This window comes from Equus caballus, chromosome 14 (genome assembly GCF_041296265.1).
Source record: "Equus caballus isolate H_3958 breed thoroughbred chromosome 14, TB-T2T, whole genome shotgun sequence".
Taxonomy (NCBI): Eukaryota; Metazoa; Chordata; class Mammalia; order Perissodactyla; family Equidae; genus Equus; species Equus caballus.
In genome coordinates, this window is record NC_091697.1 from 66,860,193 (window position 1) to 66,932,281 (window position 72,089).

A 72,089-nucleotide genomic window follows, 5' to 3' on the forward strand; every position below is an offset into this window, starting at 1 on the left:
AAGTACCCCGAAGTGAGATTGCTGGATCATCTAGTAATTCTATTTTTAGTTTTTTGAGGAGATTCCATACTGTTTTCCAATGCAGCCACACCATTTTTTATTTCCATCAACTATGTACAAGGGTTCCAGTATCTCCACAGACTTGTCATAACTTATCTTTTTTCTTTTTGATAATGGTCATCCTAACAGGTATGAGATGATATCTCACTGTGGTTTTGGTTTGCATTTCACCGATGATTAGTGGTGTGGAACATTTTTTCATAAACCTGTTGGCCATTTATGTGACTTCTTTTGAGAAATGTCTACTTAAGTCCATTGACCATTTTTAAATCAAGTTATTTGTTTTTTGTTATTGAGTTGTAGGAGTTCCTTATGTATTTTAGATATTAACTTCTTATCAGATGCATGATTTGCAAATATTATCCCCCACTCTATGGACTGTCTTTTCACTCTGTTGATTGTTTCCTTTGCAGAAACAATCCACAAGTGCAGATGTAGTCCCACTTGTCTGTCTTTGCTCTTGTTGCAGGCTATCTTGAATGGGATATCTCTCTCTCCTTGTTAAATATTCCTACCTACCTCTATTCGATTTATGATTACTCTTTCCAGACCTCTAAGGCTCTTATTCTAGAAACAGGTAGTGTCTCAGGATTCCTTTTCCATGGTGACATTGAAACTATCAAAGATACTGTCACCTATCCAGCAATTCCTATGTCTTGGACCAGGTCTTTGTCCTCTCAACCCCTTAGTTGCAGCTCCAGACAGGCACTTCAGTAGCTTTTTCAGCTTCCCTTGCCTCTTCAGGTGAGCCTCATCTTAGCCCTTGATTTTAAGGAGTAAGCCTAGTTTTGATCACATGGACAACTTTAAGTTCCCAGTACCTCATGGGAGCTGAACTTCCAGCCGGCTCAGTCTGATTTTGGATTTGAACACCAGCATGCTGCAACATTAACCCTGCTCAATGCTCTGTTTTTGGTCCATGGAGTTATTAATGTTATTTTTTAATCTGGCTAGTTTTGCTTATTTTTTCTGTTTATGTTTTATCTTCCATTGGAGCAGAGAGGTATCATTAAGGTATGACCTTCCTCTCTGCTTCTCTTAGTCAGAGATTGCTCCTCCTGTATACCTTGATGGCTTTCTTACTCATTATGTCACCATTACTTGGGACCTTCAGAGGTCCTTGTCCTTTGTTTTCAGAGGAAGATGTGCTCTTACTCTGAAAGGCTGACTTACTACCATTATTTCTAAATCTAGTTCTTTCTGCTGTACTGGGATCTTGCTCCGTAAGTTACAGTTGTACCTTAATATCTGTGGGCGCTGGGTTCCAGGACCTCCTTTGGATACCAAAATCCGCGGATGCTCAAGTCCCTGAGTCGGCCCTCTGTTTCTTGCAGAACTGGTGGACACAGAGGGCCTAATGTACCCTCTGATCTTTGATCTCTCCTTCTTTGCTGCTTTCCCATCTGAATGAAAACATGCTAAGGCCTCCTTTGATAAGAGAAAACAAACAAACAAAAGACAAAAACAAATATTCCTTTCCTTAACCCTGCTACTCCCTTAAAAGATAATGGCTGTTTATTTCTCTTCCTTGTTAAATGTTTTGGAAGAATGTTACACAGTTGCTAAACCTAATTTTTCCTCCCATCTCACTATGCTACTTGTAATCTAGCTTCTGTTCTCACTGTTATAAACAAACTTCACTCTCAAAGGTCATTAATAAATCTTTGTAGACCAAATACAATGGCCATATCTTAGTTTTCATCTTTCTTAACCTCTCTGTAGTACACCAAGGTGTTGGCCACCTCTTCTTGATGGTAACTCATCCTGATTTTGGCATGTCTTCCCCAAAGTTTCAAACCCTTGGTCATTCTCTATCTACACTCTTCGCCTTGACATTTTCACGTGCTCCCATTTTCACCTTTTTAACAGATGACCTGAAAACGTCTTTGTAAGCAACTCCTTTGCATCTTTTAAGAGGGAGCACATTGTCTTAGAAAGAGTTTTGGAGCCAGACAAAGTCTACCTCTGCCACTGAGCAATGTTTTCCCTGTAAAATATGGCTAATGCTACATGTTGGTGGGTTGTCATCAAAATTGAATAAGATAACATATAATATGTTTAGCTTGATGTAGGCACTGAATTGGAGCTCACAATATTAGTTCTTCCCTCTCTCCTTCTTTACAGAAAGAGACAGACCTTAAATAAAGTCAGTAAGCACAAAAATGTCCAGTCCCAAATTTCATATACCCTCTCATTATCTGGTATTTTTTACTTTCTGCTAGACATCTCTATCTGGGTACCTGAACAGTGCCTCAGGTTCAGCATCCTCCCTAAATTGTTGTCTTTACCTGAAGTTTTGTTTCTAGTAATCATGGAAGCCTTCTTCTGGAGTGTGATTTTCCTTGACCCCATTGGGTAATTTGGTCCTGATTCTAAACTCGCAAAATATCTTGCATCCATCTACTATTTTACCTCCTGCAGTCACCATCCTAGATTAGAACTTTATAGCCCTTTTTCAAGGCTACTGCAAATAGATTCCTATCTACTTTAATTTCAAGCCCTGTTGCTAGATTAATTTTCCTAAAGTATAGTTTGAAATTCTCATTCCCTTATGTAAAACTCTTCTGTTGCTCTCTAACCTCTCCTGAAAAAAGTTCAGAACTCCTTTTTAGGTTGGCATTCAAGGCTCTTGACAAGTGTGACCCAACACTGTTTTCAGAGTTAATATTCTCCAATGTCTCACTCAGTGGTTATCAAACTTATTTGTGTGCGTGTCTCTGTGTGTGTGTGTGTTTGTGTTTTGTTTTTAAGCAGTGGTCCCAATTTTTCCAAGTTTCTAAATCTTATAGGGATACCCCTCCCCCCAGTATGAACTGGTTAAACTGGGGTAGGAATTCTCATCCAATCTCAACCAATCTTACCCTCGTGCTCTTGGTAGCTCCCAGGCATGACCAATCCTTTGAGTCCCGGCATAGCCAGTCTTCTCCTTCATCCTCCAGAACGGTCTCAAAATTTTCATCCTTGTGCCATTACTCCTAGTGTTTCTGCCTTGAAAGAGCTGCTGAAATGATACCCATCCTGTGAGACCCACTTCAGCTTATACCCCATTGGTAGATTATCACCCTATTACTGCAGGCAAATGGGATCTCCACCTCTGTCTCCAGCAGCCTGCTAATATTCAACCTAAGGGCACTTGAAATTCTGTGTTATACTATAGTCATTTTCGTTTACATCTTACTTTCTATCCTAAATTGTAATTTCCCTGAGGACAAGAAGTTTTACATTTTAAAACCCATTTGACTATTCCCCTCTTAAAAGGATTTAATGGAGAGCATGCACAACAAAATATTTTTGTAATAAGTTTGTATGTATTGCTCCCAGCTTTGAAATTCCTTGAAACCCTAAAGAAAATTGTGATGATCATACTTCTAATAGCAACCTTAATTTCTTATTTTTTATAGCTGGAAATATGCATGTATATATACACGTGTATGTATATATCTGTAAGTATATATACAGATCTATGAAAATATCAAAACTACATGAAAATTTCAAAAGTAATTATTCATCTATAGTAGGTTCACAATTAGGCTTATCTTTCAAAGAAAAATTTTAACCTAAGAAATAAAGAAAAAACCCAAAAACAATACCCTGCCTCCAACAGTTAATCAGTGGTCCCGTTTTTGTTCAAGCAGCCAGTTGGATTGTATGTCCAAGGGCCCAGAGATGGTGCTTTCGTTTTGGTGAGTCAACAATGCTGCATTCTATATTCAGAGGATACACTTGCATCCTAATTATCAAGAGTGTTGATGTTTCATAAGAAGTCCCAGTTCATGGTATTCTGACTATCTGTGATTACAGAGGCTTCTTCAGAGAGAAAACTTAAAGGCTTATTAACTACTATTTGAAAAATCACTTTCGGCAGTACATTTGATTACATCTCTACCTTAAGAATTGTTTTGCTTTTTTAAAAATACAATCAATGTTGAGCTGCTTTTAATGCACAACCCATAGTTATTTTAGTATAATGTAATAAAAATAACTTGGCTTGCCACCAAAAAACATCGTCTTAAGGAACCTGAGGTGCTCATCTTTGATTCTCTCATTTCCCTCCCCCCCAATATATAAATGAAAATAACTTCAAAGTGACTGCTTGAATCCCCAAAGTCTCTCAGAAAAAAATGAAATCTTTTCCCAGACCACAGTGTAGTGAAATAAATTAGTATAATGATTTATGTTTACGGTTTTAGTCAATTCTGATAGAGATTATAGAGACAAAATGACAAACTGCCTTAGTGGTAAACTTAAATCATGTCAGCCAATCTTTAGTTTTTCCTTACTCTAATTGCTCCTCCTGTTCATTTATCTTCCCAGGCAATCTTTGGAAGAAATACTAGTTCAATCAGTGTATGTGCAAACCACCCGAGATAAAAAAGTTTAGTCTAATTTGTCTCACTAAATTGTAATACCTCTAGTAAACAAATCTTGGTTTGAAAGGAGACTAAAGAAATCTGAATAATTATGGTGCAAAATGCTCTCTTTTTGCATGTCTAAAGATACCATTTATACACAGGTTGTTCATCTCTCCACTTTTACCTCTTTCTTTTCCTTATTGTCTTTGAAAATGTGTCCTATTTCCAAATTAGAATCAAGAATTGCATGCAGTATTTATATTCACACAGTTAAGGACCTGTTCAATATAAAAGTAAAAGGTATAGACTTTTTAAAGAAAAATCCGGCAGTATTCTACACTGAAAAAAGAAATGTTGAGAAGTGACTTTTATAGGGATAATAAAGATTCCAGCATAAAACGGAGATAAAACCTCTGGCTACAAGAAGAAGACTTTGAAGCATGTAAGCTTTTAGGTGATGAGAACCAGGTTAAGAGAGTGTCTTCTTTGTTTCAACAGCAGAACTTTATAGTGAGGTTACTATGTGCCAAAAACTGAGCTAGGTTCTGGTGATGTTACCTGTGACTTAGGGAAACTAGGAAATCCAGGGAAATTGGCTTGTATTAAGTCTCTTTGTGCTTTTATTGAAGAGTCACAGAATATCATTTCCATGTTAGAAATCATATCAAATCAGGGTGATTATGATTAAAGTCTTTTAATTGTTTTTTCTCTCAACATGGAACAAACCTGACTTCTCTGACTTCTTGGTAAATCTATTAGGAAGGAGATTTTGAATCTGAGCTGTTACGTGATGCCAAAGACAAGCTGGGTGGCCTTATCAACAACAGAGGGCTAGAAATCAGTAGATTGCAGCAGCGCCTCACATGCATAAGACGGAGAAAGTGTCTAAAGCCCTTGGTGGTCTGTGGAAGTCACAGCATTCACTTGCTTACCACCACATAAGAGTCTGATGGAACTCCGTAGGAGCTTCAGGTGTGGGTCCCTTGTCAGGCCAAGCTCAGCACCATCCCTCAAATCTGCAAGATGGATTTTCATGCTTGTCAAGAAGTATTAGAACCAAGGGATCTTAGAAACCATCTCTAAAACGAGAGACTTGGTGTATATATAGGAGATACAGCAGTCTAGAACAGATAAGGGGCTTTCTTAATGTCATATGGGAAATAAAGTAGAGAGCTGGGACAGGGACCTGGGTCCTACAAAACCAGGAGGAATGACTCTAGAATCTCTAGATTCACCCTTAGGATGGAATAAGAATGAAACAAACTAAAGAAGCACATTTGAAGAAAGAGAAGCCTTGAAACGTGAAAGCAAGCTTTACTCTTTCCCGGTTAGAAGGGTCACTTCTATGCCAACACACGCTGACTTGGACGACTGACATGCTTGCTTTGAGTCTTCTCTTGTAGAGGAGTGACAGAGTGATTACTTAACTGCTGTGTACAAAGAGCTGTGCTAGGAACTTGGGGGAAAACAGAGAAGACCACGGCATGACCTCAGGAAGCTCATGTACTAGTGGATGAGATGGATGTGCGAATGACCAGCTGCCGTGCGAAGTCAGATAAATCAAAGGGATAACCAGGGGTTACTCGTAGCTAAAGAAATATTGTGAAAGAATGGATTGCTTGGACATAAAATTTCTCTTCATTAGTGGATTATAACTGTGCAAGAAGAAAAAATTAATGCTTTATATCTTAGTGAATAACACATCCAGATTGAGGTGATGCAGTACAAGTGACAGTCAGTCAAGGCATACAAGTGCTTGCCTTTCTCTGTTTTTCTACTTAAAACAGAAAAGAATTGGGCCGGTCCCGTGGCCGAGTGGTTAAGTTTGCATGCTCCGCTGCAGCGGCCCAGGGTTTTGCGGGTTTGGATCCTGGGAGCGGACACGGCACCTCTCGTCAGGCCATGTTGAGGCCGCGTCCCACATGCCACAACTAGAAGGACCTGAAACTATGATGTACAGCTATGTTCTGGGGGGATTTGGGGAAATAAAGCAGAAAAAAAAAAAAAGAAAAGAATGTGCAATTCGTATAGACAAGAAACAAACAGACTCACTGCTTTCTTATATTTTACAATTTAAGAGGACAATTTAACATACATGTAATAGTGTTATCCTATTTCTCTTTTGTGGGACTTCTTTGCAGGTTGACACACGTCCCTGCCAGGGCAGTGTTTATGGAGGACCTCACACTGGTCAAATACTGCTATGTGCCAGGCACTGTCACAGGCACTCTAATGTTTTTTTTCTCATATCCTCGTCACAGCAGTCCTATAAATAATTGTTACCATCTCCATTTTACAGACGCAAAAATTGGATTTTATAGACTTTAAGGAATGTGCCCAAGATCACACAGCTACTAAATGGCAGAGCCAGAATTTTAACCAGATCTGAAGACCCCAGTCTATACTCTTCTCCTTCGTCCCATTACTAAAGCATGATGCTTTTGAGACTAGAGAAAGAAATGAATAATTTCAACCAAAGAGAAGGGACGACCTTTCACGAAAGAGGGAACAGACGGGAGTATGATTTTGGCAGTCAGCGGCCAGAAGAAAGAAGGGATGAGGGGAGAGTGTGGTACTCAGAGGCGTAGACACTAAGACTGACCGTGTCCCTGTCTTCCATCTTTCCCTGTGCCAGAGGAGCATTTGCTACCCAAGACTAATGGTGAGTAAAGGTGGATTTGAACCTTTTCCTTCTGCAAGCTCGAGCAGGAGGGAAGCACAAGGGGGCAGATTTGAGTTAGAATCCACATTTGTGTGCAAGTTGAGGACTCTGGCAGTGAGGCCTGAGGCAATGAACATAAGATGCAATTGGGCTGGGTTAGAGGGAGGCAAGGGCGGGAGGTGCCTGGAGTCTTTCAGATGCGCTATATGTTCCAGAGGCCCACATTAGGTGGCAGTTTTGGCTTGTTTGCTACTTCAGTAATAAAGTGTTTCTATTAAAGGAAAACAACTTCAATATTTAATAGGGAATGCTATCTTTTATTAAAAACCCTATCAACAACAACAAAATGAACAGAACAACTTGAACAAGAAAAGGATTTAAGAGTAAAGTATTTGATTATCAGACAAGCCAAAAAATGTTTTGTGAACTCTCTGTTTAGATAGGAATTTTTTTTTTTTTGCAAATAAGAAATTAAAGAATAAAGATAAGAGAATCTTCACTTCTGTATGAGTGAGGACGTAAGTCATGCCAAACCTCTGAATGCTTACCACTTTCCCATGATACACGTTTGTCATAGTTGTCTATCTGCTCATCAGGGCTGCGAGAGGTAAAACATCAAAAAGCACAAGCAATCTCTAGCCCTTGAAGAAACCACAATGTTGGGCATGACCCTTCAAAAGTCGTTATCATCAAACAGAAGCCATGTCAACTCTCTCACATGGCAAGAGGTTCTAATGCTAAAGATTAAACACTTGATGTTACAGGGAAAACAGGAGAAGCTACATTTTTTTTTAAAGAGATAAATTTCCTCTCTTCTCTGAGTTCTTTTCATGATTGTTCTCTGCAATTGACTTTATGCAGAATTGCTCAGCAGCAGTTTTCTGAAGGAAAAGCTTAAGGGAAAAATATATTGTCAAAAATTTAAAGAATTATTTATTTGTGCTTTAGGGGAGGAAGACATTTCCTCTACCCATTGTGGGTTCTTCTGGCCAGAGAATGAATTAAATTCACGTAAGACAGAATAACAGGAGAAAATTAAACAAAGCTTTATAACATGTATACACGGGAGAGGCCCAGGCAAGCTGAGCAACTCGCCCAAATGGCTGAAGCCACCACCTTAAATGTCATCTTCAGCTAAAGACAAAGGAGGATGTTGGGGGTGGGGCGAGTAGATCATGGGAGATTACCACACAAGTACAGTAAACAAGATGCAGATTTAAGTCTTTTCCTTTGGCATTGATTAAGAGTTTCTGGAGATAAGTCATCCCCCCTTCTTCCTGGTACGGAGAGGGAGACACCTTTACAGATGGAGATTTCCTTTACAATGTAAATGTCTCTTAACAAAGGGTAAGTAAATTCTACTTTTCAGTTGCTTTCCTGTCTGCAGTTTATTAAAAGTAATCAGCCCCAAATAGTCCTCATGTCAAAGAGACATATCTTGGGGTGGCCAATCCCAGTCTCCCACAGTGTCATTTTATCCAGAATCTCATAGCCTATCTGCTTAGCCACAATGATAAAATTCAAAAACACCAGAATGAGGAGGGAGTGGAGAATTGGGCGGTAGGATTCAACATGGCATCACTGAAGACTTCATAATAAAATTTCAGAGCCCCAAACCTGTCCTAGTGTCAATGCATTTCACAGAAACTGATAGACTAAGTAGCTGGGATTCTCAGCTTTTATTGCAGGGAGCACTTATCTAAGGCTATTGTGTATAATCCAGATGTACACAAGTAGAGAGCAATTCAGCAACCACATTTGAGCTGTTGCTACCAAGGGAATGTTCTGCAGCATCACTCAGGAAGCACAATGGTGCCCACAGATCTAGCCTTAGCTTTGGCTCCAAGCAGAGATTATACACTCTTCTCTCTTCACACTGGCCTGTGGGCGACCTCACATCCTGCAGTGAGTGATGGCAGGCACAGCCTCATCATAGATGAGTGCTGGAGATTGGTAGCTGCACGCGCAGTACAGCTGCATTTGCAGCGTCCGCTGGAAGGAAGTGTAACCTTCTGTGGACAAGTCCCGGAGGAGCTGATATTATGTCTTGACTAAGTACACAAGCAAGATGCATAGTATGAAACAAAAGGCAGGGAGACCAAACCTTGCACATGAAGAAGGATCCAGATTGAATCAGACTAACCCAGGACTATCCACTACTCACACTAGGTAAAGGCTCATTTGCAGGTTCTTTAGTGGTGGGGAAAGGGTATCTTACATCAACTCCTCTGTATGTATTTTAGAGCACAGAGTCCACACCTGAGACCTGTGAACTCCGGGGTTTCTCCGATGGTCCCAGGGAACCTTTAAAGTTGTTTGAAAAATTTGTGATGTTGCATAAATGTGCATCTTTTCTGAGGAAACAGATCTCAAGTGTGTCCCAAAAAAGAGTCACCACTGCTTTAATACTTAGTGTGTACAGGTAGGTACGTTGTTCTTATGCAGGGTGGATTAGCCATAACTCAATGTCAGTCTCAACAAATCTTTTATTGTCTTAATTTTCATAGTCTTGAATTCAAAGCCTCTTCTAAGTTTCCCACATTGTTATACGATATAGGACAGATACTTCCTTGTTATGGGCACCAACGGTTTGGTTCTGAGTGTGGACAAGCCAGATAAGCAGCCCCCTTACTGAACTGCACTTATGAGGTTTGGTTCCATCTGAGTATGAATAATTACAGCCAAAGTTTGCAAACTCAGATGCCTATGGGGCCAGGCAGCTTACAGAAGGCCAAGCTATAAGATGGTAAAGACAACACCCTTTCTCTTGGGAGGTTATGAAAAACTGTGGAGCATGTGCCAGGGGGCAGCCATGACTCAGCTCTAGGGGACAGTTATGATGGAATTCGTGTCTGGTGTTACTAGATCTTTCAGATTTCCAAGAAGATCCAGAGATTTGAATTTTTCACAAAAATTTCTGTTATATTAAGGCTAACCAGAAAAAACACTACTAAGATGTATGGATCTTTTCTTGATGCATGACTGAGCTATAAATCTTAGTCATAGGTAACATAGACTAAATGCTCTTAAAAGTCTTCTGAAATTTATCTTTAAGATTTATAAAACTCTAAAAATATTTTAACTTAAAATGGTAATATGTAAGAATAGGTAGGCCCTTGGAAACTCATTCCTCTTTGAAGATGTAGATGAGCATATCATCCACATGATATATAATGTCACTAGGAAGAGCCCAAGAAGAGCAGCATCCCTTCGGGCACTTGGGGGAGATGTGAACTTGATCCGCATTGTCTGCAGTAGACAGACATAATTTGTGATGGTACTAATTCTGAAGAGTGGCTCATATTATTTTAGAAGGGAAATTTTACTGTATATGGATAGAGAAGTGAGGCAGTAAAGAAGGGACAGAAAGAGAAATGATTCTGTATAGAGCCCATGCTGAGGTCTGCTCCTTCCCTCTTGAGATGGGAAGAGCTGAGTATCAGAAGTCAGAGCAGCAGTAGCCGGCATGGAGAGCTCGTGATGCTTGGGGTGCTTGTTTTGGCAAGAAAGAAGCCTCTACTAAACATGAGGGTTGGGTTTCTAGTTTGCCCTGGGACACATACAAAACCTAGAGACTCAGATATACCAAACCTGATTCAGCCACAGCCAGGAAACGTTTACTCTCCCAAGCCTAGTAGCTCGTGGGCAATGTTGGAAGAGAGCCCTAAAGGATCAGATGAGGTTTGCATTCAGTTCTTGCAGAAATTCCATGCTTACAAAAAGGGCTGATTTCACAGTTGGGTAACTTGTAATCCCTTTGCTTTAGTTCCAGCCAGAAAGTCAGAGTGCTTGTAGTGTGTTCTAAAAGGCTTCTCTTTATGGAGGAAAATATGGTCTTATTTTATATGCTTTGGCTTCTGGTCTTAAGGACACTCACAGGTATCCATTGTGAGGGCCTTGCCTGAGAGAAGGATACTTTTTAAGATTACTGTGGACTACTATGAAATAACTGATGCATTTATTTGAAAAGCTATTTAAAGCTCAACATCATCAATTTTATCTGCTTTACAAGCAAAACTAAGCTGCAATATAAACAGCTGTATTAGTTTATTCTCTATTTAATTTAGGTGTTATCATTTCAAACTCCAATCTTGGTTACAAGTTTTCATACATTTCTTTCTGCTCTAACAAGATCCAGACAAAATCTTTCTAATAGTCAGTAAGGGTCATATCTTATTTTATCCCCTCTGATTTTTATTTAGACCTCTGAATGTAGTAAATTGCCAAATTAACACAGAACATTTCTTTGAACTCTGAAATACAAAGACTATTATTCATGATATGGAAATTGACTAATTCTAAAAAACTTTTAAAGGAAAAATAACCTATTTATAGAAAGAAAAAGCAAAGCACTAAAAAAATCTGTCTATAATTATCAATCTTAAACTTTGTACAAAAATTGGAAAACTAGCCTGAGTTTTGTAGTGCCTTTTGTATGGGTATATGTATAATCTCCTGGAAAGAAAACCTGTTGCGTGAAATGGAAGTCTAAAAGGAAGAGTCTTATGCAGTGTGGCAGAATAGTTAAAAGCATGGAAATCGGAAATCAGAGTGCCTGATTCTAATCCCAGCTCTACCACTCATCCTCTCTGTAAAATGCAAAAAAATTATAATATCTATCTCATAGAATTTTTTTTGAGAATTAAATAACACCTGCAAAATACTCAGACTAGTGCCTGGCACATCATAAAAATTCTTTTTTTGTTTTTTTTTTTTGGAACATTTACCGTTGTAACATGTGTGTAGTGACATCTCTTTGTGGTTCTAATTTGCATTTCCTGATGACGAAGCATGTTGAGCAACTTTTTATGACCTTATTTGTTATAGTTACCTTTTTTGGTAAACTGGATGTTTAAATATTTTGTCTATTTTTTATTTCATTAGGGGTATTTAATCTCCTCTGCTCACCACAGCCTGCAGAAAGATTGGTCACCATGCACTGGTAGGGTAGTCTCAAGAGAGATGGAAAACACAAAATGTTCACAAAGACTGGCTCAGCATTGCCTAGTAGCCAGCCACTAACAGTAATGATGTATAAGAATAGAGATGATGGTAAATCAAATCTTTGTGCTCTTAGAATCTGCAGTTGACTTGTCACCCAAGGAGCTTTTAGTAGAATCTGATTATGGTGTTCATGTCTGAGCACAAGGATAATATCCAATTCAGGGGCTAAAGGGGAGAAATGGACTCCAGCATTACAGACAAGGAGACACCTGCTTTGATCTCCAATAGTGTTAGATCTTGGTCACTCTGATGGTCTTTTTGATGTATCAGGTTGGCTAGGCTACAGACCCCAGTTATTCAATCAAATATTAATCTAGATGTTGCTCTGAAGGTGTTTTGTAGATGTGATTAAAGTTCATAATCAGTTGACCATAAGGGAGATTATCCTAGTTAATCCGGGTGAGCCTGAGTCAATCAGTTGGAAGGTCTTAAAAGCAGAGCCGAGGGCCTGGCCCCGTGGCTGGGCAGTTAAGTTCATGCCCTCCGCTTCGGCGGCCCAGGGTTTCGTTGGTTCAGATCCTGGGTGTGGACATGGCACCACTCATCAGGCCATGCTGAGGTGGCGTCCCACACAGCACAACTAGAAGGACCCACAACTAAAATATACAGCTACGTACTAGGGGGATTTGGGGAGAAAAAGCAGAAAAAAAAAAAAGATTGGCAGCAGTTGTTAGCTCAGGTGCCAATGTTAAAAAAAAAAGGAAAGCAGAGCTGAAGCTCTCCTGAAGTAGAAGAGGTTCCTCCTTTGGACAGCCCATGCCCACGAGCGCCCTTTCTGAGGGCCTGCCTTATGGATTTCGGACTTGCCTAGCCACCTCTGAACAATGGCATGAACCAACTCCTTGCAATAAATCTCTTAACGTATATTTCCTATTAGTTCTGCTTTTCTGGTTGAACTTTGACTGAGAGAGTTGCCCAATGACTAACTTGGCCTCATTTTTCATAAACATGTCTTAGTCTACAAAACTTTCTAAAAACAAATTAGTTTTAAGATATTTCTTTTAAGCAAGATACAGCTGCATTTTAAAATGTATATATCCTTTAATAAACTGTCTTTTAATAGAGTCAATAACCTATTGCAATTTTTGTGATTAGTGATATATTTGTACCTATTTACATCATCTAATTTTATGCTTTCTGTTTACATTTTTTTTTTTGTTTTTCTCCCCTCTTTTTCTGCATTTATTGGATTATTAAAAATTTTCAAAATTTCTCCTGCTATTTTCCTTTGCTGGCTTGAAATCTATACAATGCATCTACATTTTTTTAGTGGTCATTATTATTTTATATCAATATTTATTTATGCTTTTAGTAACAAAACATAAAGTTATTCAGCGTTTATATCCTCTTCCCAAATGTGTCATGGGACTTAGGTTTTAAATACTATCAAACAATCCCAAACAAAACATTGTTGTCTTCCTCTAGAGCTTTAGTTTTACTATTTTTATATATGCTAAAATTTGTTTTGGCTAATTTTTATAGTAATAGTAAACTGTTAAATCTTCTCCCTACCATTTCTATATGTCAGGGACAAGAGAGTGTGTGAACATAAAGAGCCATCTTGACCTTGGTTAGTTTAACTTTTTATAATAAATCTTTCAGCATTTGACAAAATATCAACTAATTAAAATTCTCAAGATATGTCTTAAACAGTTTAACCAAGAAATACTCCTAAATTTTACAAAACACAACCAAAAGATGAGAAAACTAGAATGGTAAGTTTAATTCATTACATTTTCCAAGGAGCATCCTGCTCCTTTTCATGAATTTCTAGAATCTTGTACCGTGGAATCAGAAAAGAATAATGAAGCATCTACAAATGCTTTCAAAATATCTGAAGAAAAGATTAACCTTTAGTGGTATTAGATAAAAATTTAATATAACTTAGAAATGGAGTTACAGATTATGCAGTATAAGATAGTATTTAATATGCAAAAAAGAAGTTCCTTTTCCTCAAACTTTTTTCAGAGATATAAAATTGCTGCTTAACTAAGAGCCAAATTCTTAAACCACTGCTAATTAAATCAATGTTGTTATCAGGAAAGATTGCAGATCTCGATCCATTGATTCACACAAAGTAATAGCCATTATTACACTGAATTCAACCCTTCTGGGAAAGCAGAACACAAACCCTGAACTTAAATAAGATTCAGAGTTGTTATAAAAATGGTGTAAGTCAATATTTAATCAATCAGAACAAATCTGTTTTTGTATAAAAATTTAAACACACAAAATGAACACCTTGAGACACTTTTGGAATATATAAAAGCAAAGAATTTCCAAATAAACACAGTCTTAGCTTATGAGTAAAGCCCTCCGTTGTCTTGGGCTGCAGAATAGCAGTGCAGTATAGACAAAGCATGATAGGGCCATAGATCACAGTAATAACATTTGCAATAAACAATAACAGAACAAAGCAGACATCTATAAGAATCCCACGAGGAATTTACGTTATCCATAATTTTTCTTTACATTTGAGAAACTACGGCAGGAAAGGCCATTACATTCAATGGCACCAATTAATTTCTGCAACTTTTAATGACATCTTTCTGAGTAAAAACCTCACATAATGCCCCGAGCACATGATTGATAGCAGCTTATGTTTGATTTGTACTGGATTTCTGATTTTTTTTAGTATTTTTAAAGAGTCCCTCTGCAGCCAATCAAGCAATCAACATGAAATACTCAGATTCTCTCTTGAAAAGTACAAAAAAAAAAAAAAAAAAAAGACAATGTGGCTTCTTTCCTGGGCCAACAGACGACTGGTGATGTTATTTAAGTAGTTTTCTGGATGATGGATTACAGAGATTTTTAGCCCAAGAGAAAATGACAGTCAAAGAAAACCATTTAATTCTTGTTCTATTCAGGATATCAGAGTATAACACTACTCTTAAATATTGGTTTATAACACACAATTTCTCTTTATTGACTTTCTTAGACTTTAGTAAAAGTATTTCTTCATATTCTAGAAAATATCCCGAGTTTGTGGTATCAAGGAAAGGATTTGAACTAACAAATAGGACCACACAAGAACTCACATATGTTTTTGGTGGGCATGATCATGGGAAATGAATCCTTGATTAGCATGGGGTTTGGACAGAGCTTCTCTTTCCTTTAACCATAAAAGGCCCAGTCGAAATTTAGTTGAATACTTTAAAAAATAAGTCTGCAACCTAAGATAGGGAGTATATCTAGTGGATGTGCTCGTAAGCACAAGGTTCCTACCCTCAAGGTATGTGCCATCTAGAAGGGTCTTTGAATGGAAAACAGAAGCCTGGAAAGAGGTTATATGGCATGTGTGCAAGTGACATCCTGCAAAGCAAACATGGCCCAACTGAAACCAACTCCTGCCCAGAACCATTTATTAGTGATGACCATGTGGAGAATATGAAGGGTCTATAAGCGACAAAACATGCACTCATTCCACAAATATTCACTGTTTATTTTAGTCCAGATACTGAGACAAGTTTAGAAAGGCTAAATGGCTTGTCCAAGGGCACAAAGTAGCTTGTAGAGCTAGAGTTATCCAACTCACTCCAACTTCTAGTTTGTGAACAGTGTTTTAGTCCATCATGAAAATAGCTCAAGGAAAAGGATGTTGGATTTCATGATTTAGTGAATTAAAATGAAAATTAGTGGAAAATTCTCCTATTAATTGGTGATTTAGATATTTCTGAACTATTTCAACTACAGATTTTAATCTTATTAGAAGATCATAATTTTTATTCAATGGACTCTATTTAGCTGGGAACAGCCTTGTGTTCATAGTTAAAGAAGAATCAATGCCTGGATATTTCGGGAATGAATTGCACCCCTGTCTTTAAGTTTTCATAATTTTCCTATAATTATCCACAGTTCCTAGTATGTTCATTAACCAAGAATTCCAGATAACACAGCAATCACTACAACTCCATAACTTCTACTGACAAATAGGGTTTTAGATGACAGATGGCTAGATTAGGGATGATAAAATTTGGATTTTTCCATGACTGTCCATATTGTCACAAAACAGTTTTGTAGTTTTGTACCAGAGCAAACCATGGGCTATGTTCTGATGTATATTTTATGTAATCTGTCTCCCAAGCCACAGAAAGCTTCATAAAATGGAAAAACTTTTTTAATGAATGGAGTCATCCAGTTCTGCATTGCTTTTGCTTACAAGATTGCTGCCTAACTGTTTACTCCTAAAATGTTATCCCCGTAGATAACTACTGAGGATTATTACATGCTAAAGGGGATCCTAAGCCTGGAAGTGACTTCAGAGGTAAGAAACTCTAACGTCCTCATTTTACAAATCCAGAAATTAAACCTTTGAAAGTACCTGCCCAAGACCACTGAGAAAGTTTGTGACAAAGCCAGGATGGAGCCCTAGTGACCAGACTCCTAGGAAAATGCAGTGACACTCCCTGATTACTCAAAATCAGTGTAAACAAGAAAATAGGGCATTTTGCTGTGTTCTTTAAAACAATCTGTGAGTCCTGTTAGAAACTAATGTATTCTTTGGTCTCCTCTCTTAAGAAGACACAAACTTAACCTTGCCTAGAAAGATCAAGATCAAACTTAAAGCTATTCCCTCAAGTATATGTGCAAGTATTCTGAACACTCAACATTGGCCATCGTCATTCCCCTTAGCAAGACTGAGAGTCTTATTAATTATCATGTACCTTTTTTTTTCCTGTAGAACAAAATATACCCATTGTATTTGAAAGGTTTATTTCCTCATTTGACTAAAGAAAGTAGGAGAAATGGGAAAGGAGTGTTGAGAAAACCAAATAAGAAAAGAGGTGAAATGCGGAAAGAGGAGGACAGAAGACACGAGATGTTTAACTTGATAGTACTGGGGACCACGGCACATCCATTTGGGTGGCTATTATTAAAAAAATAGGAAATAAGTGTTAGCAAAGATGTGGAGAAATTAGAACCCTTGTGCACTGTTGGTGAGAATTTAAAATGGTCTAACATCTGTGGAAAACTATAAAACTTTATGGTGATTCTTAAAAAAGTAAACATAGTAATTATGATATGACCTAGTAAATCCACTTCTGGGGATATACTCAAAGGAAGTGAAAGCAGGGACTTGGACAGATATTTGTGAATCTATTGTTATAGTGGCATTATTCACAATAGTCAACACATGGAGATAACCCAAATGACCTTTGATGGATGAGTGGATAAAACCAATGTGATATGTACAACCAGTGGAATATTATTTAGCCTTAAAAAGGAAGGAAATTCTGATACATGCTGTAATATGGATGAACTTTGAAGACGTTATGCTAAATGAAATAATCTAGTCACAAAAAGACACTGTGCGATTCCATTTATATGATGTTCCTAGAGTAGTCAAATTCATAGCCAAATTCATAGAGACAGACCATAGGATAGTGATTGCCAGGGGCTGGAGGGATGGGAGAATGGGGAGTTGTTTCATGGGTACAGAGTTTCAGCTGGGAAAGATAAAAAGTTCTGGAGATGGATGGTGGTGATGGCTGCACAGCAATGTGAATGTGTTAATGCCACAGAACTGTATACTTAAACATGGTTAAAATGGTAAATTTTATGTTATGTGTATTTTACTAAAATTAAGAAAAAAAGAGTACTAGGGGAAATTTGTGAAATGAAAAAATTAAATAGCCCTTATAGTTCAGTATCCGCTTCAAAAAAAATCTCTCTTAAATGATATTCATTATTTTCAGCAAAGGTAATAATTTTTGTTTCCAAAACAAGCAACTGTTTTTCAAAGACAGTAGTCTGGAGGCGATTCCACTTTCTTCCCCATGGGCAGAGTCTAGAGGCATGTAAACTACTGCACTCTTCCTAGCTTAGAAAAAGTATTGAGGATTTCAGAAGTATACACTCTGTAGAGCCAAAATGTTTTTTCCTTTGTGCAGTACAATATTTGCTTTGATTGTTTCTATTTGAAATAAATAGCCAAGTTTTTATTTTTCCAATACTCTTTCTGATCGATCAAGGCAGCAGGAATGAAATATTTCTTCTTTCTACTCCTTTACAGTTAGTTTTTTTTTAATTACAGGAAACTCTCATTATAAATATGCTCTGTGTTATCAGGCCACATTGTCTATTGAATACCTAGCCTGGCTGCCAAGTTTATTTCAGTCTTTACAGCTCCTACCTTGCAAGGACATTCCACCTTCTCCCATATCCTTTTAGAGACTGGGTAATGGCCAGAACACAAAGGATCGTTATTGATTAAATGACAGAAAACGTCCCATGAACATATACGATATGAAGCAACTAATTTAAGATATTTAAAGTGGTGCTCTTTTTTTTTTTTTTTGAGGAAGATTAGCCTCGAGCTAACATCTGCTGCCAATCCTCCTCTCTTTGCTGAGGAAGACTGGCCCTGAGCTAACATCCGTGCCCATCTTCCTCTACTTTATATGTGGGATACTTACCACAGCATGGCCTGTCAAGCAGTGCTATGTCTGTAGCTGGGATTCGAACTAGTGACCCTGGGCCGCCAAAGCAGAACGTGTGAACTTAACGACTGCGTCACCAGGCCAGCCCCAAGTGGTGCTCGTTTTTATTGACAAAATATATACTATCTTGAGATGAATGCTTGCTTAGTCATCACTGCCAGTATCTCATATGATTATTACTGTCAAAGATTTTAGGAAGCTGCTATTGTGTGCTGGATCATTTACCATGTTGCTGTGATAAAAAGGGCCAGCAGATATGGTCCTTGCCCCAGAAGATCTTACCATTCATTAGAAACACTATACAGATAGATGTTGGTTAGCTTACTTTACAGAATTTTGTAATTGGAATGGTTCAGGAGCAGTTCTGCCCAACATTGCCAGAAAATACATCCTTTTTATATGTCTTCATCTCTTCTGGTGTGAGAACCACACCACACACCTTACTGTCTATATTAGTATGACTTTACTATTTCATTGTTGTCAATAGCACAACTTTACAATTTCAAGTCTCTTGCCCAAGTAAATAACTAGATTGTTTATTATAGAAATTTCCTGAAAGATCCATCTACTCTTTAATTGAAAATATCAACAAGTAGTTCAAATCCCAAGCCTCTTTGAGCCCTTCCCTCAAAATGCTTGCCATTTCTACCAATCCTAAACCATTATATCATGATCCTTTCTCAGTCCTACTCAAGTCTCAGCTTTGAAAGACCACCCTTGAACCTAGACTTCAAAATTCCAATAAATCAGACCTTGCTCTTCCCTCGTCTGTGGTATTCACCATAGCCAAAAGATGAAACAATGAAAATCCAAATGTTTATCAGTGGAAGAATGGATAAACAAAATGTGGTATATTCATGCAATGATATGCTACTCAGCCATAAAAAAAAAAAAGATCAAAGTATTGATACATGCTACAGCATAAATGAACCTCAAAAACTTTACACTAAGTGAAAGAAGCTAGACACAAAAGGTCACATATTGTATGGTTCCACTTATATGAAATATCCAGAATAGGTGAATCCATAGATACAGAAAGTGGATTAGTGGTTGCCAGGGGGTTAGGGTAGTTGTGGAAGAATGGGGAGTGACTGCCTAATAGTTGTGGGATTTCCCTTAGGGGTGATAAAAATGCTTTGGAACTAGATAGACGTGACGTTTGCACAACATTATGAATTTACTAAATGCTACTAAATTTACACTTTAAAATGGTTGACTTTATATGAATTTCACCTCAATTAAGCAAAAGCTTTTTTAGTCTATAGAGTTAATATTCTTTCTTATCTTGAAAGCAATATACTCAGTTTTCACCAGGTTGTAATTAACAGGTTGTTCTAATGATATTTGGGCAGTCAGCATTCGACAGCTGTAATTTAAACCAGAGACCATTGTCCTATTTGGCTTTGGAAATAGATCACAATGCCCTAGGTTGTGACCCTCGATGACTTTCCAAGCTGGTGTTCAGTTTCTTCTCAGTTTTCTCCCTCTGTGAGCAAGTGGTCCCCTTTTGGTCACTATGTTTTATTTTCGTATGTTTCATCTTCCTACACTTCAGTAATCATTAAGATGTCATTGATTTCAAGACACTCATTTTATAAATCCTCTACTTATAAATCTTATTTATAACCATCCCTGTTTGATTAGTTCTACATTTCTATGTCATAGTCAGCTTTTCATTGTGATGCTTCAATCCTTAAAAAAAAATTGCAGTATTTATACACATCCACTTTTTGTTTATTTTTGCTTGTTTGTAACCTTTTTGTAAATTATTATTTTTTTCAAGTTAAGTTCTTATGTTGAAAGCACAGAGATTCTCTCAAGACATCTTGACTAAAGAGACCCACTGTGAGGACCGTACATTCAGTTGAACTGGAACAGGGTTGGAATGGCAGCAGCTGGGTGTGGGGAGTCTCTCTGTTTCCCTAAGTGCAAGCAGGAGAGATGGGAGCTTGTAGGAAATATTCCCCATTCCTGTCTCATTTGTCCGGGTTTTTTGTTTCTACTCAGATATGCTTGTCCTGAATGACTCTTATTCCATTTTGTTTTTCCTGATGGCTTCTCAGTTTAATCAAAGCATGACATAGCCAGAAATGAGTTAGTGGAAAAAGTGCCATGTGAGGATGCCTGTGCCTCGTGCTTTGCCATTCTATTGTCCATTCCTTCCCACGTTGCAAAATATACTCAGACCTAAACATGTTCTAAGTCATGGATAATTCATATGTGTCTGCTTTGTTCAAAGACAACTGTTTCATCCTAAAGCCCAATTCAGTAGATTTATCTTCAACAATTACTGGGCTTTGATCACCCGAGAATAGGTGGTGTCATGTGGTATGTAGCTGTCCTTTTCCAATGCACTTTCCTTATCAGGATCCATGTCTGTTGATTTGTGGGAAGCTGGCTGTTTTTCGTTCCTGACAAACCCCAGTGATTAAAATGTAGTGGCTTGCTCTCGTTCCCCTGATAAAGGTGACAGCTGCAGAGTTTCCAGTGGTGGTGGATAGCGTCCATGCAGATTGCTTTTTAATGAAAGCAATATATTATCTTACCTCAAGACCCCGAAGCTTTACCTTGTTAATGTATTCTAGGTTGGCACCACATTTATCTATAAATTAGTTGTATTAAACACACTCCTTACTATTTATCCAAGCTTTAAAGAGTTTTTCTAGTGAGTGGATTTTGCTCCTTTCTTCACTTTAAGTATTGTTATACCCAACGACAACCCCAACAATATTTTAAAGTGCAGTTTAAACTTTATAGTTTAAAACATTCCTAAGCTGGAAAAGTTTTACCACAACTATACTCAATAACTTGATAATCCTTCACCACATTTAGCTATTAAAATATTGTGAAAAGATGTAATTGATTAGAGCACCTGCCTTTCAGTTGAAAGTTTGCAATAATTCTGAAAGCGAAGCCCATTTAATAGCACGGCTAAATAAATCTGAAAGAAGAAATAAGCTTAAAATTTAGGGTGAAAAGATTTAAAATTTGAAATTACAGAACTCTCCTACTCATATGTAGAAAAATAAAAAGAAAATCTTGTCACAGTTTAAAACTCAAATAATACCCCAACATACAACTTTTTGATATCACTGTATCTCACATAGGGTGTATATAATAATGTCAGGTCTACTGTGAGTGGTCACAAGTCACAATTCTGCTGGAAGTGAATGGCATCTATTGTCCTCTTGGAGGAAGACTCCATGGTGAAGTGCAAAATTCAATGCTGTGGCTCTGGAAACAGCTACAACACCATGGCCTTGTAACGACCCATGAACCCAAATTGGAAACAAACAACTATTTTGCTGAATGTGTCCTCTCTGACCTAAACCCAATATTAAACTTTTTGCAGAACTATAAATCAAATCTATTAAAAACAAAAAACCCAGTGAACCAGTCTGAACTAAATCCAAACCTACATATTTTCTAAAACAACTGAACTGTAACAAGACTAAAACATCAAAATATTCTCCAACCTGAATCGATATTTCATTTGGTTCAAGTCTCTGAACCATATTTTCTATTTCAAGACAGGATTATTGTTAAGTGTTAACCATCGCTTTAAAGAGAAAATACAGAAGGGAAGTTAATGCCATAGTTAGTACTGAGCATAAATAAGAAAAGCATGAAGTAAACTGTGTGAAATATAGCCAATTTATAAGTAATTTAAGTAAGCACACAATCATTCAAAGAAAAGGCATAAAAAATTGTCAAAAACAAGCAAATGTAATAATCAAATTTGGAACAATTGAGAAGGTATGCAGGAGTCAATGCAGATCACCTTTATGAAGTGGTAAATGAAAAATTCCATAGGGAGTGAATTGATTCCATGGTATAGTAGAGGAAACGAGCAAGCAAATACATATTAAGCACTGCTAACATCAATTTATATTTTAGATTCCACAGAATTATATTCACCTTGTTGGAATTTCCCTTATATATTGGTTATTTTTTTGTTAATTATGAATGGTAGAAAAATAAGTAGTGAATAGAAAATAATTTCAGGGTAACTTTTGGTCTGTATGAATAAGAAACTATAAAATTCAAAAGTATATATATTATTTGTGAGGCTGGCCCCGTGGCCGAGTGGTTAAGTTTGCGTGCTCTGCTGCTGGCGGCCCAGTGTTTTGTTAGTTCAAGTCCTGGGTGCAGACATGGCACTGCTCATCAAGCCATGCTGAGGCAGCATCCCACATGCCACAACCAGAAGGACTCACAACGAAGAATATACAACTATGTACTGGAGGGCTTTGGGGAGAAAAAGGAAAAACATAAAATCTTTAAGAAAAAGTATATTATTTGCGTTTTTAAGCTATCCTAGACAGATTAAATATTTGGATGGTTTTCAAAAGAAATGTAAAGAAGTGATTCTTTAACATCTCAAATTTTGTAAATTGTCCTTTTGTGGTGTAGAAACATGAATATGTCTCTAAAAGTAACTGAAGCATACTTAAACATTATATGTAACTATGCTCTAGCATATACATACATATCTATGTGCACACACATGCATTTATATAAAGAAGTCTAGCTTTTCTTGAATGGCGTATCACTAGGGAAATGGTCATAGGACAGAAAGTCTGTGGATCCATAATTTTTCCCAACAAGTTCAAGTAAGTTAGGGTCTTTGATAAGGATACTAACATATTCAATCTATTTCTTAAGGCTGTGATGAAAAGTTAGAAGTCTGACATGTTCAGAATACTTATAAAAGAATAAAATTATACTCCATGTCTGGAAATTTCTCTTAAAGAAGTAATCATGAATGTGAGAAGATTTACCCACAAAGATTATCTACAATCAATATATAGCAGGAGCTATTAACTAATTGCCAAACCCATTTCCTCATCTTCCAGGGCATACAGCTAATGCATATTTCCCAGCCTACCTTGTAGTTAGAGGTGGCCACTTAGTTAAGTTCTATCCAATGGAATGTGAGCAGAAGTGGTGTGTGATGTGTGTCACTTCTAGTCTCACTGGTAATTGTTTATGCTCTTTCCCTTTCCGTGATGACCTTGGAAGCCACATGTTAAAGACGGTGGAGCGATAATACAGAAGGATCTTGCATCTTTGAATCACCTTCTGAAGGAAAGCTACCTGGTGATCAGAAACATTGGTTTGGACTGCATATGAGCAATAAATAAGCCCTGCTGTGTAAAATATGTTGAGATTTCAGGGGTTTATCTGCTATAGTGTTACCTTAATATATAACATATTTTCTAATGGCAAAAAATTGGAAACAGCCTTAAAACCTAACAAAGTTGCAATGACTAATTCTATTTGGTGGAGATCATTGATAATTTTAATTTCCTTCCTTGAGTTTTTCTGGATAGTCTTCATTTTTTATAATACATACCTATAACATTTGTAATTAACACAAAAATTTATAATTTTCATATTATAAAAATCAAATTAAATGTGTATAGTTTGATGGAGTAAAGTGTTGGTAGATCCAAAAGAAGCGGATACTTTTAATAGAAAGAGAAAACATTTTATGCACATAAAATGTTGTAAATAGTTGGGAAGAAGAAAAAAATACCTTTATATTTTCCTCTCAGTTTAATTTGATTATATTTAATGGAAAACTGATGACTTTAAGTGGAAGGAATGTTACTGGTTGACTTCTGCATACACATTGTTAAAAGTCTGTGTGTGTGTGTGCACGTGCACATATGTGTGTGTGAGATATCTAGTAGGAATCAAACTGAGACTTGACAAGAAAATGACCGTGGCATGGTTGGATTCTTAACACTCGTAAAAATCATATTGAAGAGCTGCCTAGTTGCCCAGGAAAATATAAAGAATCACCTATTATTAGGTGACTAATCTAGGAATAGAGAAGCATATCCCTTTTTCTATTTACTAACTTTTATTTTAGGTATCAACTATGTGGCTATTACTCCTTTTCATGATGGTCATTATTATATTATGCGATCAGCTTTAACTCATTTAGTTTTATTAAAGCTAGATAAGTATTGCCCTTTATTCACATCATATTCTCTGTCTTAATTGACTGTATCATAACCAACTTAACCAGAATAATCATGTCTCCTTTCCACTGAAAAACGAACATTCTGATTGAAGTCCATTGCACATTGAACGCATGTAGTTAACAGGTTATGTTCCATTACCTTTGTGCATTTCCAGAACTTCCAGCTGAGCTGTATGCTTAATGAGGGCTGTTGAGCCTGAGATTTGATTTTTATCCTACTTACAAGCTAATAAATTAGCCCTTTATTATTTCCTGGATGCAGGCAGAAGATACAAGACTCCTAGGTCAGAGACAAAAGACTTTATTACTTATAGCATAGCAAGCAACAGGAGCATTGGCATATTTGCATTAGTTCCCCTTGCTTCCAAGTGGAACTTCCCATATGTCAGGCCAAAATGGATGCTACACATGCAGTCAGTTTGCATTTCATTTGAGGAACATTGCACTTGGAGAATCTACCTCTTTCATAACAAGCTGTAAGCCTACTCTTTGTCCACGGAGCGATATTACCTCATTTCCCAAAGTTGCTGCATAAACAACCTTGAGTAATGACCCGAATAAAAGAGCAGTCAAGTTTTGCAGTCTTGGTACACAAAGTTGTTTTATAAAAAACTTCCTTCAAATGTAGTATGGGCAAGATAATTATGAAATATTCACAAATATTTCATAAAAATTTAGATGCATCTTGCACTAAAGTTACATCACAAGTTCTTAAAGTTCTCGCTCCATTTTAAAGAAACTGGAGATAGAAATCACAGATGATGCATTCTGGTTTGAGAAATAAAGTCAAAAAAGAATTGCAATTAGTACATACACACTCAAAGTAAATGAATAGCATTAAGCAAAAAGATTGGCAAATGAATGCACATTTATATGTCTTAAAATATATTTAATGAAGATAAGTATGTGTTTCTGACTCACTGCTTTAACCCACTTTTTCAATTAATTGTAGTTCCAACTATTCTACTTCTCTTCCTTTTCAAGAGTTGTTTATCATCGAATGATACCCATTGATAGCCTCACTTGTGGTTTAGAACTAGACTTTTTCTGTATTTTCCAAAGAATATGTCTCAGCAAAGAGTATGATAGTACATGATGTCCAGAGCTGTATTACCTAATTTCCTAAAGGATTTCCTTTCAGAAACCGTTTTTACTCTCTCTCAGAAGAAAAGCACCTTTTCAGGTTGTTGCATGTAATGACAAACTTAGCTACCTTGAGCTATTTTCCAGTTTATGAATCACTCATGAGAAGATTTGTTGATATCATGAAGATTTCCAGATAGAATGTCCACTACAAATTAAGATGAAAGAAAGGGTGTTAGTTGCTAGAGTACATATCATAATGCAATTATTTATGAGATGTTTTTCCCAGAGCTTTTCATGAAGCACCAGCTGCTTTCGACTAAGTTGCTGCTTTTTCCACGGACAGTAGATATGGAGGTTCACACCTATCCTCCATGTGGCTTGAAGCCTGGAATTGATGAAACGGATGTAGGTGGCCTCACGTGAAGAGTCTGAAGCCACAGCCATCAATGCATTGCATTTGATGAGCACCTCAGCTATGGCAAAGGGTAGTGTTGTTTTATAAGCCTAGATGATTCTTAACAGGGTAGGAGGCCCATTAATGCAGTGTCCCATCACACAAACCAAGTTCAAAGATTTTAAAACTTATCTAGTGCGCTATACAGATGTGACTTGGAAATAGCGTATTCTGAATTCTTATTGAAAACAAGTTGTGTTGAAAATGGCACAACTCCGTCTAATTTTGGCAAATCAGTGCTTTGACCTGAATTTGTATTTTGGTTAGAAATATTAGGATAAAAGGGCTTTGTAAGGAAAAAATTTTTGGCCATGACTTTTTCCAACAATCACAGAGTTCCACAAAACATATGCAAACAAACCCCTGGAAGCCCTGTCTAGCCCATTTATCCTGCACCCGTAACACCAGTTCTTGCTTATAAACTGTTAACCTCTGGGACTTTCCTTTCTACACCTCTTTTTTGGGCTCAGTTCCTATTGCATCCAGATAATTTGATTGGCAAAAATGACCTCCTGATGCAAAAGAAGCAAAAACTTTCCAGATTTAGATTACTATGGAAAATAAGATTATCAAAGATCTAAATAATGCAACCAATAGCAAAACATCCTAGTAAATCATACTAACCCAGCTAAATTAGATAGCACTGTCCATATACAATTACACTGTTTGGCTCCCATGACAGCCTTTAAATGTGACATGTTATTTGACATGTTTGCAATTAGGGCTTAGAAAAAAAAATCAATTTTTTTCTATTCCACTTAAAATAAAAAATGTACTGCTTTCCAATGAAATGCACCTTTTTTAATTCAAGACAGACAAAAAAGTAATACCAGAACAAACATTTCACAGCTGCATTATGAAGATAGACATTTAAAGACCAATTTTATTAGATTTTATGAAAGGGCAGAACCTAGAAGTAATTACCAGCATGTTGTATTTACTTTCACATCATTGTCCTTATTCACTCTGCTCCTAGACTTCGAACAGAAAGTGAGGTAGACAGTAACTGGCGGTCTTGGGTGAGCTTCTGAAAAAGCTCTGTGGGAATTGTCTGTTATCAGCTCACACAGGGGGCGCGTTCCTCCTTGATCAGCCTGAGATCCACTACGGACAAAGAAAATTGTTCTTTATTCCTCCACCTTCTGTTTTCCTTTGGTGTTGGTTTCAAACTGCTCTGAATAATCCATACACATTGGCTATGGATAAATATTCAAAGGTGAGATTCTTAACTGAATAAAATAATTCCAACTTATTGGAATTATTAGAATTCCCTTCTCATAGTTCCTTATTTATTCTTATATCCGCTTAAAATCTTTAATAAACATTTGATATTTTTTCTCTTTCAGGAAGACAGTTTGACTTTTACCATACTTTGTTCCACCACTACATAGCATATATATGTATATAATAGCAATAATAGTAACAATAAACTAACATTATTTATGTAGTTTCTATGCACCAGACACTGTTCTAAATGATTTATATGAATTACCCCAGCTGATCTTTTCAGTAACCCTAGAGTTATTATCACCAATAAATATATCTGCCATTATCAATAGATTAAGGGATTCCAGTGATAATTCTGAAGTAAATCATTATAATTCTTGTTAGTTACTTTAATGTAAATAGAGGGCTATGAAAGTTAAATAAACTCTGTGATGAATTTTGAATAAAACAAATTAAACATTATGGTAGGCAGAATAATGCCCTCCCCCACCCCAAAGACATCCATGTCCTAATTCCCAAAGCCTGTGACTATGTTACCTTATGTGGCAAAAGGGACATTGTAGATGTGTTAGGTTAAGGATCTTGAGATAGGAAAAGTATCCTGGACTATCTAGCTGGGCCCCCCAAATCACAAGAGTCCTTATAAGATGGTGACAGGAGTGTCAGAATAGGAGAGAGACTGGAAGATGCTATGCTGCTAGAGGAAGAGGTCACAGGTGAGGAATGCAGGTAAACTCTAGCAGCAGGAAAAGGCAAAGGAACAGATTCTCCTCCACAGCCTCTGAGAGAAACACAGCCCTGCTGACACCTTGATTTTAGCCCAGTGAAACTCACTTTGGAATTCTGACCTCCGGAACTGTAAGATAATAAATGTGTGTTGCTTTAAGCTACTAAATTGGTGCTAATTTGTTACACCAGCAATAGGCAACTAATACAAGCAGGAACCTGATATAATGTGTGAAGTGTTATTATATGGTGTGAAAAAATATGGGGCCCCAGAGGAGGGGCCCCAAGGAGTCAGGAGAGTCTCTTCAGAGGAGGCCACTCTGTGAGAGCTAGTCAACCATGAAGTTAGAGGGAGCATCATCCACATAAGACCGCTCTCACTTCTGACACCAATTGTAAGTTCAAGGAGTTCCCAAAACCACTCTTGTTTTAATAATTCTCTGGAAGGATGCACAGAACTCACCAAGAGCTGTTATACTTATGGTTGCATTTTATTAAAGGGAAAGGATATAGATTAAAATCAGCCAATGGCAGAAGTATATAAGGCAGAGTCTGGGGAAGTACCAAATGCAGAAGTTCCATTGTTCTCTCCCTGTTGATTCATGGGCAGCCTCACTTTCCCAGCATTGATGTGTGGCATACTGATGTATGGCAAAGAGCATTGCCAAACAGGGATGCTCACCTGAGCCTTGGCAGAGTTTTTACTGGGGCTCCATCACATATGCATGACTGATTGATTGATTGCTCATATGATTGATCTCAGTTTCCAAGTCAGCTGATACCACTTTACTCAAAGCCTCCACTTTACCTTATATTGTTGGTCTTTCCACTCAGTCCTCATTCTAAATACTGCCTGGTGTGGACAGCTGCCATCCTAAATCACAGTGTTAGACTCTCTGGCATGACTTAGGCCTTAGGCAAATGAAGACGCTCCTACCAGGTATGACACTTACAAGGTCCCAGAGATTGCCTCCCAGAAGCTGAGGGCAAAGGCCAGACCTTCTTTTTGGGCAAGGCTAAATCTTTACGACACACACCAAACCGCATTTAAAGGGTAAGTGGATTGTTCCCATTGGAGCAAAGGAAAGAGAGAAAAGGGCATCCAAGACGTGGAGAACAGCATGACCACAGGCACAGCTGCTTGTGGCATTTCTAAAGAAAAAGCTAGTAATTGACTGCAATTTGAATATAGGGTACTGGGCACTGGAAGATGGGAGTAGCTGGTAAAAATCCTGATTGTAAAGGCCCTAGTGCCATATTAAGGAGTTTTATATCAAGAGCAAGGAGCATTTGGAATATTTTTCAAAAGAGAGTGATTTGAACAAAGGATCTTTTTGTAATGTGAATAGTCACCTCCCACTTTATGTTTTATGAGTTCATGCTTTGGTCTATTAGATTTATTTTTAATAGGGCAATTTCTATTTATAAGGAAGGAGGAAGTTCTCTTTTTCTAGAGTAATGCTGACAACAGAGTTAGACAGTCTGCTCAGACTAGACCAGGTCAAGTCCTAGGGAGCAGGACAGAAACTCTGGCAGAGGTGGGTTAGCAGGACTTCTTCCTCTGACTTCTTCTCATCATCTGGAAAATGCAGTGTAACTGGTCAAAAACCCAATGATGCTGGGACAAAGCTGGCCTGCAAGCAGACTTTTGGCAAGTAACCCAGTCAGTACAGGGCTAGTCTTAAAGGAAACTTATCCTAAATTTAGTTATTTAGTCTTTATTTTGATTCCCCACAAAGGTCCCATGCTACAATGCTGTGATTGTCAAGATTCAGAAACAGTCAGAAACTCACTGTCTTAGTCAGCTCAGGCTGCTGTAACAAAATACCACAGACCGGGTGACTTAAATAGCAAACATTTTTATCTCACAGTTCTGGAACCTGGGAAGTCCAAGATCAAGGTGCTGGCAGATTCATTTCTTGGTGAGGGCCCTTTTCCTGGCTTGCAGATGGCCACCTTCTTGCTCTATCTTTGCATGGTGGAAAGAAAGAGCACTGGAGTCTCTTCTTCTTCTTATAATGGCACTAATCCCGTCATGGGGGCCCAGCCTTATAACCTCATCTAAACCTAATTGCCTCCCAATACAACCTCCTGATACCATTACATTGGAGATTAGGGATTTAACATATGGATTTTAGGGGGATGCAAACATTCAGTCCACAACGCTCACCATTCTTCCACATTAGTTTAGAAGCGCCCATGGGGGCTTACCACACAAAGGAACACTATTGTCTGTCATCTCTGTTTTTTATAATTTTTAATTTTTAAATTTTTTTTTGAGGAAGATTAGCCGTGGGCTAACATCTGCTGCCAATTCTCCTCTTTTTGCTGAGGAAGGCTGGCCTTGAGCTAACATCCATGCCCATCTTCCTCTACTTTATATGTGGGACGCCTACCACAGCATGGTGTGCCAAGCGGTGCCATGTCTGCACCTGGGATCTGAACCCGTGGAGCCCGGGCCACCGAAGCGGAACATGCACACTTAACTGCTGCACCACCGGGCCAGCCGCTGTCATTTCCTCTTAACAACAGGCTTGTTTCTACACAAAAGCTAACTTGAAGGCATCTTTCAATTGAGAAAATTATATTATGTGCTTCCCACAGAAAGAAACACTGCAGGATTTCAATGCCTGAGAACATGGCTTAAATACTTGGTCCATCTTTTTGTACAATCTTGTGCATATTTATGTCTAATATTCACCTGTAAAATGGAAACAGCAATGATCTTTCCTTTTGTTTTGAGGAGGCTTACTTCACAGAGTTTTGTGAGGACCAAGGAATACTGAGATAGTTATAAACAAATGTATCCGTGAATTTTCATCTACATGAGACAAAACATTGCTTTTAATTTCTGGGAGGTTTGTGGGCTTGCAGGAACTGTTCAAGGACCCATCAGTTAGAAAATACTGCTCCTTGAAGAGCCTCTGGGAAAATAAAGAGTTCTAGGACCTGGGGCCTGTCTTCTCAAGGACCTTATGAGCTAGTTGATGAGACAAGTTACATAGGCACAAAGATCACCCAAGAAGTAAGTTGCTAGATTTAGCCAATAAAAATACAAGATTTCCAGTTAAATGTAAATTTCAGATAAACAATGAATTATTTTCTTTAGTATATGTATGTCCCACATGTTGCATGGGACATACTGAAACTTAAAAAGTTATTTGTTGTTTATCTGAAATTCAAATTTACTGGGTGTCCTATATTTTATTTGGCAGTCTTACTCATAAGCCAAATGAGAAAATGAACTCTCTCAGGATTTAAAAGAGGGAATATGTCAGTGAGTTCTCAAGGACGTAGGTGCTGAGGCAGAGTTAGGAGGGCAAGAGTTTTACTGAACAGCAAGACTTGTGAAAGGAAACGGAAAGAAGCAGGGTTGGCCTGGGGAGAGCGGACAGTGATGCTGACCTGACAAAGTCTCTGCCAGCACAATCAGGAGCTCTAAACAAAGAGTGCCCATTAGAAGAGTCCACTCTGGATAGAAATGGCAGGGTTTTGTACTACGGAGTTGCTCAATCTCCTCCCAACTCCCATCGAAAGTAGCTTCCTTCTTGGCCAGTCACTGATGCCAAAAATTGTCTCATTAAAATGCCATTGCTGCCCAACAACAGAGAATTGGTTAAATTCTCTATCTCTTCAACACTGACATACTATGCTTTCATTAAATATAATTACAGAAAAATATTTACCAAAAAAGGAGTTAAAACTCAGGTTATGAAACAATATATAGCGTATGATCTCATTTTGTTAATACATGTATTTGAGTCCATGTTTATACACACGTATGCATACACACACACACACACACACAGAAACACACATTAGGAGGATGGAGAGAGAGAGAAACCAGTAGGATGTGCACTAAAATATTAACAATAATTATCTCTGAGTGGTGGGATTATGGGAGATTTTATTTTGTTTGTTACTAATATTTTCTAAAATTTCTGCAGTAAGTATTATTTTTGTATTACAAAGAAGGTTAAGTTATTACAATTTTTTAAAAGCCATGATTAGCCTTCTGGGCCTTTCCTTCCCTTCTCACAAGAATTAAATATTTTTCTACACATATTTAAAGCATAGTTGGAACTCACCATAGGAAAAGATGTCCCCCTTACTTCATTCTACCACAGCAAGTGATCTAAGCAGTTTCCTGGGGTTCTCCTTTTTAGAACCCTATACATCATTGTAGTGACAGCAGGCAAATTTGATTAATTCTGGGGGTCACAATAGAGACGATCTTTGCTTTTTTCTCATATATAAGAGGGAAGAAAACAGCCGCTTCCTTGTTACTACCTTCTTCTATTTTTGACATTTAATCTCTTGTTCATTCTGGGGAGCAAAAACTTTACTTTGCTATTAAAGCATCTTGCCTTTGTTAACAAAGCTTTCAGATTAAAGAGTTAGATGTGGAATTTAAAAGCTTATGAAAGTTTTATTTATCAGGGATGTGAATGGCTAGTTCATAAAATATGAGAACATCTACATTTGCCTTCAAGATATGCTGTGGTTTTCTTGGATCATATAAAATACTGCCTTCAGCAACATTATAAGAAGGAATTAAATACTCTTGAGAAAAGAGAAAATAAGATCTCACTTGGTCTGGATGTTTGAAGATGCTTCTTTGATACCGTGAATCCTGTGATTTTTTCCATTTCAGGCAGAAGATATAAAATAAGCAAAATTGGAAAGAAAAAATTTAAGCGGATTCAACAATGCCTGAGTCATTCATGAATGCTGTTTTCATTGGAGAAATCAGTAAAAGAAAACTGAAGATCTTTTAAAAGTCAAAAAGTCTGTTTCTCTTCTTTATTCTTGGCAGAATGAGGTATGTCTTCCTAAAGGTCTGAGGGAAAGTTCTCAAACCGCCTTCTTCAGATTGTTTACTCACACCAGGTTGACAATTGTTATGGTTTCCAAAACTATAACATCCAAATTTGGCTGTAAAGCTTTGGACATTTATTCAATTAAACAGCATTCTAAACACTTATGACATAGCAGGCACTGAGGTGCTAAGGGTATACACTCTGAGATGCTTGCTTTGGAGGAGGAGTAGGTGGCTAAGAGACTCAGATTATGTGATTGCTGAGGTTCCTTCCAGTTTTATTGCTCTATATAACATAATTTCCTTAAAGCAATCAGAATTGGAAGGTAGCTAAAATCAAAATAAGCTAATGGTTTTACCAAATATAAAGAAAAAGTGAGCAAAAAGCAAAGAGAAGCCCACCTACTTAGCCTGGGGAAGAGACACTGTGGAGGCTTCCTAGGGGAGGGAATTACTTAGCTGAGTCTTGTAGGACAAGGAGGAGGTGGACAAAAGAGAGCAGAGGAGCCCCATGCAGAAGGGCCCTGCAGCAGTATAAGAGTCCTTGGTGAGTTTGGGGAACTGGAAATGGCTTGAGACAGTTGGAAAGTGGAGATAGGTCTGTCAGAGTGATGACCCGAGAGTGGAGGTGGAGAAGCAGCTGATGGAGATGGCTCGGCACAGCAACTTCAGGAATTTGGGGAACCAGTGAAGGGTTTTTGGCACAGGGGTAACTTGATCAGATTAGACTTTTAGAAAATGACTCTGACAGCAGCTTAGGGAATGGGTTTTAAGTTGGGGGTTGGTTAAGAGGGGGAAGCTGGAATGAGGAGAGAGATAGGGGCCTAATTTGATGGCCTGAACTGAGGCTATGGGGATAAAAGGAGGAGATGAGGTCCAGATTTATTTAAAAGGCAAAACTGGAAGAATTGGATAACAAATTAACTGGGCTTGGGTGAGGGTCTTGTGTGATGGGCTGGGGTGGGATTTTAGATTGACTCCCAAGTTTTTGGCTCAAATAGCTGAGGGATAAATGGTGTTATTCACTAAGGCAAAGGATAAAGAGACGGCAGATTTGGAGGGCACGAAAGACAACAGTTTTGGTTTTGAGCATGCGAAGTTTCAGACGTGTGGTAGGTAGATCGTATTTTCCAGAGATGGTCCCAACCTTATCTTGCATACCAAGTGCTCTTGTTACAATGTGACTTTTGTATATCTACCACTGAGAGATGGGGGTCTATCTTCCTTCCCTTCAACCTGGGTGGGCTTTCATGATGGCTATGACAAACAGCATATGATGGAATTGATGCTATATGACTTCTAAGTCTATCTCATAAAAATTCCACACACTTCTACCTTGCTCTCTTGGGATGCTTACTCTCAGAACACAACTGCCATATTTTCAAGAAGTCCAAACTGGCACCAGGTGAAGAGACTACAAGGAGAGGCCCTGTGCAAGTCTTCCAGCCAACAGCCCAGCTGAGGTCCCAGCCAACAGGAACATCAATCACCAGCCATGTGAGTGAAGGTATATCCAGATGATTCTAGATCCAAACTGTCAAGTTGTCCCAACCTAGAATCTTCCCAGTTGAGGTCCCTGACATAGTGCATTATAGATCAACCATCCTTGTTGTGTCCTCTCTGAACTCCTGGCCCACAGAATCTGTGATCATAGTAAAATGGTTGTTTTACACCAGTACATGTTGGGGTAGTTTGCTATATAGCAGTAGTACCCGGAACAGGATGCACGTGAGATATTTGTGTGAACGTGTCCAGTGCAGACTTGGCTGTGTGTACTGAAGCTCACAGTAGAGGTCTGGGCTGGAAACGTTGAACTAGGAGTCGCTGGCATATAGATTATAACTGAAGCCATAGATATAAGTGGTATCCCAGGGAGGGTCTTAAGTAAGAAGACAAGAAAGGTGGATCTGGAACCCAAGAGCATACTTATATGTAAGGAACATTTAGAGGAAAAGAAGCATGCAGAAGAAACTAAGAGCAAAATTAGTCAGGATTCAGACAGAAAACTAGAAATAACTTGAAATATTTCAAGCAGAGATTTAGGTGCTTACAAAATTATCAGAAAGACAAGGCATCTGCCCCCAGCTTCTAGGTTCACTGCCGTAGTTGTGGTACAGAGTCAGAGAGCTGCTGCCTCCACCCAGAGGGCAGGGATCTGCTGAAACGTGTTTGCAACCTCACAGATCCGTGTGAGCATTGAGGTGGTGATTGGTAGGGGGGCACAGAGGCCGCTGCAGAAACTCTTCTCTGTGAAGCCCAGGCCTCTGCCACCACTGCTGGGGGAGAAGAATGACTTCCACTTTCCAAATCCCATGCAGTGGATCTCACTGCATCCAGAGTGCAAATTTTATCCAGAACCCAGGAGCAAGGGAATACAAAGAAACGTATCCCAGGCTTCTCCTAGTAGAGAGAGTAAAAAGGGGAGTGAGAATGGATGCTGGTTACAAAAACCAAACCAAACTGAACCAAAATACAGCCCAATGACTTTCCAGAGAAATGGGGTGGTTTGAGGCACAGAATAGAGTCCACCTGTAAAGTCAAGTCAGGAAGGGAAATTGAAGGGTGCAAGGGCAGTGGATTTTGGAGTCCAACAATCTTCAGTTCAAACCTCCAATTTAGTCACTTACTTATGGTGCTCACCACTCTTCCAGGCTTCTGTTTCCTCAACTGGGGATGAAAATACAACATTGCAGGGTTGTTGGGAGAGTCGAAAATGACATGTATTGGGTGCTGAGCACAGAGATTGGAACACAGAGGCAGACGTCAATGGTGGCTGTAACAATTCCTAAAGTGGGAACTGAGGCAGGACTCAGTGGAGCAGTGAGCAGTCTCCTGCCCATAAAGGAGGTTCCATCTCCTTGATGAATGAGAACAAGAATGGCAAATACATTAGTGGAACAGAAACTTCCTGAATGGCATTTGGTCAGACTTTATTCAATAGCCCTTGATTTAACACTGCTCTGTTAGAGATCTTTAGATAAAAAGTGGCTCATATCCTCTCTTAGAGAGTTAATTTCAACATATATTTTGAAGGGTGAAAGAAAGTGAGCGGAAACAAGAAAAAGCTGCTAAGAGCTAAGTTTACAGCAGCTGGTACCTAACTGCAAGTTTCAGAGCTGACTGACTCCACTCCCCCTTTCACTGCCAGCTTGTTCTGATCCTAGGGGAAGCTTGCTGAGCTGCAAAAATCCCATGACTGCCAGTCTGTCTCCACTTCCCATCTGAGTTATCTCTATTGCTAAATTATGCTAAATTATAGAGCAAAAGATGGACCAGTCAAAATACAGTGTATAATATCTAAGAACGCTTGGCATAGCGTAGTGGAAAGATCACAGCTGGATTTAGACCCAGGTGATGCTCCTTTTGAGCTGGGTCACCACAGCTATACTCTGAACCTCTCTGAGCCTCAATTTCCTCATTTATGTAATAGAGAAAATGTACTAACTACCATGCAGGGCTGCTGTGAAGATGCAATGAGATTAGGAAATGATGATAGCTGCCATTTATTGACATGTATGCGCCAGATGCTTTGCTAAGGGCTTTATATACATTTACTTAACTTAATCCTCAGAATAAGCCTAGGAGGATTTGTTATCTCTAACTTGTAGATAGGGAAACTGAGGTTTAAAGAGATTAAGTAACTTGCCCCATATCACACAGATGCTAAATATGTTGCAGAGGCAGGATTTGAACCCCTGCTGACGGAAGAGTAGCGTGGGGTCTGGCATGCAGGAAGTACTCAGTAAATGAAAAATGTTATTTTTTGCTAGTCCAGCCCACTCCCTCATTTGATAGACCCCAAACTGATTCAGAGAGAGTGACTTGCCAAGGGGCAGGGCTGGGGTTGAAATGTAAATCTCCTGATTCTGAGTCTATTGCTTTTTAGCTTAACCTAAACTGTCCTGCCTGTATCAAATCCCTTTCTAGGAAGACTGACTCGAAACTTTGACAGGCTGGACGTGAGCGATCACATGTGCGTGACAACAGCGCCGTCTGCCGGCTTCTAGGAGAACTGAAAGGGGGCTCTGGCGGTTTACGCATGCTGGTATCTTTAGGTAGACTTTCTCTCAGCAGCTCTTGATTACTTCCCACCGCCGTCATTTTTTTTTTTTTTTTCAGATGGGCACCCTTGTGTCCTTAAGTCTTTCATTACTAAAACGTCATCCTTTGTCTTTGAAAAGCTTGGGACCCTGCCCAGAGGGGTGGACCCAGTCTTAGGGTTTCCTCTGATTCTCCTGGAGCCCTCCCCTAAGATTCGAGCATGCTCTTCCCCATCCCCCTCAACTGAGAAAAACTCACTCGGTGAGGACTGTAACCCAGGCATAGCCCTGGGTGAGCTGGTGAATGACAGAGTGACAGGTGCATGAGCATAGAAAGAGCTGTCTTTAGGGTGGGAGTCCCTAGGTCTCAGTGCTGCTGAAGTCACGTGGGAGAACCAATCCGAGCACACACCACCTCGCTGGACTCCAGCCTAGGCTTTGTGCTCTAAATACGCCAAGGTAGCCGAATGTTTAAGAATACATTCTCTAGGGAAGAAACCCAGCGTCTCTTGGCCTATAACTCCAAATAGATGGCATTCAGTGACCACTACACATTCCTTTTCTAATATTTTGAGCAAATGCTGGTGTTTCTAAATGATGAACACATCAATCCTCAAACCCCTGCTCTCACTGAGGATTTAAGGAGAGATGGCCTGTACTGTGCATGGCATTGTGCCCACCACTCAGAAAAGCAAGTAATAAAGAGTCGCTAGAACAAAAAAAGCAAAAAGCCGTTCTGTTCCCAGGACCGGCACAGGCTCTCTAATCTCCTAAACTCCTTCTGCGGAGTAGGCATTGGCAGGCTTTTGAATGAGGATCTGATTGCCGGGCATTCCACCCCCAGTGCCAATCACCTGCCCTGCCCTTGGTAATGCTGGAACTCATCAGTCTTCTCCTGGCGTCAGAAACAAACTTGTTATTTTAAATAGCCCTTCCTTCAATCCTCTGGCAATTGCCAAGAGCGTTTGCTTTCCTGCCCTTTATTTTCAAATTAAAGAAAATTCACCAAAACTTTTCCTTGATTACTCTCTTCCTGAAAAAGAGAGGGGATGGGCCTCCAGGGAGGAAAGGAACCAGTTACAGCCCTGGCAGAATCTGCCAATACCAGCTGGATGTGGTTTTCTATCTTATTTAGGTGGCATTTTCACCAGCAGGGACCAGACACAGTCCTAGTGATGTATACAATTTGACAAGGATTTCTGTTACTAACTCAAGGCTGACTGTGTGGGTATAATCATTTCATTTAAAGAGGTCAGTTGGTTAAGAGCACAGACTAAGACAGTGCTAGGCTCACGCCCGCATTACTCACCTACTCGCTAGGCAGTCTCAGATAATTCATTAACTTTGAGTTCTTCAACCCTAAAATAGGGAGAATGATGATAGGATCATTCCTGGCAGTACTTGTGAGGGTTACAGAAGATAATGTATGGACCCGCTGGTTGCTATGTCTGGCACAGAGTAAGCGTTCAATCCACTCATTTAACACAAGTTGACTGAGTACCCACTATGTGCCATGTGCTGATCCATCTTCTGGGGTTTTGGCAGTGAATGAAACAGCAAACTTCCTGTTCTCAGAAAGCCCACAGTCTAGCTGGGGAAGACAGATGCTAAACTTGTAAGACATGGTGCATCTGGAGCAATGCGCTGTGAAGAAAAATAAAGCAGACTAAGGGCTGGACAGTGACAGGGATGCTATTTTTGTCAGAGGGAAAGCTTCTCTCTTTTTTTGACAGGAAAATCTTCTCTGGGGAAATGGCTTTTGGGAGGAGGCCTGGGTGAAGAACAGGAGACAAGCCCCGGGGATACCCACAGGAAGAGTTCCACATGGAGCGATCAGCAAACCCAGGCTGGGAAGCAGACACGCACATGAACTTTGGAGCAGAGAAGGTGAGCGCGACCGGAGTGAGGGGGACAGGCAGAGGAGTCAGAGAGATGGCTCAGAGCCAGCTCGTGGGTGGCGGGACCTGTGAGGCCATGGGAAGGACCAGTCAACAAGTCTTGAAGGTGTGCAGGCCAAAGAACCAGACAAGGCCGCCACAGTTTTCTTCTTCCTCAGCTCTGTCCCATTCACCCTTCTTTGCACCTGGCGTGGTCATAGGTGGATATCTGTAACCAGTAGCAACCTTGAAAATTGTTCCATTTCATGACCATCATTTGACGCCTCCTTGATTCTGGAGAACTTTAACACTCACGAGAAGTGAAACTTGGGATATCCGGTTTAGAGAAGGTATTTGAATAAACTCCATTCCAGCACTCTCTCTGCCTTCTCTATTCTGTACTATTATGATTATTTTTATTAACATTAAGTGCTTCTCAACAATAGCTTATTTCTATTTATTTATTTATTTTTATATTTTTGCAGGGAAAGATTTGCCCTGAGCTAATGTCTGTTGCCGATCTTCCACTTTTTTCTTTTTGCTCCCCAAAGCCCCAGCACATAGTTGTATATTCTAGTTTAAGTCCTTCTGTTTCTTTTATGTGAGCTGCTGCCACAGCATGACAACTGACAGACGAGTGGCCTGATTCCCAGACTGGGAAGTGAACCCGGGCCACTGAAGCAGTAAGTGCCAAACTTTAACCACCAGGCCATCAGGCTTGGCTCAACAATAGCTTATTTCGTTAAGTGTAAAGGTTAATTCCAAAGGAAGATTTTTTAATTATTAATTTTAAAACCCACTGATGAGCCTTTGAGAAAATTAGCCCAGACTTGATGGCTGCATTTACCTTTCCCAGGAGCTAAAACTAAAATTATCGATTGCCTGTTTCCTTCAGTATGCAGAAGTAAATGTTTTATTTCCAAACTTGAGAAATATCCCAAAGCAGAAAGTCTTCCCGAAAACATTGACCTGTCTGTCAAGAATGTGTTTGATGACATAAAACAGACTGATGAAGCGACAGGAATCATCTTCTCTTATCAGAGGCAGGATCTTGTTTTGGAGGATATTTAAATTTAACCTCTGTGTGCGTGTGTGTGGGCATATATATGTGTGTGTATGTATAAATATTTCCCTCTGAAGGAAGCCAGCTGCCATGTTGTGAGCTGCCCTATGGAGAGGCCCACGTGGTAAGGAACTGATGTCTTCCGCCAACAGCCAGTGAGGATCTGAGGCCCTCTAGGTGAGCTTGGAAGCTAGTCCTCCCCCACTCAAGCCTTGAGATGGCTAAAGGCTCAGCCCACAGCTTGACTTTAGCTAGTGAGAGACCCTGCGCCAGAGGCAACCAGATGAACTGGGCCTGGATTCCTGACCCACAGAAGCTGTGAGATAAGATTTCTTGTCTTAAGTTACCAAGTTATTCAGTAACAGAGAACTAATAGATAGCTCATAGATGAATTTTTTCTTTTAGCTTTTCCTCAATATCCTGGTTCAAAGAAATACTTTAGGAATATAATGCTTACTAAAAGCACCAGGTTTGCATTATAAGATGACTCCAGAAATGTACACTTGGATACTAAAGCCTAGCTCTTCTTACTACAGAAACTGAAAAGCAAGTAAATAGTCTAAGCATTTTGATCTGAAATAATAAAACAAATGCTTTAAAATTCTTTCCGCTCTGATTCACCACTCTGAAATATATTAAAAAGAAATTGAAGATTACGTTTGGTTCACCACACACTGGCATTTATATCACATGCCACTTGTGGGGTGAGGTGCACAGGGTGCAGGCTGGTCGCACGGGGCCCTGTCTGTAGGAGCTTGCAGTCGAGTTCACAGCTGTCGCTACCAGATATTTCCTCAGTGTTACCATCCCCACTTCACAGGCCTAGAAAAAGTTCCCGATTCCTCTAAGAAGGTTTCTTCAGTGTGAATTTAAACTTTATCGGTTCGGGTATTGGCATTTGCCCTTATAAAAAGTCAGATAAGCAGAGTGATAAACCATGAACTGCGCCTAGAATATGGATCTAAAGCAAAATAAGGACTGAGAAATCATCCCTTTCATTTGCCTGAAAAATTACACCGGGTGCAAAGGAGTTATAAATGTTGTTTAAGATTCCGGAGCTAAGCAGTTATATGGGACTACAGGGGATGGTTTACTCTGTGCAGGCACCTGCCTGCTGATAAGCAGCTGGAAGCAAAACAAAAAATATCCCCTGAAACATTGCAACGGCAGCAAAGCAAATAGTTCTGTTTATGAAGGGGAAAGGGCCCCAAATAAACATACAAATAAACCAAAAAGAAGCACTGACATAATCATGAGCACTTCTCACGTGAAGAGACCTGGATTTCTGCAAATTATATTTGCTTAGCTAAGTGTGAATGCAATATTGCTTATGCTTATCTGAGGAGTCAGGAAGCAAATGAGCCGAGAATTAAACCAGACATACTAGCTAGAATGCCTTTAAAACTTGCTTTCAGAGTCATAAAAATTGTTTGGAAAGCCAGTGATCTAATAACTATAGAAAACCAAAGCTCCTACTAAATATTTGTTTATCTCTAGTTTTAGTGTCTAGTCTATGATATACGGACACACACTCTGTCGGTAGTCTCAGCTTTGAGGATTTGTTCCTTAAGAGACCTCCATCACTTTCCCAGAGCATTTACGGCTCTATATGTGTCCTTCCTTTCTAAACTGTGAATCCTCTGAGAGCAGTCTAGTTCATTTTTTTAATCCCCAACTAGCTAAATTCCTGGTACACAGTAGATGATCAAAATCTGCCAATTGAACAAATAAATGATAACGTAAAGAAGCTGAAGGAGAACTTGCCTGGAGCCTCAATATCACAATCCTTCATCAAAGGGTAGTGACACTGAACCTTCACTTCTCCCCAAAGAACCACCATCCACAGCGTGAACTGAAGGGGTTCCCCTTGGATGGCAATTCTAAAGCTGCTACCGTCACCTTGAATCTTAGACTGCTGTTTCTACCCCACCTCCTTTATCCAAGTCTTCTTTCTACCCCTTCTGTGCTGGGATAGGGTTTCCAACATAGCATTACCATGTCAGGGTGAGCGGATAGAGCAGAGTGAGAGAGGCTTCCCATCTATCCATCACTGAGGGGTCAACTGTTACCCAGAGTCATTTTTTTTCCCTAAAAGTTGATTTTTATTGAGTTTATGATAGTTTACAATCTTGTGAAATTTCAGTTGTACATTTTGTCAGTCGTGTTGTAGGTGCACCCCTTCAACCTTTCTGTCCACCTGCTACCCACCCTTTCCCCTGGTAGCCACAAATCTGTTCTCTTTGTCTCCATGTTTAAATTCCTCATATGAGTGGAGTCATACAGAGATTGTCCTTCTCTATCTGGCTTATTTCACTTAACATAATTCCCTCAAGGTCCATCCATGTTGTTGTGAATGAGATGATTTTATTCTTTTTTATGGCTGAGTAGTAGTCCATTGGGTATATATACCATATCTTCTTTATCCAATTATCGGTTGATGGGCACTTAGGTTGCTTCCACGTCTTGGCTATTATAAATAATGCTGCAATGAACATAGGGCTGCATGGGACTTTTGGAATTGCCGATTTCAAGTTCTTTGGATAGATACCCAGTGGTGGGATGGGTGGGTCATATGGTATTCCTATTTTTAATTTTTTGAGAAATCTCCATACTGTTTTCCACAGTGGCTGCACCAGTTTGCATTCCCACCAGCAATGTATGAGTATTCCTTTTTCTCTACAACCTCTCTCACATTTGTTACTTTTTGTTTTGGTTATTTTTGCCATTCTAATGGGTGTAAGGTGATATCTTAGTGTAGTTTTGATTTGCATTTCCCTGATGATCAGTGATGATGAGCATCTTTTCATGTGTCTATTGGCCATCTGTATATCTTTGGAGAAATGTCTGTTCACATCTCCTAACCATTTTTTTGATTGGGTTGTTTGATTTTTTGTTGTTGAGTTGTGTGAGTTCTTTATATATTATGGAGATTAACCCTTTGTCAGATAACCCAGAGTCATTTTTATCTTGTATCATGATTTGGTAAAAATTAATCAGAGCCCAATAAACTCAACAAGAAGTAAACATTTATTTAATGTATCCTATTAACCTAGTGTGTTCAAGAAGTCTTCATTGTTAAAGAACTTTTGCAATATTGTCATGAACAGGATGTCCTGACTGAGGAGGAAAGACTTACTATGGGATCATTTAAAAAGGATGGCCTATAAATATCTATGGAGTTATTGAAACATGAGCACTTTCCCAACTTTGGCTCAAAGCACAATGCCATGGCCATGCCTAGATCTTTCTCACTACCATTCCACTGCAAGTTTTAAAGCATATCTACTGATTCTCATGCAACCTCTGATGGAGGAAGCCATCACTTTACAAAATGGGAAACAGAGCTGCCTGAAGTATTTTCTTGATCTGGGACAGAGATGGCAAATAAATGATTCCTTCATGACAGACAGTCATTGTCAATCATCGAGCTCATTTCTGTTAGGCCTGGCCTGAGTATGATCCAGAATCCTTTTCAATACAGCTAAGTGTAGCTACATCAAAAAGGTGGCATGTGAGAAAATATACATTTGCCGTCCCTAAGGACACAGGGGCAAATGCTAGTTGTGGCTATGGAGACATTGTTCTGTAGGTATCTTAGTAACTGGTGCTTGAAAATTTTTCAAATGAGTGTCCTGTAACTCAGTGAGACTGTCGGTTGACCAAGGTCATGCAGCAAGTGGAAGGCAGAGGAAGTTTGAATAAGGAATATCTCACCTGAAACTCTTCAACAGAATTAGGTGGCTTTTCTTTTCACCTCAATATCGTGTTCCATATTCCTAAGAGAGAGCATCTGGGAGAGACAAGTAGAGCTAAACCTCAATGCCTTTCCTGATTATAAATTGCCCTTCTCTAGCCTCTTTGCCAACTTACAGTTAGACAGCCATTACATTTTGCACAAATTCCTTGCTGTCTAGAGCCCTGTCTAGAGCGGTCTTATATGTACCTTTCTCCACTCTTAGCATGTGCTCGTCTCTATCTCCTGAACTATGAATCTACAAAAGGATTTTCATTATGAAGGCTTTTATAATAAGCTCTGGGCTCTTGATTTGGAGAATATATCCAAAAGATATGCAAGACTAAAATTAAGAAGTAAACATGTGAGTGAACAAATAATTTTGAACTAGTTGAACACACAGTCAGAGACTGAGTAGTTTAATTGGAGAGATCTTACCAAACATGTATTTTAAAAACGATTCCAGAGCAAAAGAAAAATGGAGAACTTATCTGGTTTCATGAGGCTAGACGAAACTCCTGATACCAACTGGAGAAGAGAGCAAAACAAGCAAACAAACGAGCAAAAGCAACAACAGACTGAAACACACCAAAGAGCTCCCCCCACTTTCATCCGGCCACCTTCCTGAGCACTTGCCCTAGACCCTGAGAGCTTAGGGCTCGTTAGTGATCTCACCAGTGGAATGAGACTGCTTTGGGATTTGGGGGTCCACTTGGTGGGCGGTGGTGGTGAAAGGGAAGGGGATCAGAGCTCGGCCAGCATCTCTGACCACCAAAGAGAATGAGTGATTGTTTTAATGGGGAGCAATGTCTCTGCCAGAAAAATAATTCAGTTGCCGGTAGAAGGAGCCCCCTCTCCTCAATAAGAATTAGCTCAAGACACCAAATAAGTGTTTTCTATGTAGCAAGACCAGCATTTATTGACCCTAGGATGTCTTCAGGGTAAGGAGGGCCTTGTCATTTTAGCAAGCTGACAACCAGAAGGCCATATTACATTTCTGGATTATTAGCAAAACATTGAACCAGGAGGAATCAGAAGGTGTACTTGGAGTCCTAACTACATCCCTTATGAGCGCTCAGAGCCTTGGGAAGTCATTTAACACCTGGGATCCCGCCTCTTTATCTGTAAACAGGAGAAGAGGTTGCCTCAGGATAACGTCCTGGAATATTGAGAATCAGATAGGACAACAGGAAAGGACTTTAGAATTTGCAATATGATATTAAAGAGGCCTGTGCGGGGAGGGGAAACTTTAAAAGATATTGATAAAGTATGTTCTAATTCTATTATTTATTAAGCCACTCACTAGCTTGTAATCTTGGGCATGTTGCTTAACCTCTGGGCCTCAGTTTCCTCATCTGCTAAATGGGATTAATAATACTACCCATCTAATAAAGCTGTTGTGAGGATTAAGTTAGTATTTTTAAAATGCTTAGAAATATAAATATTTTTATATAAAATGTGTTTATGCTCATCGAATTGGGTGACAATGCTTTAGGACTCCTGTGTGCTCTGGTTCTTTGGGGTTTACAGTGGCATTTGTGGAACAACCATGTAGAAGAGGTTTGAAGTGTAGAACCCCTTCAGTGTTAACCAAGCATTTACCATCACCTTGGACCTGAAGTCATCTCGCTGAACCTCTGTCAAAGATCCTTTCTGTTTGGCTTCAACCACACCTTTGCCTTCAACGTCACAAACTTTACAACTGCCTTGCTTTCTCACCCAAGACTTTTTCCCCCTCAGAAGAAATGCACTCATTCTGCAGTTGCAATTTTGTGATCACGTGTTCTATGTGGTACAGAAATGAAATATGCACAAAACATAGTCACAGGCAACTTGAAGCATGCCTCAAGATGTTGCCAAACATGTTCATATGCAATTGGAGCTTCTCACTGCAAAACTAGCATCAACCAAACCATGTGTTTACAGGAAAGAATTTTGAGCCACCCTTATAATTTTAAATACGGAAGATTCAATTTGAGACACATATATGAAATCCTTTTCCTCAGTGTTTTAATTCGATTCCATCAGGATCAACTAGACCACAGTGAATTGTGGTACCTTTAGGTCCATTGACCAGCAGCAGCTACCAGTGAGAGGCTCATTTACATGGCGGCTGTCCTTAGGAAGGTGGGGTGGTGCCTGCTGAATGAGGAGTAAGGGCAGTGATCTCACTCCTCTGGCCACAGCAGTTTAGGGCAAAGGTTAACACTTGACTCAACCTGGGCCAGCTTCTCTGTTAGAGGAAGCTAGAATTGGGACACAGTAACAGTCAGGACCTTGAGTTCAGAGGACACACTGGATTGTTTGGGGCAGCCATTTTTCTACATACGCAGTGAAACAGCCAAAGCTGATCCATAGAAAAGAGAGAAGAATATGTGCAGGGAGAAGAAGACAGATCATTTGGCAAGAGGATGAGAAGCGGGAGGGAGACTGAGGTCGCTTTGTTTCCTAGCTGCTTTGCTGTTTTTAGTTCCAGGCCTACATGAAGTCTGATGATGCTTCCTGCCTTGGAGTTCTGTGAAAGACCCTTGGGTCCTTCCACTATAATCTCCTCCTTCCCCTTAGACTAAATTGAGTGAGTTTTTGTAACTTTTAACCAAATAATCCCTGACTAGGACAAGAGGGTAGGCAGAACATAGTGAGGGGAAGAGCCAGTAGACCAGTGACTGCCTTGGTTCTTATTGTAGCGTTTGGTTGATGGAGTCCTGTTCTCCCAAACCTGTCTCCTCAGGTGGGCTACCTGAGAAGATGGTGGTGGGAGAGATCAGCCTTTCCCTTTAGGTGTGGGTTCTGTGCTGAGGAAACTAGGTAATCACAAATCTGTCATCCATTAATCAATTCCGTAAATAATACTTAGCACCTTTCTCATGCTAACACTCTGAGAGGCAATGGAGATGTCTAGATTAGTAAAGTCACATCTCTCCTCTCTAGGAGCTCAGTGTCAATAGGTGAAATATCTTCTTTAGTCAGATTTGTGAATCAAGACAAATTTTATTGTATTTTATTTTGTTTTTTGTGAGGAAGATTGGTCCAGCTAACATCTGTTGCCAATCTTCCTCTTTTGGCTTGAGGAAGATTGTCACTGAGCTAACATCTGTGCTAATCTTCCTCTATTTTGTACGTGGGACACTGCCACAGAATGGCTTGATGAGCGGTGTATAGGTCCATGCCCAGGATCCAAACTCGTGAACCCTGGGCTGCCAAAGCAGAGCACGCCACCAGACTGGCTTGCCAAATTTCGTTTTAATTCTATTGATTTTTTTAAGATTTTATTTTTTCCTTTTTCTCCCCAAAGCCCCCCCGTACATAGTTGTATATTCTTCGATGTGGGTCCTTCTAGTTGTGGCATGTGGGACACTGCCTCAGCATGGTTTGATGAGCAGTGTCATGTCCGCGCCCAGGATTCGAACCAACGAAACACTGGGCGGCCTGCAGCGGAGCGCGCGAACTTAACCGCTCGGCCACGGGGCCAGCCCCATAATTCTATTGATTTTTAAAAATACTTTTCCTTTTCATTGTGTGGCACATATTCTAATGAGAAGGGTTACAGAAGTTTAATATCCAGAAATTAGACAATCAGTTCTTTTTAAAAAGATATCTGATAGTATGAGTATAATTTCTTATATCTGTTATTTACATAGAGTATTTTGGTATTTTAAAATACAACTTAAAATTTTGTGGCAAAAAATCTTACAGATTAATTCCACATTAAACTTTCTTTTGTCATGTTCAATTTCTTTCCTCATAAAAATATTTATCTGGTGTTGCTTTTGTTTCTGTCAAGGACCCCAGGATCTGACACAGGAGCTGGGGAAACTCTGCATGTCGGTGCCTTTTAACTCAGACAGCAGTATTTCTGCAGGCTTCAGATGCTGAGGCTCTGGGCAGAGGGAGGAGATTGGCCTCATAATATTCTCCTTGGATTGTACACTCTGGTAAAGCAGCTCTTAGAAACAAACAAGGAAAATGAGTGGGAAGAGGAGGAAAGAAAGAGCGGGAGGAAGAAGAGAAAGGAGAAGCAGCAGCAGCAGCAATTAAGCCAAAACAAAGGGTTCCATCTGTGCTTGTTTTCCTTCAGGCTCTGCGCTTTGCTGAGTTCCTTGCTGAAACAGAAGAGCCTGTGATGTCTCAAGCTCTGTCTCCCTCTGGTGACGATTCTTACCAACTCCGGACTCCTGCACAGGCTGTGGTCATCCCTGTTTTCCTGAGAAGCTGAAGCCTCTGTTGATAAAAATGCTCACTCTTTCCCTTCGAAGACTCGAATGGGGGCTTCAGTTGGGGTGGCCATGTAACACCACGAGTGAATGGCACGTGCCCTTGGTTGACTGCCTGGGCTTGAATGCCAGCTCTGCCGCCCACTGTGAAACAGCCAGCGCATTATTGAAACTCTCTGCACCTGTTCCCTCATCTGTAAATTGAGGGTGTGAGCTCCACAACCCAGAGGTTGTTGTGACATGTGAACAAGGCACTCCCCGTCAGCACTTGCACTGAGCCTGGCGGAGAGAGCAGTCGCTGCCGTGGTTCTGGCCAGAAGGTGCTGGAACTGGGATCCTTGAAGACACAGAGCCCAGCTTTTCTGACAAGCCAAAGGCATCAGCAAAGGAGGCATTAGCTATGAAAGGATGAGGGTGTGCATACTAGGAGTCAGTTTCCTTATGTTTTCAAATCAGATCCTAGTTAGTACAAAGTATATGAAAAACATACAAAAATTCTCCAGATTTTGGTCACCAGGAGAATTTCAAAATTTTTGTCTTAGAGAGATTCTAGAGTCTGACTCTTTGGGTTAAATCCTGATTCTACCACTTTTCAGCTGTTTGACTTTGTGCAAATTATTCGGCTTTTCTGAGCCTTCGTCTCCTCCTCTGTAAAGTGGGGGTGAGATCGCTCCCCACTTCTACAGTGTTCTTGGGACCTTTAAATGAGACCATCCTCATGAAGCACCTAGTAAATGCTTGTGCAGAGGAAGCCCTCAGTGTATGTTACATATTATCAACTCTAATCCAAGCTGAGTTTTTCGCTCTCCAAGGAAGTTTGAGCACAGCATCAAGGGAGAAAGCTTACTAATTGTAGAGTAATTTCTGAAGCAATCAGGTTAGCAGGAATGAAGCCTGATTACCTTTAAAACAAAAGAGTGGTTTTCAGAATTAGCTGCATATTCAAATTGCCTGGAGAGCTTTAAAAAATGTCAAAACCCAGGCTCTACCCTTTGAGGTTCTTATGTAATTGATCTGGGGCGTAGCCTGGTATTGAGAGGCATGAAAGCTCCCCAGATGATGATAATGTGCAGCCAAGGCTGGCAACCACTGCTCTAAGAGTACCTTTCTAAACACTTGCATGATGTTAGGTTTTTTTCCTTTTTTTTTTTGCTCCTTCATGCAAAATCTACTAGGGTGTACAAGCTAAAAAGCAACTTAAGAAAAGCGTATTTTTGAAATCAGAGCAGCTTGACTGGCTTTCAAGGATCAGAAAAACAATGGGAAAGGACAGCCAAAGTCCCAGCAAATACTTCTGCAAATTGTGATGCTCTTCAGGCTGACAAACCCATCCCCCTTCTCTTTGAAATCCCTTTCACTTGCACAGAGGGCAGAAGTCCTCTGCTATCCCACAGAGATTCAAAATCTGGGGGTAGCTGTGTGCTCTGTACACCCATGAACCCAGGGCAACAGCCTACATCAAGGAAAGCTTTAAAAGGGAAGAATCTTCGTGAAAGATACGAAGAAACTTTTAGGAAAGGAGTGGAATGGGGGTCACCAGCAAGAATCTGCCTCTATATCTGTAGCAAGGGGCTTTAGAAGGAAGCCACTTGTCCAAGGCCCAGAGCCCATCTGGGAATAAGTTAGGGGCAGGCAGTAGCCATCAGCCAGCTCTCAGGGATGAGCCTCTCCAGTGAGTGGGGATTTGGGGGTGATGGTGGGAGTACAGCATGCAAGGGCTCCCTTTCCAACCAAGGAGGTGCAGGCACAGGGAAAGATGTCACCTTGAGGGGAGAGTGGGAGGACATATCTAATGAGTCTGGGGACAGCAATTAGATGGAGGGAAGCTTTCACATACAACCCTGAAGTGTTACTTTTCTCATTTCCAGTCCAGAGCATGGACTCCGCAGTCAGATTACCTAAATTTGAATCTCAGCTTTGCCACTTACTTTGTGACCTTGGCAGACCACTTAACCTCTTAATGTCTCAGTTTTCCCATCTGTAAAATGGCAATGCTAATAGCACTCACTTCACAGAGTTGTTGAAAGGCTTAAATAAGCAATGTGAAGTGCTTTAAATAGTGTTTAGGACATGCTGAGGAACGTATTCAGTGTCAATATTTTTATTATTTCTGATCCAGCTCTGAAGAAACATTTTTAGGTCTTAAAAAGCGAAAATATCATGGGGCTGGCCCCGTGGTCGAGTGGTTAAGTTCGCGCGCTCCGCTGCAGGCCGCCCAGTGTTTCGTTGGTTCGAATCCTGGGCGCGGACATGGCACTGCTCATCAAACCACGCTGAGGCAGCGTCCCACATACCACAACTAGAGGAACCCACAACGAGAAATATACAATGTATGTTTATATGTCCTATGTACTAAAGGAAAAAATAAAATCTTTAAAAAAAAAAAAAAGCGAAAATATCATTCAAGCAAGTGACTGCAATGAAAGGGGTTGTCCAGAAAAAGAGAAGAGAGTGATCTTTGGTTTGGGAGAATTCTTACACCCCTGCCATGAGGACCCTTCCTTGAACCTCAGCTGTGGAAGTGTTGGAAGGACGCAAAGGCTGAGATCAAGCTAGGAAAAGAATTCCAACGTCAGGCCAAAGCCAGCTTGCGTGCTCTGAAGTGACAGCAGGGGATGCTGCAGGGAAAAACACAGGCAGAGCTGCAAACTTTTTGTCTCAGAGAACTTTCTGTGCCACAAGGAGAATGCCCCCACTACCCTGCGTTCTACACATAGGAATTCATTTCTAACAATTATGTTGTAGGGGGCGCTGAAAGTGACTATCTCCATTGTTAGGACTTGTAGCCCTTTGTTCCATTTAGGTGGACCTGAGTATTGACCAGCAGGTCCCCAGCTGATCCCTAAGCATGAGGCCTATTAAACCTGGGAGGGGAGTGAGTGCCTCCGTTGTGCCATCTTTGGGGGCAATTCTGCTGCACAAAGGAGTATGCATAAATTCCCCAGAGCAACTCCAGGAATCTAGGGAGCTTTTGGAATGTGAGATGAGATGAAGCCCCTAAGGAGAGATCCATGCCCTCATCGTTTCCTATGACAAACCCACAAACTCTATAGCTTTTGTCACACTGCTCTGGGGAAGGCGGGGCAGATCCCTGTAGATCACCAGGGTCAGACAGGACAGTTAGATATTTGGTCAAAGGACCAATTCCAGGTCCACTTAAGCAGTGATTTGAGTTAATAAATTCCCAAAATAACTTCAGTCCAGAAATGACAAGAATCAAATTCAAAGTGTAGCACGATAAAAGAGAAAGCTATCTCAGGGTCTCTGTTAATGAGGACATCGTATGAAGTTTTCTCAGAAAAGGTTTTTCAAGAGGCTTCAAAGTTTTATAAATTAATTAACGTTTTACATTCAGCATCCCACGAATTTCACATCTGCCACTGATTTTCTTGCTAATTAGAAAAGCTGTTGGTGGAGGAATTGTTAGATGTTTGCATAGTACAAATTAGGGCATAATTAGAAGGCAGAGTGTATGCTAATGAGCAGCAAGGCTGATAAACCAGTGTTTACACCAACAGAGAATCTTTCTTCTCATGGCTCTTTGAGCTCATTTCTGTTAGAATCCTATATGACTGTAGGTACACATCCCTTTTGATAGTTGGGTAGGAGTTGTTTGCAACTATACAATCTTCAGAGAGAAAACTTGCCCTCTGAAGTCTTTTAGTGTTAAAATCCGATGACAATATTGCAGCCATGCAATACCTGTTCTCAGGTGTAATCAGGTGAGACCTAGTACCAATTTCATTACTACCTGATAGTTGCTTTGGAATGCTTCTAGATATGCATCATAAAGTGTCTCTTCTCTTTGTGGAACCTCCAGCCTGGCAGAGACTGAAGGGGTCTGGCTCTTATGGAGAGCAAAGCAGGGGCCAAGCTGAGCATTATATGGCCCCAGCTGTAGTTCTCATCATTATTGCTCAGCCATTTTGTCTTTATGATCTTCCTTAGGCACTGAAGATAGACTGCTGGTTCAATATGGAACAAATAAGGAGCATGAGCTGTTCAGCTAACGCAAAATAGTTTGTAATAGAAGGTAACAAGTGAAATGTCACATGCCTACAGAAGGTAACTATCTTATTGAAGAAATAAAAACATACTTTGAAAGCCAGTACCAGATAGGAGATGAGTGGTTGTCAAAATGAGGCCTCTGTGAAGGTTTCCAAAGTCAGAGTCCCTGCTCCTGCCTCGGAAGACAGCGGTGACATTGATGAGAACCTGTGGCCCTTGAGACACTGTAAACTCCCATGGAATCCCTGCTTTGTGGCTCTGGCCCCTTTGCAGAAGGAATCACCATGGCATAGCCAGTCAGAGATCATGACCTGAGGGTCCCAGATGATACAAGGGTATTGTTGATTACAACAATGCCATTGCCCCCTCTTGGAGAATCCTTGTCCTCTGCAGCCAGATCATCCAACTGCTGTCTGCGACCTCCATAGAAATGTCCTGATTCTCTAAGCCTGGGGACCTTCCCTCCAACTTTGAGGCTTTGGCCACACTCACAACCAAGTTCTTTAGGCCAACACTGGTCAGGAGGCTCTCAGCAATCACCTCTGCCTGCTTACCCACATCGAGTGGGCTTGCACCGATGTTGCATACGCCTGGCCATTCCTTAGGCCTGGAGTGGCATATTCAAGGTCCACAAAGACCAGAGGGGTAACACAAGTGATTGTGGAGACACTGGCAAACCAGAGGACACAGGGTCCTTCTACAAAAAGCAGCCACCATGTGGCTCCAGTCGCACAGGATGGTGGACTGAGCATTGCCAGATCTTTCTGATTTCTCAAGAGAAGTTGGAACACTGGTTTTGTACGGGGAATTTGCCAATTTTGGAAATGTTAACAACAAATTCAAAACTTTAAAAAACCACAAGTCAAACAGAACAACACACACACAAGTCGTACTGTATTCATTCTACATGTGGCCTGGATGGAATCTGCCTTAGGCTGATGATCCCAGTCTCCAAAGATATAAACAAAGTGTCAAGAGAATTTAGAGATGGGTGATTTTGGCATAAGCTGGAAGAGTTGTAGAAGACTGCAAGAAGGACAACAGAATGACAATTCTATTGCTTTGTAATAGAGACAGCACCTCTCTGCTCTGTTTATTATTCACTTTTATCCTTCTAAAATTGAGGAGTTTTTGGAAATTATGAAATATGTTTAATTTTGAAAATATTCTGTTAATATAGTACCATATTAAGTCTCTGTGTCCCTAGAAAGCTGTTCCTGGCAGTTCATGCATGCTGCTTTATGATGTAATATGTTGGGATGGAGGTAAATAAATCCCTCAGGCAAAACACAATTTTTAAAACTCAGGAATTTTAACACACATTGTTTAAAAAATCTAATAGAGTGACATTCTGCTGAAAGAACATTTACTCTCTGAAGACATATCTGCAGTGAAATGTTGCCTTAAGGAACTAGAAATGCCTCATTTTTACCAAGAACTCGTATATGAAATAGGAACACATCGACATTCCAAGGATAGTTCAGAAACGGTCCTTTATGTAGCACAGTGAAGTGATGCTTCTGTAACAATGTACATCTGTTTTTGTATGATATTTTTAAGGGAGAAAACTTGCCTTTAAACTTTATAATGGTCACAATTACATATTAGAGAACAGGGATTTATCTTCCCTTGTACATTTTTTATATTCTTTTTCATTTTTTTGAAATTGATTTATATACCGTAAAATTCGCCCTGTTTTGTGTACAGTTCTATGAGTTTTGACAAACACGTATGTAACCTCTGGTGTCCTGTTTTGATGTTGGAAGTCAAGGTTAAACCTAGATTCATTAATTGCTTCAATTTCTTCTTTTGACTCCTTCAGTCATTCCAGCTCCTTTATAGAGCAGGCACTGGGACTCAAAGGAGCAAAGACACGGCCCCCACCTTCAAGGAGCTTTCTGGTTAAAACCGTAGAGGAGCCAGACACCTAAAAGTGACAGTGCAGTAAGGTAACTGCTGTAAAGGATGTCTGTATGGCTATCACTCCCATTCATTCATTTAACTAATATAGTCGGATCTATCCATCAGTACCAGGCCCGCTGCTCAGTGTTGAGAGTACAACTGTGGGCAAGAGCCCCGAGCAAGCTCACAGGCCAGTGAGGGGTGGGGGGGGAGCAACTAGATGCAGAGAGGTAAGTGCTCTGCTGGGGAAGGATGGAGATCTGTGGGGGGAGCACAGGGGGCCTGGACAAAGCTCCATCTTACACTGGGAGTGGAGGGGAAGGTATGCTTGGGAAAGTGTGAAGGCTCTTGTTGAATTCACTGTGCAATTCCTCCAGCTCAGCCCAATTCTGGAAGGGGACGAGGAAGTCTTCACTGAGGAGTAGAGAGGTTGGTAAGTAGATTGATTTACATCTGGTTATTGATGGAGAAAATGTGTGAGAGAGCATTTCCACTAAATATAATCCAGGAAAGCTTCTGTTTTTCATGCTCCAATCAGACATAAAAAAAAAATGGCTGTCCTGCCGACAGGGAGTCCATGATCCATGCATTGGCAACGCCAGGAAAGCCATTTATTAATAGGGGTCGGACAGAGAACAGGCCTGGGTGTCTGGTACCAGCCGCCCTGCCCAGCCCCCCACTGGCCCAGCTCCAGGTGCTGACAGCCGCAGACTGGGCCTGTGATGAAGTAGACATTGGCGGGGCTCACTCGCAGCCAGCCATGGGATGCTGAGATAAGCTGGCCTAACGGGCTGCCTTGGTTACTCTATCACTCTCAAGGCAGGCAGACGATGGTCAGAAGGGAGCCAGAGTGAAAGGCTCCCTGGACTGGAATGCTTGGTTTTGGCTAGATCCATTGGCAGGGTCTTCCGTGTCTTCTACCATGCCGAGCAGTATTCAATAGCTGACAAAGGGGACAGTTAATTTAAATGATGGGAAATCTATTGGCTTGAATTCTGTTCCCTGTCCACTCCCAATCTCTCCATTACAAATGAATGGAGCTCTCCACCTCACGGCAATGGTCAGCCTTCGGTCCTCTTTTGCCCCTAGCCATAGCTTCACAGTCTCATCTGAGTTTCCAGATGCGGGATGCTTTGCAAAGCACAAAGACAGCCTTAGAATCAGATAGACAGGGTGTTCTCAGCCTTGGGACTATTGACGTTTGGGGATGGATAATTCTTTGGGTGGGCAGCGTGGGTGGGGGCTGTCCTGTGCATTGCAGGATGTTTAGCAGCATCTCTAACCTCTACATACTATGGCAACCAAAAATGTCTCCAGACATTGTCAAGTGTTCCCTGAGGCAAAACTGCTCCTTGTTGAGAAACACAGATAGACTTGGGTTCTAATCCTGATTCTGCCACTCATTAAGTTGCTTAGCCTCTCTGAGTCCCAATATCCTTGTTCATAAAATATTTCTTATGGTTGTTATAAGAATTAGAAAAATGTAAAGTTGGTTAATTCCTGGCATGTGGTATGTCTTCAAAGGGCAGCTATTATTATCATGTGAGTACTCTACAAATTTTCCTAGATAATTTTTGTTGTTGTTGTAGTTCCAAGTTTCTGGTGACCAAAGAGTTCAAGAAGAATTGTGGAACTGACAGAAATTTCCTTGGCTCTGTCCCTGGCCATGTAAGGAAGTTTGGCTTGGATTACATCACCTAAAAGTATAGTTTGGGGTCTCTGTCCGGGAAAGCTGCTGTTTTCGACATTCCTATGGAATGGGATCACCAGCCCCGTGAGCATAAAGAGACTTCAGCCTTGTTCCTGCCGGCCCTGGGGTTTGAACCACCTCCTTCACTTCTCATTATGAGCATGTAGAGGTCACTGATAGTTTCTGAAGCCAAAATTGAATCCCCAGGCTTTGGGATTCAGGGTTTAGAACAGATCCAAACTGATTTAGTAGTAGAGTTTTTAAATGGTTTGTAAAGAGGGAACTGTTTCTTGGAATAAATTGTGATTTTGAGAAAATGGCCTTTTAGTGTTGTTTAAGGGATGCTCTCCTCTACCGCCTCACCACACACACTCTCCTCTTTCTGAAAATATGAACACTGTTATGCAATTACATTGAAAAGCATTCTTCAAGAAATTAATGTTCATCTTTTGGCCGATTTATAAGAATAGAGAAGGGGAGGAGGCATAGAAAGAGGAGACATTTTTTGCAGTTTTTCAAAAGTGTGAGGTAACATATCAGTCCTTCTCCTTCTCTTTCTTTCTTTCTTTCTTTCCCTTTCTTTCTTTTTCTTGCTTTCCTTCCTTCCTTCCTTCCTCCCTCCCTCCCTCCCTCCCTTCCTTCCTCCCTCCCTCCCTTCCTTCCTCCCTCCCTCCCTCCCTCCCTCCCTCCCTTCCTTCCTCCCTCCCTCCCTTCCTTCCTTCCCTCCCTCCCTCCCTCCCTTTCTTCGCTTTCTTTTCTTCTATAAAAACCTTTATGTTTGTTCTAGGACCTACCATGCACAATGATAGTTACAGACCTAGGACATAATAACTGAACTGAATAAGAATGGCAAAATTAATTTTTCAATTACACTGGAGTGAGCTGCTTGTCAAACATAAGCAAAAAACCCCCACAGGTGTACACTTTAGTGTACAGAGATTTTAGTTAGAGTTGTACTCAGAGTACAACTTATTCTTATTATTTTGGAAGAACAAGACTGTTAGGTACCTAGCATCCAAAGAGGACTGAGACAATCTCTGTAACCAAAAAGAAGAGAATCTAATTTGGAGGGGACAGGTAATACAGTTGTCGCAAAGGTGAAATTAGAAAATAGACTGAAAAGAGACCGGAACAGTGCTCACACAGACACAGAGTAAGCAGCCAATAAATTTTAGGAGAAGGAGAAGAAGAAGGAAAGAAGGAAGGAAGGATCGTATAGAGTAGTATGCATTAAATGATAAATGAGGGGCACAGATAATTCTTTAGGAATTTAGAGAAGATTCCAGGGCATGAGTTAGTCAGAGAAAACTTCTTGAGATAAACATGGAGAGACATATGAAATGTCAAGTAGTTGAGTAGAAACAGAGGCCTCAGTTTAGCCAATAATGAATATTTCTAAGAGATAAACACTCTTCAGGCAACATTCTACTAAACAAGAGTTCTTTTGAATTGCTAGAATTCTCTTCTGAGCTTCTCAAAAGATCAAGCTAACGTAAGACAATAAAACCCACTGCCTGTTAGTGTCTGAAACCATGTATTTTTAGAACATAAGATTTGCCTATGTAGTGGGTATTCTGTGTCTGATGGAAAGACCTAGGCACGTCTAGGAAAGGGGCACAGAAATCTTTCTTAAAGGCAATCAGAAAGAGCTGAGACATGCTCTGATTTACCGGCTCTCAGCTGGTGGCCATGAATTTCTCTCAATGTAGGGTTGTAAACTCTTTAAGTCACTACCTGCCATGTAAGTATTAATTCCTTACATTGTTCCTAGGTTTACCTCTTTTGGGCTCTCAGATTCATATCTGAATTCCTAAATATTCCAGTTCCCATTTGAGGAAAAACATCTCAAATACAAGTCTTTCCTTTGCCTATTGGTCAACACTGTTGTTTTTTGCCCAAATATGTTTTTAGGATCAACTGGGATCAAAGCCTTCATTTCTATTTAGGGCAAGAGGGAGAAGGACCTTCCTAGATCTTGGCACGTTTATGAAAGTGAGATGGCAACAAACCTGGAGCCAGAAATATGGGGCCGTGTGCAAGGTATAATTTGGTGTTCCTTCAAACAGACACATTCTTTGTGTATTTATTTAACATTTATTTAGTAGGGGTGAGGAGATACTGATTTTTTATTAATGAAAATTGGATACCTCTTTCTTAGTGCTCAAAATTAAGACTTGATTACATGTAAAGTATGTAAAATTACTTTTTTTTTTTTTTACTTATTTGGAATTTCCCCTTTGCAGACTAATTTCTTGGGAAGCATATTAAATTACCTAAACTTCATATAATAAAATACTCACTTGTTCCCAGTAAACAACACTCTGGGGTAGTTGTGCTGGGCAGATAGCCTTTTGGGAGGAGTGGTTTTATAGTTCAGCTTGAGAAGTTGTCTATTTTGTGGAAAGCAGGACCTATTTATATTTTACTAGAGTGAGCTGTGATCTGGATAGCAACCCATGTTAATAGATGCCATGTTTTCAATCTATTCTGCCCAGTTGATGCGCCACCAAACCCAGCTCCAGAGGACAGCCTGGCCGCTGCCTCTGCTGGTCAGTTACCCTGGGCTCTTCTCTGGCTGTTCTTTGAAGGTTCACTATTTGGGAATTGTTCATGAGTGACTGGCCTTCCAGAGGATTCTTTTTATAGAGCTGTAAAAATAAAATTGACTATACCTTTAACAGAAAAACATATTTAGGAAAATGATAAAGATGGTTTCATTAGGACCCTATCACAACTTCCATGGTTTTTTTTTTTAAGATTTTATTTTTTCCTTTTTCTCCCCAAAGCCCCCCCGTACATAGTTGTATATTCTTCGTTGTGGGTCCTTCTAGTTGTGGCATGTGGGACGCTGCCTCAGCGTGGTTTGATGAGCAGTGCCATGTCCGCGCCCAGGATTCGAACCAACGAAACACTGGGCAGCCTGCAGCGGAGCGCGCGAACTTAACCACTCGGCCACGGGGCCGGCCCCACAACTTCCATGGTTTTAAAAATTCTGGTTAAATTTCTCTATGTGTACCTTTCCTTTCAAATTTTATTAGTCATTCTGTTCCATCCCTGTTCTCAATCTGCTCTTACTCTGGTGGTCTACTTTATAATGTATGACAACTGGGACTATATGATATAAAGACAGACTTTGACTTCAAGGAACTTAGGATGATGCTGAGTCACCTTTAGAATCCTCTGTCAACTGTGGTGAGGTGAGACAAATTACACCTCTGCCTTTGGAAAATCACTTAAATTGTTCCTGTATTCTGATGAAATAATGCAAAGCAATATATATTGGAGTATATAAGGAAGCCATTTGGTTTAAAACTAATTTGGCCTAAACTTGTTTTTCCAGAAAAGCCTGACGTGGCCTGTTGAGAGTGCATTGTACAATTGCTTTAAACATTTACAGTGTCCTAAAGCCAAGAATGATGCCCGTAAAGATAGGGATGTTTCTTCCTCCATATTGGCATTTCTTTAAGGATAAGTATTTCTTCCCAGAAACCAAGGATTAATTACTGACGTGCTTTAACTCATCTTGTGACCGCTGACCTGCTGTACCAGCAAAACATCTTGTGACTGTAGTGAAAGAGATATTCCTGTCATATGTGATGTATGTACTTTGTTCCAAGACAGTATATCACCATTCCATACACTGCACTTCTTCAGAGAGCTTCCTTTCTTGGTGGAAAAGTTCTTATGGGTTATAGTGCTCAAACTGGCTCATGTAATAAACTCACCCCAATTTTGATTTATAGATTGATTATGGATTATTTGTGTCAACAATTCCCTTCAAAGCCTTACCCTCTATGTGATTTGTCCCCTGTTTGTCTCTGACCTCGCCTCCTACACTCTGCCTCATTCACTCGGTGTTAGCTACAGGGGGTTTCTTGCTGTTCCTTTAATATGCCAAGCTCATTTCCACCTCAGAGTTTTCTTGTCTGGATTACTGGTCCCAGATTTCCATCTGGTTCATTCTCTCACTTCGTTTAGGTCTATTCAAGTATTACCACCTCAGAGAAGCCTCTCCTGACCACTCATCGAAGCAGGTCACCAGCCTTGCAATCTTTCTCTATCATCTTACTTAACTTTGTCTTCTTTTATAATCACTATCTGATGTTATAGTGTGCATTTATTTATTTTTGTTGATTGTTTTCTCCGCTAGAATATAAACTCACCTGGGGCATGATTTTTATCTGTTTTACATACATCTGTATCTCTAGTATTATATCTCTAGAGTCCAAAAGAGGTAAACTTAGAAACAATATAAGACATTAACATAAGGAATATAGTAGGTAGTTACCTAAAGAACTTTGCCACATTCAGAAAAATTCAAGGCCGCCAGCTTAGAGTGTATAAACAAAGGACATTGTGGCATTTCAGGGCGAGTTTCTGGCTCTTTCTGATTCCTCACTCATAGTAGGAACCTAACAATATATATTTTTGCATAAATAACTGTCTCAAATTAAAAGTTAAGGCTAGACAATTTCCAATGTCTTCTCTAGTTCTAAAATTTTATGAGTCTTTAAAATCCTAGAAGTGTCATCAATTTAGTAAATAAGACGGCTTTGGAATTCCTATGGGATCCTAGACTAGGTGACTTTCAGTATCATATTGAGAAGGAGGATGTTTAGGGAAGAAATGAGCTTGTCTGTCTTTTTTTCTTTTCTACTAGAGAGAATTCGGAAGACATAAAAAAGGATCAGTGTTTCAATAGTGGAAACTGAGCTAAATCATGAAAGGTGTGCTCTATACTTTCCAAAATGCCCTTGTTGGCAAACCTGCAGAGAAGTTTGAGAGTTAACATCTGTCACCAGGGCCCCAGGCAAAGTTGCTGGGAAGGTCGAGATTGCATTCTGCATTCCAACCCACCTCTTTCTTTGAGTCCACTTTTCACCTCATTTACTGCACTCTAGCTATTGAATTTCCTCCTGCTGCCATTTGCTTCTAAATCTTTTTCCTCCCTGTCTGCTCTACTGCTTGGCACAGAGATTTATCTTGTTTCTTTCTCACCCAGCTAGAGTTCCAATCCCCTCATTTCTCATCGTAGCCCAGTTGCTTAAAAACATTTATATTATAGGATGAATGAGGCCTAAAGAAAATTTGGAGTTTGAAAAAATAGCCCAATATCTTACCTGGTTTCCTAGGACCTGAAATTCATGGAATTAGGATTACTGTCTCATACACATGCATGCATACACACACACACACACACACACCCTGTTTCCCTGTCAAGTTACTCTGTGAGCTGAGAGGCAGTCAACAAAGCCTTGCTTTGGTGGAAATCCTAAGTGAGCAATCGCGGCCCTCCCACCTGCTAAGAGCCTCATGTTTATCCTGATAGTCACGGGTTCGGAGGTACAGTCTTTGACATTTTTCTAATCAGATCAAACTAGCAAATAACGGTTTTCAGACAAAGAGATTTCCTAACCACTGCACTTTTTGTGATCTTGTGGCATAAACTACAGAGAAACATACCCTGTGGTTTAACAAAATAGTTACAAATCCCTTAGAGTCACCTTGGAGTGGAGCCAGAGCAGAGGCCTTACTTCTCCTTTTGCCGTTAAAGGATTGTGTCCTTCGTCCTGTTCTCAGAGGGAGTCTGAGTTCCCACTGCCCTGACAAGCAGTGACGATGAGTAGGACTGATTCCTGCATCTATGTAACCTTCTCTGGAGAGTCTTTGAATTACTGAAGCGAGAGGACCCTAGAAAAATACTGGGCTGTTAATTTGTCTCTGAGCCCTCATATTTTGGTGTATAAATGAGGAGTGACATCATTTTGTCCCGCAAGATGCTTAAGTTTGAAAAAGGTAGTTATAAAAACAAAAGTGAGGCCAGTGTGCAGTGGCAGCTCTGAATGGAGCGGGGAATTGAGTCTCAGCACAGAGCCTGGCCACAGTGACTCAAAATCTAGTGCAGTGGGGTCTGAGCCACGCACACAGGTCAGAGCACTGTAGCATCTGCTTTGGATTCAAAGTAGATGGAAGATCAGAATTTCTAGTGACAGGGCCCAGGTACCTGCATTTTAATGAACATTTCCAGTGATTGTGATGCACAGCCAGATCTGAGATCATTTCCTGGAAGCACCTCTTCTGGTGGAGCAGACAAGGCCTGGGAGAGGTGCGTGCTGATCCCTAGAATCATAGGGAGTATGGTCCCTAGAACATAGGGAAAGGCTACGTGTGAGTTTGAAGGCGGGGATTGCGGTACACACGAGGTTTTGCACAGCTGTGGGGCAAGAGCGGGTCAGTCTTTAGGAAATGTTATTTAAAAATCAACTTTATTGATTTATTGAGGTATAACTCTCATGCAATAAAATGCATCAATTTCACTGTACACTTTGATGAGTTTTGAAAAAATATATACATGTGTATAAAACCCACCCCATTCATGATATAGAATATTTCTAAGACACATTAAATTTCCTGCATATTACTTTGTAGACAATCCCCCTACCACCCTGGTCCACACACCAGGCAAACACTCTTTTTGTTTCCATCAATATAGATTAGTTTTGTCTGTTCTTGAAATTTGTATAAACGAATCATATAGTTTGTGTTCTTTTGTGTCAGGCTCCTTTTGCTCAGCATAATGCTTTTGAGATTAATCTACATTGCATATATCAGTAGTCTATTCCTTTCTATTGCTGAGTAGTATTCCATTACATGAACGTCCGAAGATTTATTTAACCATTCACCTATTGATGAACATTTGGGCTTTTTCCAGTTTTGTGCTACTATAAATAAAGTTTCTATAAACATTTTTATATAAGCTTTTTGTGGATGTATGTTTTCATTTCTCTTGAGTAAATACCTAACACTAGAACTACTGAATCATGTAGTTGGTACATGTTTAACATTATAAGAAAGTGCCAATTTTCTATACTGTTTTGCATTCCTACCAGCAGTGTAAGAGTTTCAGATGCTTGAGGTCCTTGAAAACACTTGGTACTGTCAGTCTTTTTCATTTTAGCCATTCTAGGCATCTCATTTAGTGGTGTCTCATTTTGTTTTAATTTGCATGTTTCTAATGACTAACGATGTTGAACTCTTTTTCAAGTTTGTTTGCCATGTGTATACCTTCTTTTGTGAAGTACTGGTTCAAATATTTACCCTATTTATATTTTGGGTTGTTTGTCTTATAATTGAGTAAGAGTTCTTTATATATTCGGGATTTAAATCTCTTGTCAGAAACACATACTGTGAATATTTTATGCTGTCTGTGGCTTACCTTCTATTTTTTTTAGTGATGTCTTTTGAAGAGCAGAAGTGTTTCCTTTGCTTAAATCCAATTTACCATTTGTTCTCTTTTATTGTTAGGGTGTTGTGTGTTCTATCTACAAAAATCTTTGCTTACAATCCAAGGTCACAAGTATTTTTCTCATCTTTTATTCTAGAAGTTTCATATATTAGACTTTAATATATAGGTCTACGATCCATTTTGAATTCATTTTTATTATGATCTAGCTTTCAAGTTGCTTTTACCCACTGCATTAGTCAGGGTTCTCCAGAGAATGGAAGAAACAGAGCATATAGATCTAGATATCTCTCTCTGTATAGACTATCTATATTTACACTGAGAGAGATTTATTTTAAGGAATTTGTTCATGAGATTGTGGAAGCTTGGTAAATTCAAAATCTGATAAGTTAGGCTGGAGACTCAGGGAAGAGTTGCAGTCCAAGTCTAAAGGTCACCTGTTGGCAGAATTCCTTTTTTATCATGGAAGGTTAGTCTTTGTTCTATTAAAGCTTCCAACTAATTGGATGAGGCCCACCCACGTTATGGAGGGCAATCTGCTGTACTCAAAGTCCACTAATTTAAATGTTAATCTCATCCAAAAAACATCCTCACGGAAATATCCAGAATAGTGTTTGACTACATATCTGGGCACCATGGCCAGCCAAATTGACACATAAAATTAACCATCACATCCACACAGATATCCAATTATTCTAGGGCCACTTATTGAAAATGCTACCTTTTCCCAAGAATTACCTTGGGAACTTTGTCAAAAATCAATTGACTATTTATGTGTGGGTCTCTCTATTTTTGGACTCTCTATAGATCTGTATACCTATCCTTACACCAAAACAACTCTCTTTATTTCTGTAGTGTTGTGTAAATCTTGAACTCAAGGAGTGTAAGTCCTTCAACTTTTTTTTCTTTTCCAAAATTTCTTTTGGCTTTTTATGTTCTTTGCATTCCTATATATTTATTTTAAAATCAGCATGTCAATTTCTTAAAAAATAAAATTCTGTAAAGAATTTTGATTGTATTGTATTGAAGCTGCAGATCAATTAAGGACAATTGACATCCTAACAATATTGAATTTTTCAGTCCATAAACATGGTTTATTTCTCTGTCTTTTAGGTCTTCAATTTCTCTCAGCTGTGTTGTTTAGTTTTCGGTATACAAGTCTTACATGTATTTTGTTCTTACATGTATTTTTTTGAATTTGTTCCTAAGTAGTCGCTGCTTTTTGATGCTGTTGTAAAATATTTTAAAAATTTTACTTTCCAATTATTCACTGCTAATATATAGAAATGCAATTTATTTTTGTTTATTAACTTTGTATCCTGAAACCTTGCAAAATTCACTTACTAGTTTTAGTAGCTTGTTTTGTATATTCTTTAGGTTCCCTATGCACATAATCATGTCATCTGTGAGTAAAGAAAACTTTACTATTTCTTTTCCAGTCTGCTGGTGTTTTATTGCTTTTCCTTGCCTTATTACACGAACTAGGACTTCCACTACAATTTGAATTGCAGTGCTAAGAGTGGACATCCTTGCCTTATTCCTAATCTTCATCTTGGGGAAGGCAGTAAGTTTTTCACCATTATATAGAATGTTAGCTGTAGGCTTTTCTAAGATACCCTTTATCATGTTAAGAATGTTTCCTTTTCTCCTTGTTGGCTGAAAGTTTTTATTCATGAATTGATATTAAGTTTTGTCAAATGGTTTTACTATATCTATTAACGTAACCATATGCTTTTCTTTTTTTGTTTTTTTAAAGATTGGCAACTGAGCTAACAACAGTTGCCAATCTTCTTTTTTTTTTTACTTTTCTGCTTTTTCTCCCCAAATCACCCCAGCATGTAGTTGTATATTATTAGTATGGGTCCTTCTAGTCGTGGCCTGAGGGAAGCCACCTCAGCATGGCCTGATGAGCGGTGCCATGTCCGCACCCAGGATCTGAACCAGTGAAACCCTGGGCTGCTGAAGCAGAGCGCACAAACTTAACCACTTGGCCACGGGACTGGCCCCTGCTTTTCTCTTTTATTGTCTTATTGTGGTACACTGCATTGAATGTTTTAAAAATAGTAAAAATCAACCTTGCACTCCTGGAGCAAACCCCACTTGGTAATGATGCATTATTATTCTTTGTACTGCTAGCTTCAGTTTGCTAAAATTTTGTTAAATGTTTTTGGCTCCTGTTTTCACAAGGATAGTTATCTGCAGTTTTCTTTTAATGTATTTATCTGGGTAATAAAATGAGTTAGTGTAATAAAATGACATCAGGGTAGTGAGTTAGGAAACAATCGCTCCTCCTCTGTTTTCAGAATTTCTGTGGGATTAGTATTATTTCTTAAATCTTTGATAGAGTTCACCAGTGAAACTGTTTTGATCTGAAGTTTTCTTGGGGAGATTTTTAAAAATTTTTTATTTTATTGAGGTCGTAACAGTTTCTAACATTGTAAAGTTTCAGTTGTACATTATTTTTTGTCAGTCACCATATATATGTGCTCCTTCACCCCTTGTGCCCACTCCTCAACCCCCTTCCCCTCTGGTAACCACTAAACTGTTCTCTTTGTTGAGGAGCTTTTTAAAAAAATCATATACTAAATTTATTTGTTACCTACAGAACTCTATTATATATACAGAGAGAGTTATTCAGATTTTCTATTTCTCCTTGTGTTGATTTTGGTAATTTATGAATTTGATCATTTTCCTAAGTTTTCAAATTTATTGTCATAGCATTGTTCATAGTGTTCTCTTATTATGTTTTTAAAATGGCTGTATGATCTATAGTGATAATGACTATTTCATTACTGATATTGATGCTTTATGTATGTTTTTTCGTGATCAGCCTGGGGTTTTCCAACGTTATAGATCTTTTCAAATAACCAGCTTTTGTGTTCATAGATTGTTATCTATGGTTTGTTTTATTTTTTGTTGATTTCTGCTCTTATTTTCATTTCCCTCATTCTACTTACCTTGGGTTTAATTGCTTTCCTTTTCATAGCATCTTAATGTGGAAACTTAAATAACTGATTTTAAACTTTAATTTTTTTCTAATATAAGCATTAAAATCTAAAAGTTTACCACTTAGCACTGCTTTAGCACCACTTTCATACTGACTTCTTCTTGGGCATAAGCCTATAGTTTTTATATGGTTGAATTAATTTATTTGGCAAACGTGCCACTTGTTTGATTTCCTTTAAGCCTTTTTATTTGTTGCTGGATGGTTTTTGCAGAAAATTATATTGAGTATTCATACTGAATCAGGTAAAGAAATCAAATATTGGTATATTATATTTGTTGCTTCTGAGTTAATTTTTCTTTTTCAGAGTTGATGTGGTCTGTAGGCTACATCAGTGCATGGGTATGGCTATTTGGCATTCATAGTGGTGAAAAGTATTAAACTGCCAGCATCTAAAATTTTAGCGTGTACTACATATAGCATGTGGATTTGGGGGCTCTCTTGGAAAATTAGGAATCTGGCAACACTGGGCCAGCTTTCCTAAGAATTAGTGGAAAAGGAATAATTACTTTAGATAGAGCATGCCCTTTCCATTTTGTCATAGTTCTCACTCAATCAGTGACACTTGATTAGGATACAGCTTGACTCATAAGTATTTGGGCTCCCAAGGCCTGATTTGGTAGGATAGAATCTATTAGGAAACTAACGCTAGTCATGCATAGACAAAGCCTGATTTATCATTTCAAACCATGTGACAATGGTTTGGAATGGTCTCTACATGAAGGCATGAAAATTTCCCAGTGTCCACAACTGGTATTCTATTATGTCTCCTGTTCCTTCTCCAAGAAATTCTAGACCTCCATTTGGTAATCTATCACATTTATACTTCTGAAAAGAAACGTCACTCTTCTTCTTCTTCTTTTTTTATTTTTGAGTAAGATTGTCCTGGAGCTAACATCTGTGCCCATCTTCCCCCACATTATACGTGGAACACTTGCCACAGTATGGCTTGATAAGTGGTGCTAGGTCCTCACCAGGGATCTGAACTGGTGATCTCTGGGCCGCTGAAGCAGAGCACACAAACCCGACTGCTACACCACAGGGCCGGCCCCTAAACTTCACTCTTTTGAGAGAGAGAAAAGGGATTTCTTCTATGTGCTTTAATAGCATGAGTTTTTTTAGGCAAACATTATCTCTAGAACTACGCAAACATAATGTATCTACATCATGTCTCTCAGATTTTTCAGGTCTAAGTTTTAGGAGTAGATGGAAGATATAGCTCTTACCCATCAGTAGTTTTTAATTCATGATATAGTTCTGTTGGAATAAAATTGTTAATGTGGAATGTTCTCTATTTCCCTACCCTACCCAGCCAAAGAGAATTCTGTAGTTACCAGATCAATTTCCTGATTCTTTTTCTTCCTACAAATAGGGATTCTTTTCTGCTAGGAGAGAGGTAAGGTCAATCTACATAAGAAAGTGCTACAGAAAAGAGAGGGTGAGAAAAGGCAGAGAAAGGAGAATGATATGTTGAGAGAAGCTATGGGAAATTGTGAATTGAAATGCTCTGGATTGGCAGCAAGTGTAAGGGGGAGGAGTAGAAGATGAAAGGGGATTTTAATAAATATTGTTATGGTCTTTGAATTTAGATCCCCTTTTTGGTTCTTTAGAAACATAAGTAAAGGGTTTGAGTTATTTTGAAATTACTTTTGGCTGTGGGAAACTCTTTCTTGACTGCAACCCTGCTCTGAGACCAAACTGTGTCTGCCCCAGGTTGTAAAGGTTACGCAGGCTTATGAATAGGTTTTCCTCATCCACATCCTTCTTATATTGTGCTATGATTATACTCATTTGCTGTTCATGAGATAGTAAGTACTAGACACCTGTTTAAACAGATTTAAGATTGTTCCTTCTGGCCCAGCATTTTGTTGTGAACCCTCTTTGAAAAAAATCCAAGACCTGGACAATTGAGACATATATTTCTGTTCTCCTCTTCTGTTTATATTTCTCATTCAATGGTTTTTCTGAGGTGGGGAGTCTACATTAAAGGTCGGACTGCTTCTGGCTCTAAGGTTTGATTTCTTAAACACATCCCAGGTCAACTGGAGTGCTAGAGTTTATTACCTTTTAAAAACCAAACCCCTGCCAAGTGAAAGGAGAGAAGGGCATGTTTAGATGAAAGTGCTTGATGTTCAAATTCTGCAGTTTGTTGACATTTTATTGCTCAATGCAATTTTTCCTACCCTTCAGGGCATTTTGCTTAATGGTTTCCCAAGAACAGTGTGATGAGGCTTCAAAGCAAGCCCCAGGTTTTAACAACAATTCTCTTATTCCAGTTTATATGAGTCACATGTCCAAAACTTGTATAACTCTGAAATTTTTCCCATAAACACTTATGCCCAGAAAATATGGTAAGCCATGTTAACAAGCCATATTAGATATCACACACTAATATGGAAATAAACCAGGTAATTCCAGTGTAATAGATTTTTGTGGGGGCTGGGGAGAGGTGGGGTGTACCTAAACTAGATGTTAGATGTACTATGCTAAATTTGTTCAAGGATGTCTGTCACAGTGGTCTGATGGTGCCAGCTGTTGGGTATGAATTTGTCATTAAGAACTGGCTGTGTTGCTGTGATGCCTTAAACATGAAATTATTGCAAGTATACCAAAAAGACAATGTATAACCCAAGAAGCCTGTTCTTCATGATTATGTATTCCGTGGGTCAAGGGAAATATGAACAACTTATTAGCTTTAAAGTCGTTCTCACTTTATTGAACCACATACATACCAATTAAATGTGGCTTTGTGAGGGGATACATTTTAGTACTTTTGTTGTGAAAAAATGAAGTGCCAATTCTTACACTTGAATTGCTGTATAATCCCTATCTTACTATTATCTGCTTCTAGAGCTGACTCTTTCCCTCTCTATATTTGCTCTGGATTGAGTACTTGTCATGGTCAACTGGGTCAGTCTGAATAGGAGCATTTCTGGGAGGGCAGGCCCACAGAAATGAGTAGGCCGGGAGGAAGAAATGCTAGGCATTAATGGTTGTACAAACGTAAAGAAAGTTATTGAGAGATGGTAGAATCTCATTCTCTGGATGTTTAGTAAACAAAGCATATGCTTTCCTCTGTCTGGAATGGTGTGTGCGTGCTACTTCTAGCTAGTATTGGGAGGCAGCTGACCTCTCAGGTCTCTGCCCAGCACACCAGGCCTTTCTTTTCCATGTGTTTATAACTGAAAAGCAAAAGAAAGGGCTCTCTTACCTTACAATAAGAAGATATAATAGCAGGCAGAGCTGGTAGAGTCACTTCATTGCTGATGGTTTCCAACGGAGTAATCCTCCTGGAGCTAACGTCAGCCAAACCTGCAGCATTTAGGAGACTGTGGGGTCTGAACTCGTGTTTAGGAAAATGTTAATACGTATTTGAAACTTCATCTGACAACCATCCTGCAATACTCATTGCACAACAGAGGAAATTTTCAGCCCTGCTTTTTAATTTTCTTCTCTTTTGCGGGCTTAGGGACGGACCTCAATGTTATTTTAACTTAGTTTCCTCCAGGCAAGGAGATTTACTTAACTAGGTAGCCAATCAAGAAACCCTGTTACTGAACATTTTGTATAGTGCAGGCTGGCTGCTCCCTATGGTTTGTGGTGTGTCCGGAAAACAAAAGAGGCACAGGAGGGGAAGCTTAGCCTTTTAAATATGTCTAGAAGGAGGCTGACGGATATTCAAATAAAGTAACTATTTTTAGGTGTCCACTGGGCCAAGATAAATTCTAGCAAAATGGTCCTAAAAGCAGAGGTGTGATTTTTCTTAGTTGCAGGAGTTCAAGTCTGCGAAGGAACAATAGCTAGGAATTGGCTTGGAACGCTGCTCTTGCACATATAAGCAGAAAGAAGGGCTTGCCATTCTCTTCTGATCACACTGAAACTTAAGGAAGAATTGCTTCCTCCTGGAGATTTATCGTTGCAATCCAGCAATTGTTGGAAATGTGACATCACAGGATTTTTCTAGCAGATGTGTGCAGATCCAGATAAACATGAAGGTTTGCAGCCATGATGCAAGGAATCTATCCAGATAAGCCACGAATAGAACGGTTCCTTTCTCCTTGAAGTCTTTACAGGTTTTGGAAACTGGCTGTGACAATAAATCCTGAATGTGGGCCAATAAAGGCCACCACCATCAGTAACATGACTAGTAACTTCTCAATCTAACTTGGTATTTACTCCCTGTACCTGCTCTTTAATGCCTGTAGCAAGTTTATGAAAGTTTTAAATATGTTAATTTTTAAAGTACATCTCTTTTGACACATGAATACAAGAGAAATAAATGCTACGAGTAATGATAGATGACTTTAGTAATTTGCTTACATGTTCTTTGTGCTAAATTAATGTAAATATGATGTTACATTATGATTAACATAAAAATAATGATGTGAAGGAGAAACCTAAGGTGAGAGAAGGGAAGTGTGCGTTATTCACCTGTGAATAGCAAAATTTTTTCAGTAAGGGACAACAGATGTAAAAAAAGGGAGAAAGCTTAGTGTAAAATGGAAGCTCTCTTCCATCTCTCACGGACTGTTCTTTTCCTGAAATCAGATAACATGTTTTACCTGTGTTGTAGGGTGAGTTTTCCTCAATCACCTACCACCTCTCCCTGCCCAACCAGTCCCTCTCTCTCTCCCACTAAGCCAAGACCTAGTCCTTGAGTCTGGAACTTACAGGGCATAAGGGAACAGAATATGGGTTTTTGTGATATAACTCAAGTTGGAGAAGGAAATAAAGACTCTTTCAGCATAAGTTACAGGAGGCATACAGACTAGACTATGTTCATCTTTGCCAAGAGGAGAGAAGTACCGCTACCACCTCCACTCATAGGATCTTAAGCACCATCCGCACCCTACTCTACCACCCTACCTAGCAGAGGAAGGGGAGAAAGTAGAGAGAAAGGATAGCTCACAACTAATGCTAACCCAAGAGGTGGCTGAACCTTGAAGAACGTGAGAAAGTAAAAGGAGGAGGGCACAGGAGGAAGGTCAAGAAGGTGTCAGCTAGGGTCATCTGAGAAGCAGCCATCAAAATGGGATTAGAAGTGCAAGAGATTTGTTGAGGGACATATCTATGAAGGGTAAAGGGGCAGTGAGTGGGCAGGGAGAGCCTTCAGATTGTGATGCAGGGCTGACCCCTGTGAACAGAGAGAGAGAAGGAGGGGTTGGGTAGGAAGAGCCTCAGACCACAGCACATTTTGGAGAAAGTTTTGACCACGTTAAGGGAAGTCCTAGGCCACAGTTGTCCCTTAGAGGAGTCCCCTGGCAGAAAGATATGCTCTGGTTCTAATACCTCTGCTGCACTCAGTCTCTGGCTAAGAAAACTTGGGGGGAAGTGTGGCCTTGGGGTGAGAGCTACGATACAGCTGAAGACCCTTCTCACAGCAAGTTTTCTTGAAGATAGCTGAGCAGGGTTAACTTCAAGGCCACCACAAGGAGGAATACATGGTGCTGACACAAGACTGTCACAATGAAGACTCTACGGGTGTAGGACTAAGGCCTTGGATCTGAGTTAGAGCAAGAAGACAAGTCAAATAGACAACTCACTTCTGAATCTCTGCCCACTTGTCTGTGAGTTGGAAAATATTGCTTGATCAAGTTAAGGGCTGATTGAACATATTCCAAGATTCTCTGAGTCTGACAAGCTACCAGTAAGGCCATTTGGCTGTGGATATATAGTGCTGTGTTCTGATTTGTGATTCTTATTTTGACAATCACATTACATGAGATGAGTAGCCAATCACTGTATCTGAGTATATTCCTGCCCCTATTAGATGTGAACCTTATAGGGCCCCTGCTTGACCTTAGCCAAACCAAAATTTATTTCTCCTTCCCCTCAACATCTTTGCCCGGTGAGTCCCCACCATGCATACTATTCTTCATCTTGCACTTTACATATGTGTGTATGTGATTTCTACCATCTTCAAAAGACAATACACAATTTGAAGCTAACAGTTGTCTCACACTTTGAATCAGCCTTGCCTTGCACGCACAGTTAGTGTGGGTTTCAACATCACTTAACTAAAATGGGCAGGATTGGGTGGGTTGGGGGATAAGGTGGGAAAAGAAATGATGAGAATATTTATATTTATTTCAGCCTATTTCTTTCAGAAGGTCTAGGGGTGACATAATAGAAGACACAGATGTGTTACAACCATTAAAAAAGGATAAAGAAGAACAAAGGAAGGGGGCGTGGTTGAGAGAGATTGATATACTAGAAAAAACTAACCTAAGGATTGCTACTGAGATTGAATACAAACTTTACTTTTGACCTTTTCCTGGCAGGCAAGACAAAAAGGAAAACACAAGTTAAATAAAGTTCTTGTTAGTTAATAAAAAGAAGCATGCCAGTTTTTCGATAGAAGCAGATTTTTTTCCTAGTTCTAACTCTAAGGAGAATTTATTTTATGACCCTTTGTGGAACCATTGGCTTTTTAAACATGTGATGGTTTCAATAACAGTTTTATAAAAAAAAAAATAGGAACTTTTTTCTATAC

The 72,089-nt window shown here is 39.7% G+C and overlaps 1 long non-coding RNA gene across 1 annotated transcript; it reads left to right on the forward strand.

The window, feature by feature from the left end:
• The first annotated feature begins 33,017 nt into the window (after positions 1 to 33,017).
• LOC138917567 (uncharacterized) lies at positions 33,018 to 50,138 on the forward strand. Its single transcript, XR_011425750.1, has 5 exons — positions 33,018 to 33,369; positions 34,186 to 34,319; positions 36,750 to 36,877; positions 38,596 to 38,749; positions 47,614 to 50,138. It is a non-coding gene; the product is annotated as an uncharacterized lncRNA (long non-coding RNA).
• The last annotated feature ends 21,951 nt before the right edge of the window (positions 50,139 to 72,089 follow it).